This window comes from Dermacentor variabilis, chromosome 11 (genome assembly GCF_050947875.1).
Source record: "Dermacentor variabilis isolate Ectoservices chromosome 11, ASM5094787v1, whole genome shotgun sequence".
Classification (NCBI taxonomy): domain Eukaryota; kingdom Metazoa; phylum Arthropoda; class Arachnida; order Ixodida; family Ixodidae; genus Dermacentor; species Dermacentor variabilis.
Genome location: NC_134578.1, coordinates 34406544 through 34478632, shown reverse-complemented (window position 1 = coordinate 34478632; position 72089 = coordinate 34406544). Strand labels below are relative to the sequence as shown.

The 72089-nt window shown below is 46.5% G+C and overlaps 1 protein-coding gene across 2 annotated transcripts; it reads right to left on the bottom strand.

Moving 5' to 3' along the window:
• Positions 1-21627: 21627 nt before the first annotated feature.
• On the bottom strand, positions 21628-68891 carry LOC142563064 (pancreatic triacylglycerol lipase-like). Of its 2 annotated transcripts, none has more exons than XM_075673575.1 (12): positions 68693-68891; positions 68158-68295; positions 47909-48057; positions 45665-45948; positions 35243-35389; positions 34415-34523; positions 33899-34021; positions 31140-31259; positions 29748-30014; positions 26100-26217; positions 24818-24988; positions 21628-22153 (listed from the first exon to the last, which is right to left on the bottom strand). In XM_075673575.1, exons 3-12 carry the CDS (start codon positions 47979-47981, stop codon positions 22045-22047), a joined length of 1521 nt encoding a protein of 506 aa, XP_075529690.1. In that variant the 5' UTR covers positions 47982-48057; positions 68158-68295; positions 68693-68891; the 3' UTR covers positions 21628-22044. The 2 variants fall into 2 exon arrangements, with proteins under 2 accessions (XP_075529690.1, XP_075529689.1); XM_075673574.1 differs by having other exon boundaries at positions 68756-68891.
• Between the last annotated feature and the right edge of the window lie 3198 nt (positions 68892-72089).

Below are 72089 nucleotides of genomic sequence, written 5' to 3'. Positions count from 1 at the left end.
ACGCATTTAAATCCGCGAGCCCCTATAGCTGCCTTTGTCGGACTCACACAAAGGGGTCAATGACGCTCGCAGGATTTCAATAGTCCTTGGTCTCAATGGCCATTGAAAGCGAGTGTATAAAAGGCTCATGAGAGAATATATGTCAAAGGATGTGATACAAATACTCCGTGGTTGCAGGGAAATAAATGACCGGCTTAAATCTGAAACTATGCCCTCACACGATGGGTTTTGTATACATCGAGCAGCAGTAATTGATGGTCTCTCGCCCAGACATTTGTGCGGCAGCTGAAATTGTTAGGAGAGTGATTGTAATGAGGATCAACTATTGCGTGAACTTAATGCCAAGGGGTCAGTCAGGAATATTCAGAAAAGCATCACTTATATCTGCCATATAAACTGAAATATAAAACTTCAGAAAGGATTAATTTTTTTCCCCGGAGTGGGCAAGGTCTTATTTTTCTGAGCTGCGACTTATCCTGTTCGTAAGTTGCAACTCAGTTCACTTGTTTTGTGTAACATACTCCCTTGACTTACTCTGCTGAACACCCGAAACTGACAACTCGTGCAGTCGGTGAAGGAATTTTCTCCTCTTATGACAAGGTATTGATAATTTTTACTCCGTTTTAGTCCAGCAGTGCTTTGCAGACGTGTTTGGTAAGGAAGTCAGCAAAACAAAGACCAAAACTGGCGTATTCAGGAATTCAATTTTCGCTTACGCAGCAGCCTGCTACAGTAAAGTAGATGACATTTCGTTTTAGCTCTTATTGCTCAGCGTCCCGTATAGGACACTAAGCATGAAAGAACAAGCGAAAAGCAAGACTCAGCCCACAGGAACGGCGTTTCGACGAGACGTCTCGTCTCTCTTACCAAAGCAAAGCTCCCTCCAAAACACTGATACCGTACTCAGGTGTACCGATCCCTCGTTTTCCTCGTAAATCCTTACAAGTCATCACTTTCCCTAACTCCACTTCAGAGCGGCGTAATATAGAAAGTGGTGAACTGTTTTACGCCACTGTTATCTCAGAACGTTTCTCATCCTTGGATTTCATTGAGTTTACTAAAGCGTCTAACACACGGAATTTTCCCTATCTAAATATAACACCTCCGTACGCCCGCACCGAAGAAATTCAAATATAGTTTTTTTCCCCGATCCATTGAATTGTTGAACCAACTCCCCCCTAACATACGAAAATTGAGATTTGATAATTTTGTTAAGGCAATCACTGGTTGATGCCCGTGATTCCTAGTACCATGTATTATTCATTATGTTTATGCGCATGTATGTATGTATTGAGACCATTTTTTTTTCTTTTTCAACATATTTCTTACACTAGCGCTTTGCTTTGTACCTTTGATTTGTGTACCCCCTTTTGCTGTGCGCGTGGCACCCTTGATTTTGTACCCCGCTCCTGCGAAAACCCTCTTAGGGTTGCAGTGTGTATAAATAAATAAAAATAAAATAATAAATCTACACTTTGGACAGCGCTTCGTCTGAAAACTCACGCGTTCGACGCAGCAGCTTGGTGGCGTGCTCCGTGATTCCGGCTCCGACCAGGTTGCACAGGAAAACGACCGCGCCGATGCGCACGGGTAAGGCCACCATTGTTTCGTGGTCGCCCCGACTTTGGCGCTGAGGAGGTGCCCGTTGCTGAACGGTGACGCCGACGACGTTGATACCGCGCTGGGTCTCTGGTTGCGCTGGTTTCGCTTTCTGCGAACGTCGGAGAGCATACAGGGCTGAGCCGAAACCTCGTTACCCTTCTCCCTCACCCTCTATCTCTCTCTCTCCGCCTACTACTGCTGGCAATTCTATTATTTTGCTCGCTTTTGACATAGCAAAGAAAGAGCGAAAGCTCGGTTATACCGAATCACCCGAGCCCGACGGAAACTGTCGTCGGTCGTGTGCGCGTTTTTTTCCCAGGCGGTCGTTTTGAATTGCCGAGTACAATGACTGCTGCCGCATACTTCCGGGGGCAGCTATGCTTCTTTTTTTTTTGCTGACTTACTTATTTCCCTCTAAAGAACAATTTGTACTTCACAGTTTCGCCTGCACACTACACAGCCGGTACATGCACACTGTTACTGCGCGATAAACATTCGGTCGAGCGTGACTGTGAGCGACGAAATTACACTGTAGGAGGGGGTTGGGAGGTCCAAAAGAGTATCTGCATGCGTTTTTGTCAATTTATCGTTAGGGTCGTCCCATAGTGAGAAAACGCACAAATAAAGTCATCACCGATATCACAAATGCGAAATGTAACCCCGGAGCCACTGCTCTAGATAAATAATGCAATAGATATAGGCTATGCTCTTGTGAAATTAATATGGCGCGCACAATAGTAGCTTTCACGTTCAAAACACAATAGATGCCTTCACGTTCAAAGCAAGGGGAAGCATGGCCTGATGCTAAGCAGAGCGCCAAAATCAAAAAGCGACAACAAAACTGCAACGAACGACAACGTACCAGTGTCCTAATTTTCGGTCGCCCCTCTGTTTCGGACCACGTCAGGAGTCAACGAGGCGCCGACGACGGTGCTGTTTACCTCCGAACGCCGCGGAATCGACTGCCGACGCGGCGTTTCTCGTCAATCCAGCGGCAACTGCTCCACGCACTCCCTAGCAGCAGTAGCGCACGCCTCCTGCCTCCGACGCTCATGGCTCCTCGGATGACGAGCGTGGTCTTCCACTGCCGCAACCGCCGACACGCTCCAGCGTCATCCGTACGATACACGATGAGCGCACTCCAGGCATGCAAGGAAGAAGGGAGGAAGAAACAGGTTGTCCCGTGACGGACCGCTTCTCCCTTCGACTGCGGAGCAACGAGAGCGCCCTCCCGTACAGCCAGGCCGGAATAAGAAGAGCAAGAAGCCGGAGTATTAGCAATAGAACTCGGCGACCACGGCGCCCACCGACCCGAAAAAGGGGCGCCGGGCTGATTCCGGCGGTCGACCGGAAAGAGTAACAGCATGACCTGCCCCCCCCCCTCTCGCCCGTTCTTGCCATCCCTCCTCTCGCAAACTCAAAATACTCCCCCCCCCCCACTACACCACCCAACTTTGCAATGGAGGGTGGGGAGGGGTGAATCGGCTCCCAAAATCAAGCGGCCTCATTTCGCCTCTTTGTCTTGTTCTTCAATAATATTTTCCCTCTTAAAGTGGTTCAGCCATTGGGTTATTTTCCGAACCAGCTGCTGGCATGAACGAGGAGCCCTGACAACAGCGTGCATGAATTGTTCGTTAGTGCACTACATGCAACGTGCGTGGGAAGAGAGTTCTCTCTGCGCAAGCAGATGCAAATAGGCCAGCTCTGCGGAGCGCGTGGCGTAATAGATGTCATGAGGTATGGAGGGCGCCATAAAATAAGAAGCTCGTGTTCTTGGGCCGCTCGGCAGGCGTGGCACGTAGCATCCGCTTATACTCTTCATCTATGCGTGATTGTACGTGGAGTCTTTGTGCTTTTGCATACCGACATTGTTTTCCGTTTGTTTTATTTTGTTGATTCGCATCTCAACATTTCTTGTTTGTTTGTTTTGTCTGTCTGTCTGTCTGTCTGTCTGTCTGTCTGTCTGTCTGTCTGTCTGTCTGTCTGTCTGTCTGTCTGTCTGTCTGTCTGTATGTCTGTCTTAAATGTTGCAATTCATAATATGCACTAACACAGAGGGTTGCCTTCCATTTAATTTATGTTAAATCAAATTGAAAAGACAGGCCTCTTCAGAGGCCGGCTATGCCATATGCACTGGTCAGGCAAAAATAAAGTAGACAATGAAAACACGAAGAGGATATCAACCAGCACTACACAAACGAGCGCAAGCAGTGCTGCGATGCTTCCCGTGCGAACGAGTACATTGCTGGATGCGGAAGAAGCTAATAGGCGGTACGAGGCATAGGAAGATATATTTGCAAACAACGTGCTATTACGTAACAGCACGCCCCCTTCCGTGTCACGCCATTTGTGACTCCTGGTGCAGCCCTCAGGAAGTCCTGAGGGCTTCCTGCTGCAGTTCCTGAATTGAGTCAAAAATAGCAACGATGCAGAGTAGGAATGGGCACTTACGCAACAGCGCTTTGTTCTAGACCGATCTATCGGCAGAGCACTGGAGTAGCCATTTGGGAGCTAAGCGTCCACTTTGGTCTTACCGGGATCTGCAGAGGCAGCCTTCTTTTCCTTCATCTATGTACGCTTTTTTTTTCAGCTTTACGCGCTGTTAAACGTCTTGCTGCCCTCTATCGCACGCAGTGGATTGTCTTCATGGCTGAAAACCTCGACCTCCTCTGCAACCACCACCGTGGGTTTTTTTTTTTTGCGCCTAATATAGCAGGAATCTGGTTCTAAATTTCACTCTGGGCAACGATGCATTAAATCGGCTTTTCAAGCCCATCGAAACTTTCCACAGACAGAAACCGAATCAGTTGAAGTTACAGTTTGGGCAGAAAGCCGCGTCATTATTAACGTTGGGAAGGCATGGCCAGGGAATAGCGATGACGCATGCATTTCGCAGGGGCAGCTAGGATTAGCCATAGCACGCGCAAAGCTACGAGGCGTTCGTGACAATAACGGTGAACGGTAAGTCTGTAATGAAACATACTGTTTTAATTGGGGAGAGCTCGTCAGCTATTGGACGCAGGTAGGCCAATTCATATTTGATTGATTGATTGATTGATTGATTGATTGATTGATTGATTGATTGATTGATTGATTGATTGATTGATTGATTGATTGATTGATTCATTCATTCATTCATTCATTCACATGCCAAGGTTATGACGGGCACCACAATAGGAAACTGAGTGCAATTTAATTTTGACCACTGGCATGAAGTTCTTTCAACCACATCAGAATCCATGAAAGTGCCCGTTTTCTGCATTCAGCCCGCATCAAAGAGCAGCCATCGCTTCTATAGGAGCCGGACCTGCAACCTGGAATTAAAGTAGCAGAATCTCATAACAACTAAGACACGGTGGCTGTTGAGCCAGCTTCTAATTCGTTTGGCGCAGGCACAACGCCACGGACGTAAAGGGCCCGTTACACAACAAAGAGCGCTGAGTATTGGATCATGTGCCTTCTATGCGCGTGTCGAAGTCCATGTTCTATACTTGTATTTCGTACAAGAAATTAGAAGACTACCTATCAACACGCCTATATGGCCACTCCATCTGACTGAACCAGTAAAATTTTTGTTCTTGCAAAACCAGTAGAACACGTCAGAAAAGCCTGGCTCGAGCAATCAGCGCATGCGTCAGACGTCAGTATGGAGGCTGAACCTGCGTCGGAATGAGGGGCGCACCACACGGATTTGTCTAGCATTCTACTGGGAACGTCTCTCGTACGTGTTTGCTTGTATGTTTTATGCATATAAATAATTTCTGCAACAGTACTACTTCAGATATTTTCTTTTTCAATTTCTTCCGCTAAAAACATTTCTGGGCTACCAAGTAATAAAATCGGAAACTCATTACGAGGTACGCCGTAGCCGTGGCTCCGGATTTATTGTGGAACACTTGGGCATTCTTCAACGTAGATTTAAATCTAAGTACTCGAGTGATTTTGCATATTGGCCCCATCGAAATGCGGCCGCCGCAAAAAGTATCCAATCCGCGACCTCCAGCTCAGCAGCAAAATTCCATTGCCACTGGCCTCAAGGTATACGCACTTTCGGTGATGAATGTTACGGTCCATTATAATACGGGCGGTAATACACAGACAGGCTGCATAAATGTCTATTTTTCTAAAGCTTTCGATCGTACAGCGCATTGCAATTTAATTACCAAACTGTCGTACCTTGACCTTGATTCTTTAACTACTGTCTACTATGTTAACTTTATCTGTTATTGTAACTTTAACTATTAACTATTACCTTCACGCAAGCAGTTTATTTGGGCTAAAAACACTTCATGTCCATTATCTGACATTACTTCTGGTGTGCCTCAAAGCAACCTCCAGGGTTCTTTATTATTCCTCATATACATTAATGACCTCCCCCCCCCCATCTCACATAATATCTAGCATCCGTTTGTTTGCCGACGATGGCATAATATACCGTAAAATTGTGACTCACGCAGATAATCTGGTACTACAACAGGATCTTGCCAAAATCACATTCCGTTGCCCGCAGTGGCAAAGGATAGTTAACACTGACAAATGCAAACTAATGACGTTCGGCCGAAAGCAGTCAAACACGACTTAAACGTACTCCCTCAACAATAGTTCCATATTGGTAACACCCTATTATAAGCACCTCGACAATAACTTCACCTGTAATCTTTCCTGATCAACAAACATTGAAAAATATTACTACCACGGCATCAGGCATACTAAGGTACCTGACACGTAACCTTCATGCGGCACCTTCCATAACATGGAAACTAGCACAACTGACATTTGTTCATCCACAGCTCGAATAAGCATAATCCATGCGGTCACCTCACCAAGTCTAGCTAGTCAACTTACTGGAATCTGTGCAAAACCGCGCTGCACGTTTAATCGCTCGAGATTATAACCGCCACTCTAGTGTGACTAAGATGAAGACTTCATTATCACTACCATCCTTGGAATCATGCAGGAAGATAACCATTATCTGTTTATTGCATAAAATAGTCTACAGCGCGCACGCAAATACCTTTCCATTATCAAAACCACATCGCACACCTCCCAGGCTTCATAATCAACACAGTTTTACTCGTCTTTTCGGCCACACTCAACCCTTTAACTCTTCTGCGCTTCCATGTGCAATTGGTCAATGAAATTACTTCGCTGATGATGTCTGCATTCATGACCATGTGGCATTCACAAATAATATATTACCTATCTATGACTGTTTTCGCTAACCATATGATCACCTAAAATCATGTTCATAAATTTTATAACGATATCATGTAGGCTCACTCAGATTTATACATACTAAGTATTTTATTATCACAATCTTAAACCCATGTTACAGCATATCTGCTACATTTTACCATTGTGTAATACCTGGCTCTTCAATTTCTTTTGTTTATATTTATGTTCTTGTTAAAGATTATTGTCTAGTACCCCTCGCATAATATTGCTACATGGATACGGTGAGGCAATTATAGAAAAATAAGATAAATGAACGAGTCAATCTAATCTGTCCTCTAGCAGAATGCGTTGTTGGGCAAGTTGGTTCATTGTGTTTGGAAAGATTGGTTGCGCTTTGTAGACGGTCACAAGGAAGAAGACAGGACAGGATTGCGTCCGTCCTGTCTTCTTCCTTGTGATCGTCTACAAAGTGCAACCAATCTTTCCAAATAATCTGTCCTCGCGGCATCGTTACATGGCCATTATTTGACACATTCACTCTCATATTGCTGCCGAAGGGGGAACTTGTTGGCATAGCTCGCAGACATTCACGATTTAAAGCGCAAGCATTGTGTCCATCACTCTGAGCCATCATTCTGACCAGTTTCCCCAACTTCTCTTCACAGTATTGCAAAGAAAAAGCGTCGCTTCGAGCATTATTCATAATTCCTGAAAGAAACAAAAGCAAATTAAAATTTTCTGCATATCGACATTGTGACATTAGTCGGAAATAACATTTGATATTTAAATTTCACCTGTGTTTCATTTTCTGTGCATTATTTATTTCCACGCTATATTATTGTTGTTGTTGTTTTTGGTAGTGGTGGTGGTGGTGGTGGTGGTGGTGGTGGTACGAAGACAGGCAGGTTGTACCTTAATAAAATTGCTTGATTGATTGATAACATTAATGATATTATTTTTACTTTTAAATTATACTGCCAGATGAATACGTGCAATACAAATGATTAAACTAGATTATTAATACGTCAGTCATCACGACTGGCTGGCATAGGGTCTTACAAACAATTCTCGCAAAAGCGTGCGTGCGTGCTCGCGCGCGAATACGGGCCCAGATTATTATTAAACTTTGTATCTGTGGGACGTTCCTCATAAAGCAGGCTCTACCGCACGACGTCGCAAACGTAAGCAGCGTGACGGGCTGTGACGTATGACGTCGGCCCTCTTCTGCAACAAGACAGAAAGGAAGGGAAAGAAAGAAAAAATAACGTAAGAATGAAAAAAGGAGAAGAAAACCACAAAGCGGCGTAAATTGTGGGTCACCGGCGCAGATGACGGCCGGCACGCCTCAGTTTCCAAAATAGAAACGGTGGGGAAAAGGACAATGCGGATTGAATTGTCCATTCACTCAATGTAGATGAGCGGAAAGGGCCGCGTTCGGAAGTGTGAGTATTTTTGTTTCTATTTCCCTCGAGCAGATAGAGAGATACATGCAGTTCCTCATTTTGCGGCGGGCTCGGTGAAGCAAGAAGAAAATAAAACACAAGCCAAGAAACAACGGAAGGAGAAAGAAAGAAAAGAAGAACCGTCATGACTAGAGACCGGAACTTTAGGTCGAATGGCTGTTCTTTTTCCTTACGTCCTTATCGTGCCTGTTCAACATATAAGCACTAAATGTGGGTCTAGAAATGTTTCAGTGGAGCCTTTACGGCACCTATAAATGCCTATTTCGATGTTGGTGCCTAGGCTGGATTATCAGAGCCACTTTGTTTATAATGTTTTAACCGGCTATGCCTTAACCGCATTATGTTTTAACCGGATACTGTTTTAACAGATGACGCGTTTCGCGTGAAACGCGTCACCTACGTAGCGCCCGCATTTGTACCGCATTACTCAACGTTAAGGGATAAGAAAGGAGCAGATTGGGTGAGGCAACAAACGCGGGTAAACGACATCTTAGTTGAAATCAAGAAAAAGAAATGGGCATGGGCAGGACATGTAATGAGGAGGGAAGATAACCGATGGTCATTAAGGGTTACGGACTGGATTCCAAGGGAAGGGAAGCGTAGCAGGGGGCGGCAGAAAGTTAGGTGGGCGGATGAAATTAAGACGTTTGCAGGGACAACATGGCCACAATTAGTACATGATCGGGGTAGTTGGAGAAGTATGGGAGAGGCATTTGCCCTGCAGTGGGCGTAACTAGGCTGATGATGATGATGATGACTCGAGCTTCCCACTGGACGCGTTGCGCCATCTGGTGACGCCACCGCCGTGAGGTTTCCACGTGGAGTCCCTGGGAACTTATTTCAGAAAACATTGTCTGAATACATATACAGGCTCAGTCCTGAACAGCATCGCATAAATTTTAAAGGATTCTTTTTTTCATTGAAGAGGGGCACAAACCCGTCACCCAAGTTGGTCTAACGGTTGGTTGTGAGCTGCATTCCCTCAGCACAGCTACCCGATGCTCCACAGATTATATCATGGACTACCCGTTGACCTGTGTTGTCGGGATAATGGTGAGATAGATAGATAGATAGATAGATAGATAGATAGATAGATAGATAGATAGATAGATAGATAGATAGATAGATAGATAGATAGATAGATAGATAGATAGATAGATAGATAGATAGATAGATAGATAGATAGATAGACGTAACGCCCGCATCTCATACGATGCCAAGGGGAGCTCACAGCAAGAACAACGAAGGAAACAAGAGAGAGCAGCAAGGCGTAGGCTCCAGTATCAGCTTTGCAGATAGCGTTCAGGAGCCCGTGTCGCAGAAAATCCGGTGTCGGTTTCGGACGTCATTTCGGCGAAAATAATTTCGAACCACCCATACCCAGGCTCTCCATGTGACGCAAGGAATTTACTGAACTGATTGAATTTCTCGAGTTAAAATAGGTGAAAGAATCGTAAACAATGGCTTGCACACAACCTACAGACATGATAGCTCTCGGATTGTAATTTGACTATACGAGAAAACATAATTTTGTTGTGCTAAAACTCAAAGAAACCCCTTTTACGGCGTTTCTACCATTCACGAACCAGCCCCGACACCCGCCATTTGCGCGCGCCGGCTCGCGGGTGTCTCGGGGGCCACAGAGTGGCGCGCCTGGTTCCTTCACATCGCGGCCCGCGCAAGAGACCGCGTTTCTACGAGACAGCCCGCCGTCGTGCACAGCGTTCGTGGCCAGCGTTTCCCGGTAAACACTGCGGTTACATATGCTCCGGTTGCCGGGAAGCCTGAGAAGCAGTTAGAGTTCTTTTAATACCATCGTGTTACATTCTTAAATGCGAAGGTTAAGCCTCCTCCAACTTTTTTTTCCTTTCGCTCTCTACAGTGGTGACCTAGGACTAAAACGTGGCCGAACCTGGGAACAATGCCACACATCAAGCCCTCGCCGCGTCAAGCCCATTTACCGAGTCGAGCCCTCGCCTACCAGATATCGCTGAGGTGCCATATCAACTGCCACCCTTTTGGACGCAGAATCCCCAGGTGTGGTTTCAACAGGCCGAGGCGCAATTCCACCTGCACCGAATCGCTTCGCAGACGACGTAGTACTACAAAGTGATCTCTTCACTGTCACCCGAAGTAGTCAACGACCTCACCGACGTCTTCACCGATCCTTTGAGTGAAAACCCCGTGTGAGTGCCTCAACGCGAAGATACTGACGCGTAGCTGGTGAAATTGTAGCTGGTGAGACTTTCAAGCATATTCGCTTGGAAAAAGTCTGGTAACACCGTTTTCGAGATACGCGCCATCAAACTTACGGTAAATGTCACTGTCGTTTCACTTACTTTTCTTATCAAAACGCCGTCTTATACAACTGAACTGCGAATATACTTATTTGCAAAGTTCGGGGAGGAATGCCCCGGAACTGGTGTCATCCTCAGAATTTGCTCCAAGTGAATCCGCCTTGTGAAATCCCCTGCTACAATTTGGGAATTGCAATATGTGACATAAGGTAATTAGTTCAAACTCAATCAGCGAATCTTTAAAATTATTTACCTATTCATTTATATTTTTTCACAAATATCGTACGCCTCTGAGAAATTGAGTTCAATGACTGGAATTGTGATATCTGCCACAAATTAGCTTTAAAAAGTTTAAGCAGTCTAGGCGACCATTTGTCGCCGGGCCCACTTCGAATGGAATTACAATAGAAATCATCATCATCAGAATGCCAGGACACTATACCCGGACACATATCTGCACACTGTACACTATATTTTCGATGGCACCGCCGTCAAACCTACTAAGCTGAAGCCCAGTGACTGTACAATGATTCCTAAATCCCATACTAAATCAAGATAACAAAAATCTGCTGGCCCTGTTAATGTTCCAGATTGCGTTCTCGTACGCTGTTCTCTCTAGACAAGGAAGTCCCTTACAATGATATTTCAAAAGTCGCAGTTCCTACCATATGGAAGGTCGTGAAGTCTTTCCTATATACAATTATAGCAATAATCACAATTTCGCGAATCACCGGCCCATTCTATGACATTTCATTGTAGCAAATTACTCGAACATATTATCTACAAACACAGCGCGAGGTTTTTGGATCTCAACAATATTTTATCTTTCCACATGGGTTTTGTAGTGGCCTAAGTAACTCAATTAATGAAATCTACCCATGAAAAAGTTATTCCCAAGAATTATCTAACCACGTAGATGCGATATTTGTCGACTCATCAAGAGCTTTGGGTACGGTCCCACACTCCAAACCTTTTACAAGCTAAACACAGCTTCAAATAATCCTAACCTAGTCAAATGGCTGTCAAGTTTTCTTACTATGTTTTTTTTGTCTGTGAGCGATCTCAGCTTGTATTTTAGCTCTATGTAGCGCTCTGTAGCATATCCCATACCGTGCCGAAATACGTAAGGTATCATAGCTAACTTTAATCAGAGTTTAAAAATATGCCAATGCACTCTAAGCCGACGCGACGAAATACATGCTGCTGACTACTTTGTTTAGTAATTCACACTATTTTTTGTATTCTGTTTAATTGTGTAATTAGTCGAGATTTATCAACCAACTTCGGAAACAACGAAGTTAGGCAAAAAAATGCAATTAGAAAGTTGTAGAGCGGTTTGCAAAACGTCTGATTAAACAACTTATAACTTTCTATCTACTAAGCATTAGTTTTTTCCGCTTACTGCAGATGCCCGAGAAATTAAAGAAATACCACGTGACATGCCCGCTTGCGCGCCGTTATTGCAGTGCTCCCAAACAATCCGCGCACAAACTAACATAGCACTTAGCAGAGTGTGCTACCGCGACACGACAGCGACGGAGGCGTTGGCTCTGCGACTGACACGAGCAACCGTTATCGCTGGCGCTGCGATAAGGGTTGCCCCGTCGCCTTTTGAGCTTCGGACGGACAGTGGTCGTCTCCGGGTGGACTGGATGCTACGAACGGATTGCTCCGGATGGTGGTCCAGAGCAGACCTTTCTTTGGATATTTGTCTTCCTTTGAAGATAAAGAAAGGGAACTTAGCGGCTCGACTTTGTTAATCATGACCAAACAAAGCCAGCAGACAATGAAGCCAAAGACAGCATCGGTGCAACTAACTGTGGTTTCAATTGGAATGTAGAAAATAAGGTACGAAAGGAAAATGAAAGGGGACGAAAAGATAACTAGTCCCCAGTGGGACTAGTTACAACCACAACCCACAACCTCCGCATTAAGCGTGCGTTGCACTACCAATTGTGCTGCCGTGACAGTTATTAATTGGTCCACTAATTTGGTGTATTTATGTTTACTAGATCTAGAGCTAGGAATGTTCGCCAGCGCCACTCAAAGCCAATGTAGGCGGATGTGGAACATCCTTCTTTTTTTGCCCAATGACGTCATTTAACACGTGATCTAAGAAGAGCAGGCACGTGGCTAATAACCTCTTGCATGCTACCTAATGACAACAAAGCTGCCAGATTCGGGACCCTCGCAACGAATAAACAAGAAGGGAAACTGAGGGGTTCGATTTTGTTAATCATGACCACATAAAACAAACAGGCAATGAAACCAAGGAAAGATCCTTTCGATGTGCCATGTTAAAAGAATTCAAGAATACCTGAAGAGTATTACCAGCGATATTTACGTTAAAATAACCTGTTACGGTAATTAGATCTTAAGATGACATTTCCAGACTAGCCAGGGTAAGCACGGAGGTTATTTAAGATAGGATGTGTTAACGGGGTCCATCTGCTGTTTATATCATTGGCTGTTTACATCGAAGGCTGTTTACATCATTGTTATATATGGATACCACAAGGTTATGTGGAAGCAGTCAATAAAAGAACACTTAAAAACAAAGGGACACGTTCTTTTTTTCTTCTTTTTATCGCTGAGCTAGAACTGACAAAACATCAATATTCCGGATTGAATTTTATCTCTGCTATTTCGTTGTTCAAGATAAGTTTGGATTTTCATTTCAGATCGTCAGTCTGCGCCTCGCAAGAAACCGCGGCGTAGGATCGTCAGTTTCAACTTGTGCGTGGTGATCGTTCACTTTTCAAGGTCTCTGAAAGTATTCAGCGCGACGGTTGCTGGACAGTGCCTTGCTGTAGCGTGAGCATCGAAGCTATAGCTTTGATTCATTCACATTCGCACGTATGGGAACACGTCCTAGTTCCCATTGTCATTAGAATATTTGAATCTGGAATTTTCCCAAACAAACTTAACATAGTCAAATCTTGTGCAGTTGTCCAAGGCAGCGCTGACCATACTGTAAACAAGTTCCGACCAATATCGATATTATCGCTTGTTTCAAAGCTTTTTGAAACTGATATATATACTCAATTAGAAGGTATTGTGAGGAAGTATACTATAATTAATGAGGCACAATATAGTTTTTTTAATCAGTCTTGTGAGCATGCGCTCTTAAATGTCAAACATAAAATATTACAAAACATTGCAAAACGATTATACAGCATAGGCTTATTCTTGGATCAGCGTAAAGCATTAGATAGTGTGAACCATCGCATACTCCCGTGTATACTTCATGACTGTGGCATACTTGGAACGCCATTGGAGCTAATGAAAAGTTACTTGACTGAACGGTATCAATTTGTTTCGTGGCGTTGGTTCACCTCGTCACTTCTCAAAGTAAAGATTGAGTCCCGCAGGCTTCCAAGCTTCGTCCACTATTATTTAACCTCTACATAAAGGAAGTACCAAACCTTCGTTCCCCGCCTAACATAATGAAGTATTATGACGACACAAATCTTTTTTTTTCATGAACGCTTCCCTGCAATACCTCGACAAAGAAATTAAAGAGTATTTAAATTTATTGGCCGATTAACTTACATAATACAATTAACTTACATAATAAACAAGCTGCATTGAAATGTTAATATAACAAACTATATAATATTCATACCAGCAAACAAGAAACTGCTTAGTAATATAACTATCTTATCTCAAAGGAAGTACGTATAAGAAGTAAAAACCCTAAATTTATTGGGGGTCTGGTTCCAAGATAACCTCCCTTGGGACACTCATCTTAATAAGCTAGACAATGAGTTTAGCAAAGTAGTTGGTTGTATGCAAATCATTAACGCTCTTGTTCAGTTATGCCTAAAGAAGACAATGTACTACGTCCTTTTTTACTCTAAAGCTTATTTACTGTGCCATACTGTATTGACAAGAATAACGACTGCAAGAAAAATTAAGAAAATTTTCCTTTTACAAAAAATAATAATACGAACATTTGAAACATATCCCGATAGGCCGCGAGATCTACCAATATCCAACTTCGTTGACAACTGTTCATTGCCCCTAGCCAGCCAGGTATACCAATGTAGATTACCTTTACATATAAAACTCAATAGTCTTCATATCGTTAGCCCACCTACTCACCCATTACGCTACCCATTGTGCAAACAAACGAGAACAAACCTTTCAACCACACAAATTATGGACGTCAATACTATAGACTATCAAATACCTCGACTATTAGATATTGTTTAGCCGGAAATTGATTTCCATGCGCCCCAACTAAACGTTATATAAAAACATTGTTGGATCATGTAACCTCCCACAAATGAAAATGCTGCCTGTAAAGTAATGTTGGTAGAAAACAATAAGTGATTTTTATATATGCATAGCTTTGCGCCACTTTTCAAGTTTACCAGATGTATAATTAATGTGAATTGTTTCTAGCGTACAAGGTACATGAAGAAAGTGTCACAAAATGTGCATACGATCCATGTAAACATACTTGTATGAAATGTGAAATGGACTTGTATTCCGAACGTCAACAGGAGCAATAGCCTCTGTCGGGCTACATGTCATTTAGCTCTTGCTCCTCTTTCTTGTATAAGAAAGAAATGAACTCTGCTGAGTTGAATGTTACCGTGTGCAACTCGTCAACTGCGGGTAAGCAGCAACAAGCACTCTGCAAGTACTGTGACGCATCGCACGGGTTCCTCAACGCGACACGCCTCACATGGCACCTCTTCTTGGGCAAAAAAAAGTGCCCACAAGAGATCAAGTACATGTAGATGTACACGAGCTCATCGGAGTCCTCATCACATAAGTCTCAAAGCACTGGCATCTCAGCGGAACCTTCTTCTACAAAAAAAAATTAACCAAAGATTACGACAATCCCTAATGCGAAATCTCAATGCAGCTCTATATGTGTTTTCATTTCGCGATATAGTGGCTCGCGCGGACGATCTGTCTCGTGCGTCACGTTGCAAACGAAGTGAAGTGTGGCGCGACTGCCTCGCCGATCCGGAGATCGTGAGAGGCAGCGCGTGGGTGACGCGTTGGTGCGATTCACAGCAGCCGCCGCCGCCGCCGTCGCAGACGGATCTCCCCGACGACACAGGCTACGCTGGCGCCATCTCGCAGCCATCTTCGCCCACACTACGCTTTTCTTCTCACACTTTTGCCATACCCTACTCCCCCGCTTTCCACCTCACGGTTCCGCTGCAACCACCTCTTCCGCTTTCCTCCTCGCGTTTTTCATCCTCCGCTGCACTCCGCATTAGCTCTTTCACTCTTTGCTGTGCTCGTTCGCTCGATTACGTCGACGCCGATGTTCGCCGCAGGAACGGGCACGTATATGAGCTGAGCTGTAAAATGCGCAAATGTCACTTTCTTCTTTTTTAGAGAGAATGGCGCCTCAAGTGCAACAGAAAATGAAACTTTCCCCAGGGTAACTATGTATTGAACACGCCTTTCTCTTTACCAAAAAAAGATGAGCCCGTGCTCGCTCTTTCAAGATGCTTTGACCATCGCTTATACACCGGCCAGACATTTTGAGCGGCTGGCAGCTTGACACCGATTGAAGACCGTTTCCACCCCGTGGGCACCGCCATGTTTGATCGCGTGGTAACGCTTCCATTGCTTGCTGCAGCCGCTTGTGTTTGCTTCCGTGTTTACAATGAATGTGCAAGGCAACGGTGCCGCTTAGCAGACCTCCGTTTCGGTGGATATCGTAAACGGTGATTGAGTGGACGACACGAAACTTTGGTCACAACTTCTGCGGACATGCGAGTTCTTTCGGTGCTCTTTGCGCATTGTGCTTGTGCTAAAAGCGGGGCTAGAAATGTGTACCAAGCTGTCCAAACTTTCCGCTTATTAATTAAATCGAGGTCAGTGTGTCTTTCTCTCCGTTTTTCATTTGACAAACACTTCGAACCAGCGGCTTGTCAGGATTCCGACCCAGTATATAAACGTACCTTGGGGCGTTCGCTATCGGACTGTTTTATGCCTAATAACTCGTAGGTGTGCTCAGTTGTGATACATTTGTTCTTGCTGCGCTCAAGGCGTGGAACGTAGACGTTCTGTACTAATAGCTTGTAGCAAACACGTACTATCGCTAATCACTCGCTTGCTCGGTGGACCGTCACGAAACGGTTCAGCTTCGAACATTTGTGTGTAGTCAGTGGAGTCGCCGCCACCCAGGCGTCGGCGAATTGATCCATGTACGCGCCCATTTACTTATCATTGATACGTTGGCGATTAAGTGGGCGTTTGATTGCTTGTGAGTTGAGGTGGATGTGTGTCCGAATAACTTACTATGCCAGAAAGTGGCGCTACTCTCTTTGCGGTTGTGTAACCAGCAATATATACTCCCTCTTGCCGACGTTAATTCCGGGTTTAGAGTCGTTTCTTTGGGTGTTAACGATAGAACGCTGGTGGGAGAGCGGTTTTTTTTTTTATTCTCGAGGAAAGCCGTCAATCGCAAAAGGTCGACAACAGGGGCAGTCTGATTGTGTAGCAGAGATCCGTGGACCCACACAGATTCATTACGTTCCTTAACTTGTGAGTCACTATTCCTGCAGCCAACTACTGCACACTGCTGCACATGTCTTCCTTCTACCATTCCACACCTTGCAGCATGAATGAAGAGCCGTACTTTAGCGAAAACCCAGTTGCATTTGCGACAGATGATCGCACATTAGCCGTTCATGACCGCCTGTGACTGACTTAGTGATTAGCGCTTGTGTGCTTAACAGTACAAACTGTGAACTTCTTTCTTCCTTCTCTTCTTTCAATCCCCTTTCCCCCTTCCCCAGTACAGGGCAGCCTACCGGGCTCAGCGTGGTTAACCTCCCTGCCTTTACCTTATGACTCTCTCTCTCTCTCTCTCACGGCGAGGGTTAGAACCAACACCTTCACGCGAGGTCAAACTCACATGTTGCGTGTGATAAGTGGGCGTGAAGATTCGTGTGTGTGACCGATCCACCTCGGTGGTGACCTGCCAGAATCAAGGTGTGCCGTGGTAAGAATCTTGTGGACGAGCAGATTGTGGTCACGTGCGATTCAATTTCTAAGTAGACGCAACAACTCTACCTTGACATCGAGAAATTTCTAACGTCGCAAATTTCAGAACGTGTAAGGTTATTTGGTCAAGAGATTGACGTTGGGAGTCCCGAAGAACGTGAACCTGGTGCTCCGTTGGCATTGCAGACGATTGCACCTCGATTGTGCTCGAGACCGAACCAAAGAGACAACCTCCTTGGGTGCGACACACGGAAAACCTCCAGCGTTTTTTTTTTTTCAACAGCAGGATCACTAGTGCTAAAGAGCACAACGTGCAAGCCAGCGGCAGAAGTCAGAACGCAGCCCTGGTTCCGCAACAGAGCCGATTAAGAGGAACATGAGTGGGCGTCCACTTGCTTTTGTCGTTTCATTGCGAGTGAAAACATACGGACGCTGAGGCACAGCCAGCGCAGCCGTGACTAGAGGCACGTCCCCTCCGTCAGCGGCGACACCGCCACCGCAGCAGTATACTTGTGCTATCCACGGCGCATGCGCGGGTCGCCCACAAAGAGGCAGAGTAGCTGCAAAAATTCCGAGGAATAACTCTGTCAAGAATGTAAGACAAGGTACAAGCAACTTTAGTGGTAGAACGGTGTGGCAATATAGCCCGCATATACCGTATGTCATATACAGCAAGGCACGGCATATACATGCCTAAATACATACGGCAATTGTCGCTCACGGACTACTGTGCCGACCCCAATGCCAGATTTTCTGCGACACAGGGCCCTTAACGCTATCGCTTTAAAACGGCGAAGTGGAGGCGCCGTCGACGCCCCGCTCAATCAGCTCGGTGGAGCCAGGACCAGCGTTCTGCCTCCCACTATACTGGTACGATTGTTGGACGTATGCTTGCACACTATAACGTTCCTGCTGATCGGCTGCGTTCATGCGCGTGTTTGAGTGGAACTGGAAGTAAACCTAACGGCATCCATTATTTGACGAGGTGCTGACTTACGCCGCACAGCCGTTTAGTGAGGACATCGTCCGATGAGGTCAAGTTAAACGCGAAATTTCGCTGTTGCTGCCACTGCCACTTTTAAATGCAAAGCTTCATTTGGCTGATACCCAGGCACCTTGGGCCATAGTAGGTAACAGCCTCGCCTTGTCTCGGGCGTTCGGTGGCGTGGCCTGTTTAGTACAGCAGCCGGGAGTTCTAACCGCTAGGCCACGATTGTACACATGTTAGGAGAGGCAGTCAGGGAAATTTTCAACTGTGTGGGTTAATTAGGAGCTAAACGATTGCTAACCCCTAGTTTACGGCCTGTTTAGCGGCATCATACAAAATGCTTGCAATGTGCTCCCGCCACCCTGCAAAGACAAGAAACGACAGAAATGTTATATTTCCAGAAAACGGGCGCCATGTTATTGTTGATGTGCGGAGAGAATTTGAAATGCCTTGGGTAATTATATGCCTTGAAAGTAATTTCTGAACACACGTTGTCGAAATTTTTATGTGTTACACGAGGAGTATACTTTGTTCTCCAGGTCTCCTAGGTGAACCATACAAGGCGCATTGCTTATGTTTCGTTGAAGTAGGAAGCATGCTGTGGGTTACGTATGATAAATGTTTATTCTGTGTAAGGTGATCATAGCCTTTGTTGAAAATTACTTATTCAAGTGTTTCAGAGCGCCATATCAAGTTACCCGCAGCGTTTCCCGGAGTCCTAAAAGAACTGTGCACGACACTGAATCCGTGTTCTGTGGACACTGGGGATATGCAAAGTGTAATGTGCGGCTAAGCTTTAACGTTTCCGGCTTAATTAGGAGCACCGCAAATACTTACTGAACCTTGTTTTTTATATTTTCCACGCCCTATACGAGGGCATGGAAAACTTGCTATAGGTTCCCTCGGTGTCGTCGGTAAACTAAACAAGCCACCATATTTATATTTGCCCAAAGTAATGTATAGGCTGCGGTTAATATGTAGGCAAGCATAAGAGTGTACGCTAATTAGGGCCTCTGCAGAAATTTATGCAAGCACTTTGTATCGCGACGTGTTTCGTAAACAGAGCGTAGAAGGTAAACCGCTGCCCAAGGGGATTCTAAATGACACCAAGATAAAATTTAGTGAGAATGCGGGGGACATTCTGGCCGTTGCCCTAGCGAATTAAAATGCGTGTGGATGAGTTACTTCCCTTGTGAAAAAGCCCTTAACAAGTACTCAAAAGCACAATATGCGGGCAAGGTTCCAAACGTAGTTATTCAATGCAGGCAACGTTCCGAAGTAAGTGGTTTAATAGCTGAAATTTTCGACTCAAGTAGAACTTGTCATTGCAACTGCTCCAAAGAAACAGCTTCGCTGGAAATTGTGTTGTCATTCTGTAAGACCGCACAAACAAAAGTCCTCCGTTTTTTTTCAGGGTGTCTACATAAAATCAATAATCAATCGCGACATTTTTGTCGTTCAATTTAGTGGATAACTCCAGGGGGAAGGAAAGACGGGTAACGTGCAGTACAAATAACACAAAGACTCACTTCGATATATTCCGTCTTCTGTTACGTGTCTGCTCGCTCATTTACATAAAATTAGCCCAACACCCAATCTTTTTCGTACTAATAGAAGGAACTCCTCATCTTTCGACGAGGCTGGTATTTTTACTTCTGTCGCAATCTATTAACAAGCAGTTGGTCTGCGACTGAGCGCCACTGTTTCCATGAAGCGCAGGCAGTCTGTCGGAAGACCAAACGGCCGCCGATAAGAACTGGCGAAAAACTGGGTGCTCCCTCGATGTAGCACGAGGTAAAATCCTCGCTTTATTTCTAGAGCTGTAAAATATACCGTAGTATGTTGCAGACTAGAGTTGAGTTTATGTAGCGTAAAGCATTGAGTGGTCACTTCTCTCGAGTGGTCTGTAGCAACGCTTAAGCAGCTCCTAGCTTATCAGAAAAGAAGCTGATAATGTTTTCGCAGCCCTTTTCGTGCCGCAGTGAAGGCTGGCTCACGTTTTCTTTTGTATTTTTTAAGCGGTAATTAGTGGTTTTAATTTATCGCATCGCGTTTTGCCGGCGCCATGTTCGAAGTCAGCTCGGAGTCTGTACTCGCTGTGGCGGTGAAAGCTGGCTGCGTGGTCTAGCAACTCCGCCTCCATGAGAGCCTCGAAGTTGCCGCATGACCAGGGCATTAGTAATAGCATGCCGGTGGCGTAGGTGACGCAGCATTTCGAAGAACAGGCAGCAAACACAGAACAGGCAGAACCCCCAGGGCTAGCAATGGGTGCGGGAACTCACTCATGCAGCTTGTCTTTGAAGTATCATTTGCTCAAAGTGGCATCAATCCGTTTTTTTTTTAGACACTCGATGAATGAAAGCCACTTTTCCGTAACGGGGAATGTGTTTCTAGCCTTAATCTTGGACTGATACCGATGATAAAAATTAAAGGATATCACGTGCCAAAACCACTAGCTGATTATGAGACACGCCGCAGTAGGTGACTCCGGATTAATTTTGACAACCTATAGGGTTCTTTAACGTGCACCTAAATCTAAGTTTCTGCACTTCGCCCCCACAGGAATGCGGCCGCCGTGGCAAGGGATTCCGAAGATAGTGCCGTCTAAAATTTTTACAACGCTGAAGATGCCTCTGATATTTTTTATCATATAGCTGAGCTCATTGTGAAGATGGAGATGGCGATGATGATAATGTCGATGATGGCAAAGTCGTAAAGCGATTCGACCTCCAGTTAACGTCGATCAAACGTTCTCGTTCCAGCCCGGCTCTCATAATAAATTATATGGTTCATGCACCTCATTTTCATTCGCAAAATCACCCAGAAAGACAGTCGTTCGTTGAGCTACAGATTTAATCACCTACCGCTTCTTTTTCTGAAGCACATGCATAAACTTTAAGGTAGGTCACGTCATTTCTGCTGACTATAATCCCTCGGCCAATAGTGCGCGCGAATTAGTCATTCATATTCAAATTTTCAGAGACAAATATGCGCGCCAAACACCAGACCGGAAACGTGCCCAAACTAGCATGAAACCATGTAACATGAGGCCCCTCTTCAAGTGCCCCCCCCCCTCCTGCAAACTGGTCGTATCTATCTAACAATTCGAGAAACGTCCGAATGAATTGTACTGACACCAGGCAACCCTGACTTTTATTCTGGCAACCAACAGAGATGACGAGCAACCCGATCTGGCAGTGACATGGCGTTGAGTGTAATGTTTTACATCAACACGTAGGGCACGTCCACAAATGCCGCTTAAATCATTGTCCTGCGGCCCGCAGAAATGCTCGTCGCCTCAAGCACTTCCTGAAGAAAAAAAAAGGAAAGGCGCACATGTAACGGTGACACTACAGATAGGTGAAACAAAGTGTTCCTGGCACAGATGATCTCGATGAAGATGTCATGGCACGGATGACGTCACTGCTCCGCGACGAGTGTTCGTTGTTTGTCAAGGCAGACGATGAGCTTAATCGAAAATGAGCAGCTGAAGAAGAACTCGTCGGCACCAGTTCATGGAGCTGCGCTCTAAAGCACATCAATACTCGGGACAGGAGTCCGTTTCTTGCAGAAACATTTCCTCGCCTGGTTGCAGAGCGTGGGAGTTGTTAGCGCAGTAGAGAGTTTGAGTCAGACTCTTCTTTCCTCTGTAGGATGATGCAGAAAAAGAAAACAAAACGAGAAAGGTGAGCAATACGACAAAGCGCGGGGAGTCGAAGTAGAAAGGACTACACTTGACGAATGCTTTCTTCCTTGACCCAATACTTCTGCGGAAACCGCAAGGTGGATTGCGGTGGAGAGGTTTCCTTTATAGAAATTAGCTAGGTTTGGGTGTATGTCTCATTTTCCCTTTATTGATAGCTTTCTTTCTTATGCATATTAAGCACCGTGCTTGCTTTAAACGGTAATAACAGTGTTCCGGAGCTTCAGGAGGCACAAAATTACGATAAACAAGCAGCACACTAGTCCATAAGGACACTTGATTGCTCCATATAAACTCCAAATTATTCCGTAAAGGCATACGGCAACACTATGTCATTCAATAAAGGAACACCATGGCTTCATAGAGGGACCACATCATTTTCTAGATGGACCGCGCGACCTCACAGAAGCCCCACATTACCTCAAAGGGACAGCTAAAATTCATAAGGGCATCGCATGACATCACAGACACTCGTAATAGCTCCAAACAGACACTCTGACTTCGAAGAAAAACCTGTAAACACCAAATCACTGCCACCAGAATTTCCAAAAGAAAAAAAAACGTTTCTAGATAGCACCTGATCGTCTGCATCGCGGTTTTGGAGTTTTTCTCATGCTTTCCCTTGCTTGAGCACTTTTTTTTTCTGACGACCGATGTTCACTACGACCGAGTTTGTCACCACATACAAGGGCGAACCAGAAAGTGTTTGCTCCTATTTTTTTAGCCAATATGTAAATGCGAAGTCAACATATTCATTCCCAGCAGTGGGCCTCTCTTTGATCGGCCCGACCTTATCTGCCGGTAGCTCCGCGACACGGTGCTGCTGTCAGTTCTTGAAGACTGTGGTTGTGCTTCGCACGTATATGGCGTACGAGCAAATAAGTGTGATTCGTTTTCTATGAAGCAAGGGACGAACGCCCTTCGAAATCCACAGGGAAATGCAGTCAACGTATGGGGAAAGGTGTTTCACTTCCAGAAGTGTTCCTGGCAAGGACAGCGATTCACGTGCAACGATTAAGCCTAGAGAGCAGTCCGACGTTGGTTCCAAAGCCAGCCGGACAAAGTCTACCGCAAGGAAACCTCAAATTTAGTGCTGCGATGAGACAAATGCCGTAACCGGTGCGGGGACTATGTGGTAAAATATTGTAAGGTACGTAGAATAGTAAGTCTATTTGGGATTACCTGTACCTTATTTTGGCTGATAAAAAAATAGGGGAATATACTTTCTGATTCGTCCTCGTATATGTATACCTATTTAATCTTTGCATTTCGAATAAATGCTCAGTCAGGCAGCGAATACTCCGTGCTTTTCCGATCTTCCATTTCGTTTCTATGAGTCGATTATTATAAACAGCTTTACCGAGGCGAGAAAAAAAAAACGTGTGGAAGAAGCGTGTCCATTATTAAACATTGCAGAGTAAAATTTTATTAATGAGTCCAAGAATCACCACCTCAGGGCAAATCCACGTCATATTTTGAGGCATGTAATCGAAGACTTAGAGCTGTAGTTTTACCCTCAATGAGAAAACGGAAATTTTACGACGTCTTTTTATCTACAATATTTTTACGAAGCACGCAGTCAGTCATACTCGCTATGCTATGCCAATGTATTGACTGGAATTACCGACAGTTTTAAAGCCTAATTTAACCTTAAATTAATATAAAACAGCTGTAGTCTCAGGCAAGATGTGCTAACTCGTGGCGCTTCTTGCATAATTGACATAATTTACCACGTGAAAAGACGAAAAAGCAAGTGGGTGGTGTATATTTTGACTTTTCAATAGTATCATCCTAACAATCAGGACTATGTACGGGTGTATCTTGTGGCCAATCATGCCACTGGAACTTATAGGCAAAGTCTCTAGCCAACATATATCTTTGATAGACACCCACGGCCAGACACGCCGCCCGACAGCTCAGCATCTTCGACAAAACACTTTGTAGCTGGCACTATGTGCTTCGTTTGAGTAAATAATACTATTAAAGCTGGTAAATTGCTGAAGGCTTAGGTCGCAATAAATTACGACATGGTCAGTTTCGACACCAACCATTGCTACTGTTGCAGGCTGTGTTCCACGACATCCGAACGTGGTGTCTCCAGTACGCCGACAATTTCTATATTGTCACGTGGTGGTGACGTTAAGAACACAGTAGCAATACTGTGAAAGGCAAAACTAGATTTTATTGGGCGAACCTGTGCCCACAAAACAGGCTACACTTATAGCACAACGAAAGCGGCGAACACAGTCGGCGATCGTCGGAAATCTGATCTGCGGGTCAAGCGCGTCGGCTTTTATAGAGCAGTCGTCGAATGTTCCAGACTAATCGTTCGGACCCGCGTGCCTTCCACAAAGTTCTACACCATTCGCGTCAGGTGATGAAATCAGATAACATAAGTCTCGGCGACGACAGACAGCGGATAGAAGCATCGATAACTTTCCAGAACCTTCGGATACATGCAGGCGCGTCCCATGCTGTGCGATTACATTTGTTAGGCGGCGAAACGTGGTTGCCCGATAAAGATAAGTACACGTGTCAATATTATCCCGGCTCTAAGAAAACGCGCTCAGAATGCGCATATATCATTGCAGTAGGGAGGGGTTCAGACCGCTTGAAGAAGCTGTCGAAGGGCCGCAGCTTGACCGAGTGGACGAACAGCCGGTTGTCCACTTCGGGATCCAGGTTGTTCCATTGCAGGCCGAGCTCGCCGGCGTCGGTCACTTCTTCCCGCGTGGTGACGTAGTAGGTGTACCGACGCCCTCCACGAATGTCTTGAGGTCTGCGCACGTAGCGTTATGAGTGCAGGGAAAGCAAACATGCGACAGGGACACTCCGCAATTTCCCTGTGCACGCGCTGTAAATGCAGGTGGCTCAGTTGCTTATGACGTCAGATGTGGAAGACGTTGTAAGATGTGCAATGAGCGCTAAGTGCGTGTAGAGCACCAGCGCACTTATTGCACATGCAGCAAGAGAAAGAGAGAGCAAATGATAAATGAAAGGTATAGGGAGGTTAACCAGGACTGAGCCCGGTTGGCTACCCAACACTGGGGAAAAGGAAAAGGGGACGGAAAGATTAAAAGAAGAGAGAGTCCACCGGAGATACCATGCAGTCACTCATTCCGGATAAGGCAAAATCAAGCGGCTGGCATTGACCTGTCGTAGAGAAGCTTGGTAAAGCCCATGCGCTCCCTTGTTCTATATAGCTGTCCTACCTTTACAATCTGAGAAGTTGCTATGTTATGCGACCAAGATCGCAAGGGATGTCACTGAGGTAGTTTCGCTGTGATGAGTAATTTCGTCCTGCTCTGCAAGAAGCACGACTTTTTTTTTTGATAAATTGAGAAGCCTACTGAAGTACGGGGCCTGCATCCACGCCAGAAATGGCTGAACAGGCATGTACAGGTGCATATTCCATGCATGCTTGCATGACCCGCCTGCTAAGAAACATATCTCTATTCTCAGAACGGCACGTGGGTAAAAATCAATGCTAGACAAAATCTCGATCACTATTGCCCTATTTAGATCGGCGCACGCACAGTGACTGACCGACAAAATAACCAGCCGCTAGCCGTAGCAATGCGAGCAGCAGCAGCGTCTTAAAATTCACAGAAGCAAAAAGAACAGCTCGAAGTGCAGAAATGTATGCGTGCACTTACCCTGCGCGTCCAGCGTGCTGCCGTCGCTGCATTTTCATGAGCCAGAACACTTTTTAGAAATAAGCCATACACACACGTGCGAGCGAGAGACACAGAAACCGTCGATTGCCACAAGCCACGGTAGGGACCTTAGGAGCCCGAGCCCTGCGGCGTCCTCTGGTGGCGGCTCGAAGAGCGAAGCCCCCAGGGGGTGATTGCCTCGCATTAAGAATCGCAAATGGGAGAGACACAAACCTTTTTCCAAGCCTGACATGAAACTTCCCCTTCAGATTGAGGTAGAGCTGTCCGAAGGCGTCCCACACGGCTCGCTTGGGAGTCTTGGACATCTGAACGGCCACCTGGTATTGGTGCACTGGGTGCGAAAAAGGAGAAAACAGCAGCGCTACCGCAAGAAACGTCCCTCAGTTAAGTGTTCGACTAGCATAGAGCTGTACATCTGATGGTTTCTCATTGCGTTGATTTCGCTGCGACACAGATAAAAATTAAATTTCCTTGCAATACCAACCCGAAGGGGCATTATAAGCTGCATTTGTTGTACACTGCAAGGTGGAGATGGACGCCCTTAAGTAAGTGTCATTCGCTTGGCTGTACCCGTGTGACCACTTTGCATATGTCTTCTTTGACGAAACGTCGGCTCCAAGTCGAGGCTTCCACTTGTTCGCCCACAGCCGGTCAGTTGAACTCTAAATATTTACGTTGCCACATTGTTTGGTTCACTTTGCATTGATGAAGCTCGACGGACATGTATGGTGGGGCAATTGTAAAAGAACATAACTCCAGCTTGTGCCACAACTGAGACATACACCCACTCCCTTCCTATCGGGTGGTGACGGGGGTCGCCTCGCATTGTGCTGACCGCCCGCGCACCGTCAGGCGGTACCTAACGAAGGGAGATTCAACAGGGTGGGCCGACAGTATTGCCATAGGCACTAGCAACAACAGCACACGCAATACGTGGGCTGTTGCTAGCACGTTCCCTTCAACAATATACCTAACTGCACACTATATGTAAATACGCGCATTTCAGTCATCGTTTAACGAAGAGGTCACCCTTAAAAGCACTTCTTGTTGGGCTAGTTGGTAGCTGTTCATTATAAAATATGAAGACGCCAAATAAACAGACACACACAACGGGAGGCGCCCTGTCCCGTTCTCTTCTCTTGTGTGTGTCTGTTTATTTGGCGTCTTCATATTTTATAATGAAGAGGTCACCCGCATCGTGGCCTCCGAGATGGCGAGGCGCACACTACCCGATTTTACATTTAATTCTTTGATCTCGAAGGCGAGGCCGCGAATTGATGGCAATATTTGAGCCAGTCGCGCCGCATGCAGCGCCCCTTCGAGGGAGCCAATGAAAACAGGTCGTTCGATCGGCGTGACCTTTTCTTGACTGCCGCGTGGCGGCATTCGCCGCGGGAAGCGGGAACCTGAAGTCCCCACGGCGCGACAAGTACCTTTCATGTGGCGGATGTTCCAGGAACTGGCGCCGGCAGGCAGCGGAAGGAGGTCAAGCATTAGCGGTGCTCCAAGGCAGACCTCAAAAGCTGACCAATTATTAACTACTTTGTGTCATACATAGCAGGCAAGGCTACGAAGGCTAGCGCGGTTTCTCTCAATGCTCGCGTTCGGGTAAAAAAAAAAGCCGGCAGATCACACGCCCTGTGGGAATCGATGTTATACGAAGCAGTAAGCAGGGAGCCAACCAAGTTACATAAGCAACCATGAGAGCACCAAGACGTAGGCGGCTGTCTCATGACCTATTATTTATGTTCTTCATACACTGTTGTCATACTACGCCAGTTTTGGTAAATACGAAGACGTAGGCGGCTGTTTCATCACCTACATGGCACGCATGTCATTTATGTACATCGTACACTCATGTCGTACTATACCAATTTTGGTACCTACCAAGTCAACGAAACTGCCATGAGAGCACCAAGACGTGGGCGGCTAGATAGATACTCTCGAAGTGGCAAATGTTCGCCCCCCCCCCCCCCCCATAAGTGCTTCGCGTTTAAAAAAAATTGTTCTCTGTATTTGGCAGAAAAATGTGTGTCACGCAATTCAATGTAACATTCGCCACATGCTTTTATGTTGCCAAATAGGACATACTTATTACACGGAAGGCACCGCAGATGTGAGCGACGCACTTCTGCAACCAGCGGCCACAGCATCCGCTCGCGACCAAAACGTAGCACGTCGCATACTCGAAGCTCGAAGGTGCACTAGTAATACCTGCCTGTACGTAACTTTATGTGCACACAAGTAGAAAGTGTCTTACATAAGAAAACTGCTCCGTCACGCATCGTGGTGGTGGGCGGGGGGGGGGGGGGGTGCACTTACGACCGCGCACTAATTGCGTAGTTTGCGCAGCCTTGTTTACTATTGGCCTCGAGCTCCACCACTGGAAAATCTGGCGCCACCGTCGGCGTGACGTGCTAGGAGGGATCACGTGAACATAGCGGCCGCGTCGGCTGCTTCGGGAGCGCCGAAGCGAGCTGAAAACGAGAGTTTAAATTCCCTCGTACGCTGCGGTCCTCATTTAGTGGCGAGATTTCCCCGCCTCGAGTGTCTCCTTTACAACGCTTGAAAGCACTACAATAGTTAGTGGCTGCCTTTGAAGGCGCGCAACATGGTAGGCTACTGCTCGGTGCCGCAGTGCCGGACGTACGTAACGGAGGCCGATGTCAGCCTTTTTCACATGTAGGCGCAGGACAAGAAGCCGCGTGAAGCGTGGCTCGCGAACCATAAAACCGGCAAACAGTCATCGGCTACAACTCGAGTATCCAGCAAGCACAGACGCGAGGACGATTTCTGCTACGGCGCCGTGTCTGTGATGTTCGGAAAACGCGCACTGAGGTCGACGCTCGCCCGAGTCCGTTGCCCGAGTAATGTCACGACGGTTTGGTCTATGAACTTGTCGATGCTATAGATACTGGCAAGTTCAGTGGAGTGGAAAGGGAGCGGTAAGAAGCACATTAAAAAGAAAGCATGACATATGGTCATGTTTGTGTTATGAATTAGTGCACTGGATTACAAAAAAGGAGCAGTGGGAAATCGCACGCTGAGAATACCGATAAGCATACAGTGTGACGAAACTCTAGAAATAATATTGAAAGGTAAAAGAATTTAGAATAAAAAAAAGATTGAATCGTCGCGACGGCACGTACTTCACAGTCTCCGTAGGCGTCGAAGTCTCTACAATGAAATTATTTTTTGAACAACTCTGATAGCGCCCACGCAACCATGGTTGCTTGTATATTGTCAAACGCTCATATTCTGCGGCCTAAAGCTCATGGCACAGTGCGAAAACGGGCACGCGGCGAAAGCGAAACAGTGCGCGGACAAGCATGCAGACGCGCAGTCGGTCGCTGCGAATCTGTGCGATCGCTGCACTGAGGCTTCATTCTATTACGCTCCATTTAGTTATACAAACACTATAAGAACATATTTCACGTAGTTTGTTCTCAGCGTTTACCTACCTTTCACGCAAGAAGCCGGTTCAGGAGGCTCCATCGCGGCGACCGCGCGCAGTGGCGTTCACTGTACGCATTCCGTAAAGCGATAGCGTCTGTAAACGATTGTGCTCTTTCAGTTTGCCCAAGATTATTATTTAGACAGTAAAAAGCTTCTCTCGTTTCGAAAGTACTTACAGAAATGTCTGGAAGAGCTCGCGCGTGGTGTTTTCAGTGAGCGCTGACAGCAAAACCTATGAGGAGCGCGCCACGTGATCCCTCATACTACGCCAGCGAGCCGCTTCCGATAGATGGCGACTCCGTAACTCCTCGCCGCCAATACACGAGCAAAACGAAGTAAGGCAAACGTTAATAACGGCAACGCAGCGCGCCCCGCCGAAGGCGTCGCGCGAAATGTCGTACGCACGGCAAAACGGGTGGCCGTCGTTGGTCTTCAGGTACAACTTGCGTCCCATGCGCTGGCCGTTGGCGCTGGTCTTCATGCGGTCCGAGTAGAAGCCCATCACGGCGCAGTGCGAGTTCTGACCGCCGCAGCGCGAGCAGCGCCCGGCCTCGAATTCCTCCCACGAGGCGCACGACACCGCCACCGGGAGGCAGCGCATGTCGCGCGTGATGGACTCCATGTAGTAGTCCAGCGATCGGATGTGGTCGCACGAGCTCAGCCGGCGGACGCCTGCGACGCAAAAGAGAAAAAGAAAAATTGTGCAGAAACTAGCGACGATTATCGTCACTGTAAGAGAATAACTCGAAAGAGCAAACGAACGAGCAAGGAGGTGAGCGAACAAGCGAATGTTTTGTTTCTTTTAACGACTCAGACCTCAGAGCAACCACGAAAACGGCTGAAAAAGGCAAAGGAAGTCATTCCCTTTAAGAACAGTTGCGACGTTTTGTTGAACAATCTGAAGCCTTGTCACTGTTTAATACATTCATCTGCTGCTTTTCTGTTCATTTATGCCTTGTCTCCTAAAAACTTTATTATCGTGAATTTTACACGTTTCCATTGTTGTTTGTATTATTAATTCCAGTCGTCATGCACAGGAGGTCCCATTTCAGTTTCTAACTACGGGACCTCCTTCTGCATATACTTACGATGTAATTATCCCCATTTTTGTCTTGAATAGAACTGATTCTTATTCTGACGAACTGAGATAGTTTTCAGTCTGGCAGTGCGTACGTTACAGAACTTTCTGGAGCACAAGAAGCAACACGTCGCGGTCCCGCAGTCGTACAAATAGGAACGACGCCTTTCTGGAGCTGTCGTCCTAACCTTCTAAGCTAACCAGAATGATAGCATGTCTTCCCGAGACTCCTCGCATGCATTATATGTCGCACATTACTTTCAATCCTCTTCAAAATTATATCGGAAGAAAGTGCTTAAAATGACCATCCGTTACATACACGTGCACCTTCATGTAAGTGCTTTAATCACAGATTATTAAGTGTCAACTTTCGAGAAATAATAATATTTGGGGTTTTACGTGCCAAAACCACTTTCTGATTATGAAGCACTGTTTAAACAGTCATTAAAACAGTAATTGTTCGATACAATGTAATTAAGACGCTCTAATTATGTCAATAGAATAAATAATCACCCCAATACAATAAGATACACAGGTGTATAGGCAAAGTAATGCCAAAATCCAGTAACCTATTGCATGGAACATAGACTGCCTCCGCCGAACATGTACTGCAAAGCGATCTGCTGCCGTGCTGATAAATTAACGCCTAATACAAGTGGATTTATTCTCCACGTGAAAGAACGGTTGCACGGCGCGTTGGCGGGAAACAGAAGCCTCACCTTCAATGAGACCGCCTTCGTCTACGAACTTCCTGAAGTTGTACTTCTGGCAGCCTGGCTGGTTGTTGCCGTTGTTTGGGTAGAAGTCTAGATGACCCACCATCTGGTCCACGCCGAACCCTAAAACGCACGCGAAACACATACACTGCGCGAAAGAGGGAAGAGGCTGGAAGAGGAGAGACCACGCTAACGAAACCAGAGCTTATCAGTGCCGTACTAATATGTTTTAATAGTCATTTTTTCGTGAAACGATTAACGATTGGAATGAGCTCCCTAATGAAATGATGGCAGCGTCTAGTACAGAAAATGCTATTGACAGCCGTATTCCTTGAATGTTCTTTTATTCATTTCTTAACATAATGTGTTCACTGTTTTTTTTTCATTTTTGTTGCTCTAGAAATTATTCTACTCTTTGTTAGTTTGTCTTCCCCTATTGCGAATTTCAGTGCTTAACCGATGTTTCATTTACTGGCGTACGCTTTTGAAATTTGCCTGCACAACTTCACTTCACGACCACTATTTCTGGAGAACAACCTATGTCTCTGCATTTGTGAGGCTGTTCAGCGCCTTTCGAAGCAGTGGTTCCCGAGCACGATTGCTGAAATAACGCTGGACAGCTGCTGCAGCTTCTGACGATCGCTACCGTTGTGCAAGTTGCACACGTCCTACTGCACTCAGACAGCAGTCTCTTTCACAATACTATCAACTTGATACGCTTGCCACTATGTCAGAGCAGGCAGAACACTGACCGCCCGGTTATGCCTCCAAGGTTTTTCGCAAAAGGCAAAGACCTTACGAAACAAGCGATCTCGGCTATACCCAACTATCGTTGAACGCCGTAAGCCTCTTAACTGTGAAAGCTGTGCAACTACGTAAAAGTCACAGCCGCATGCGGACGTGTGCACCGTCATTGCCTTGGCTATCCGCACTTTTGCATGGCAAACGCCGCGCAAAAGTGTTTGCCTTGCTTTCGAGTACAAAAAAAGTAAATTCTGGGACGCCAGCATTCGTGAACGGTAGTGGTACTAACAGCAGTGGCAGCAGCAGCAGTAGTAGTAGTAGTTAGTAGCAGCAGTAGTAGTAGTAGTAGTTAGTAGCAGCAGTAGTAGTAGTAGTAGTTAGTACCAGCAGTAGTAGTAGTAGTAGTTAGTAACAGCAGTAGTAGTAGTAGTAGTTAGTAGCAGCAGTAGTAGTAGTAGTAGCAGCAGCAGCAGCAGCAGGAGTATTGGCAGTAGTAGTAGTAGTAGTATTGGCAGTAGTAGTAGTATTGGCAGTAGTAGTAGTATTGGCAGTAGTAGTAGTATTGGCAGTAGTAGTAGTAGTAGTTGTAGTTGTAGTTGTAGTTGTAGTTGTAGTATTTCTAGCAGCAGCAACAGCAGTAGTAGTAGCAGCAGCAGCAGCGGCAGCAACTAACATTTTATATAATTTGATACAAAGGATTAGGAAAGGGGATAAGGAAGGGAAGGAAATCACTACTGACCGCAGTAACTGTATAGCGCAATCTGCTGACACCTGAACGGCGCTACCCAGTGAAACGAGGGGGGAGGGGGAGCAAAAGGACAGCGATAAAGAAGACAATCATTTACATATTTAGAACAGAGTGGTTTGAGACAATATATTCACAGTTCGCATGTGGAGCGACTCCCTCGAGAGAGTCGACAAGCCCCGCACAGACCGGCTTTGTTAGGTCACGCGGAGCAACTCGTAGTCACGCGAATGCTCGAGGAAGCCGCACAGTGTTTTGTGACCGACCTGCCGCGCGCGAAGGAGACCGCGCGGCCAGTAATAGCGCCTCGGCACTGTCGGCCGGCAGCTCGTGTGCACGGTATCACGCAACAAACATACACACATGTGTGTGTATCTTGCTGGGATTTCGTTTTCTTTTTTTTTCTTTCACCTACCGCATCCTTTTGCCCCTCCCCCAGTACAGGGTAGCCAACCGTAGATAATCTCTGATTAGCCTCCCTGTCCTTTCTATTGCCTTTGTTTCTCTCTCTCTCTCTCTCTCTCTCTCTCTCTCTCTGGAGTTCCTCTTGCGGTGCTTCGAAAGCACTGCGCTGCGGGAGCAAGCGTTCCAAAGTCTCCACTTCATAAGAGTTGTTGCAGTCGCTCGGAGCGGCGAGACCAAGGCGCTGCCTGTGGGCCTCGGTCAATTCGCAACCGCGCTCAATTCGCAACCGTAGCATTCCTCACCCGTTGCAGCTGCAACATATTCGGCACGGTGAAAGCGGGCAGGTGGACGGACTGTCTGATCAAAAATACACACGTACGCGTGCCATGTTCGAGCAGTGGCTGTACGACAGCTAAACGGTTCCTCAATGGCGATTGGTTGATTGATTGGTATTGGAAGAGTCAACGGACACATTGCCTGCGTCTCCACGTAACAATAAACTCTTGATAGAATATTAATTAAATTCTCTGGCTTTACGTTCCAAAAGCAAGATCTGATTATCAGGAAAGCTGCAGTGTGGCACTACGGATTAACCTCGACCGCCCGGGGTTCTTTAATCTGCACGCAACGCACGGTACACGGGCGTCTGCATTTCAGCCCCATTGAAATGCGGCCGCCGCGGTCATGATTTGATCCCGCGATCTGTGGCTTAGTTGCGCAACGCTGTAAGACGCTAGGCCACCACGCGGCGGGTGCAGAATAAATTGAAACCACGAGAAGCAAAAAAGCGATTCTCCAGCCGAGCTTATGGTCCATGAAGTTGTATATTCAGAGAACTAAAAAACAGCGGTGGGCGAAGTGCACTTACCTTCTATAAGAAAGTACGGCAGGCTGGCGTCCGAGTGGATGACGTCAACGAAGTTGGCGTCGCTCGGATCCAGCCGGACATCGGGGTGCGTCCTGTAGAACAAAGGACCGGCAGGGTCCAATCCTGGCGGCGGCCCATTGAGTCCCCGCAGTTAGGCCTAGCGCGAACGAGCTTTCGCGTCCTTTATACGTGAGGCCAAGGCACGGAACCGGAAGCTTCCGGCTCTCACCCATCGGTACCAGTGCATTCCGAAGAAAGCCTTCAGCGCAGGCAGCTGTGCATTGCTTTTGTTCTATTGATGATTGTCTTAAATACGATTAGATTTACTCCCCTAAACAATATGTTTGTTCTCACTGAACTCGTACTTACGAGCCCCCAACAACACCTTAACTTCTGGTACTCGCCTAACTTGAACGCGTAACACTCTTTGCTGACGAACTCTTGGATTATTTATCGATTACCTGGTTCAACTTCCGGTTCCGGTCCCGCGAACGGGTCATCGCCAGAAAGGCATACCTGAGATTCGCCCAAGTTTGTGCAGTCTTGAGCCGGCGTAGCCACAGATCTGGGCGCCCAAGCTGTGCCCAACGCAGTGGAAGGAAGACGGGCTTGATCCCAACACCCGCTGCAAAACAAAAGGTGTTAGCATCATTTGGCCGTTTGTGCCTATTACCAAGCTCGTCTACCTCGGTCACCACTGTTCAAGCCAAGCATGACTGATTACCGATCTACAGACATACAGCACAAAGAAATAATTTCAGCTTTTTTCGGTTCATCCCGGTGTTTGGTGTTCATCGGCGTTCCCATGTAGGATATATATGTGGATTGACGTAGATAGCTTGGTCCGCTCGGTGCGTTCTGGTTGCTGCTTTGCCGGGTACACAACTTAGCCAATGTGCATACACCTGCATTAACGAACAACTTCGGCCCTGCGTATTTGCCACTGTGTATGTGCTATTGAGTATGTAGCCATTGTCCTTGGTCAATCCTCCACAATGGGTGTGCCACTGCGACAAAGGGGTATGAAGTTTTGAACTTATTTGGGTATGTGTCGTGCTTCTCTTTGTCATATACCTCTCATCAACCTTCGATCCTTTCTTGGCAAGCGTCACGTGGCCTCCGTCCTCGTGACGCAGACAACTAACAGCTACGAGCGACGAGGTTGTGCCCGGGCGGTGCATTGCTGCTGCTACCGTGCTAACTCACTCATGTTTCGGGTCATTTACATTCCGACATAGCGTTGGATGGGAGTGCCTGTTTTCTTCAAATACTGATTTTGTGCACATTTTAGTGAGTAATGACAGGCCGTGCTAAGAAACGAGGATCCACGAAAAGGCGAAGCACCTCGATGGTCTTGACTAGAAAGGCAATCTCTGCCCCGACGACCCTGCCGTTGGCCGTGGCCTGGCTGTAAGGAAGCACGTTGCCTCCGCGCCAATCGACCACTATCACGTTACAGTCCATAGTGTCCAGGAAGCGGTCCTTCATCTCCTGCAAACAAAGGACGGTGGAAAAAAAGTTACTGGCATCGCAAATACTCTCTTCTGAAAACATCAGGATCGAAAGACAAGAATACCCAGGACAGCGCCCAACAAAAATGAAAAGTGTTGTAGAAGTTACTTTACATGTGCGATGTTAGAAAAGCAGGTCCTGGGCCATGGCCTTAAATAATTTTTCAATGCCAGCCCTGTGAAGCCGAAACAGCTTGTCACTGAGGGAGCACTACTTCCCCAGTAGTTTGTGACAACTTACGGGACATGTCTAAGGTCATGTCAACTATCTTTCATCCCAAGTCATGTGATAGCTGAGAAGGTGGCGCGGAGCGGCAGCTGCGCCCAGCGCAAGCTTGCCCATGCTATAGCAACAAGAGGTATTATTCGTACTAGTGCGCGAAATTTTAACCAGAGGTTTACTGACTAGTTCTAGAAAGAATTTCTGGAAAAAATTCCCAGAAAAAAAATAGGATTGCACCAGTGGCAACTAAAGTATATCGAATTGGACCATAGATAGCTCGAGTATAATCCAAGTAACAGGAAAGGTCAGATGCACATAGAGAGCGCTGTGTATGGGTTTCTTTTGCGTGACGTGCCCAATTGCGCTATATACCCACCAGTACGTTATTCCACGTCGCCCAGTCTTCAACGCACAAAACAACCTGCCGCGTTTGACAGCCGGAGAAAGTCAAATACACACGAGAAAGGCATACGGGCTGTATTACCTACGACAACCACACTGACTTCAACTCCTGTGGAACGAAAAGAACTCTCGTATTCAGCATCCAGCGATGGGAAGTGCCAGGAGCGCAACGGGAACCACAGCACACAACTTAACGGCATGCCAGTTGTCCCAGCTAACGTTAGCCAAGCTGTTATGAGAAAAACAAGTACACGGTGCATTATACAATTAAAAACATGTGGTGTTCGTTCATCACAGGTCCGACGACCGAACACCGTAAGTATTATAGCTGCATCTTACACCATGCTTATTTCTCTATTTTTCTCACAACCACTTGGCTAACGTTAGCAAGGACACCCTCTATATGGTGAAGGGCCGGAGTAGCCCGTATAATGTTGACGAAGCCTATGCATACAACGCTGTCTTTACAGCCGACCTCAAAATTTACGGACCACGAGATCTGAGAAAAAGCTTATCTGTGTAAGCGCACAACGCAGTATGGTATTCGTATTTCCGGCGCCTAATAGTATGCGTGAACAACATTGCTATGAGCGGTTTTGCAGGCTACTGCCAGAGCGCGCTCGGGATTTCTACGTTTTCTGAGATTGCGCGGTCTGTAAGCTTTCGTCGTTGACTGTACGTGCTTGACTTTGTGCCGTTATCATGCGCTGCAAGCCATTCATCGCGATCCGATTTTAACCTGAAAGTCTAATCTCGTAACGTAGTACGTATGTTGTCATTATCAGTGGCAGGGGTTACGAGTGTGTACGGCGATACCTGTTGCGCACGGCTAATATAGACAGCAAAGCGAGCAGCGGCCATCTTGAGCCTCGTTCCAATTCTGAGCCAATGAAAAACTGCTTCGCGAATACAGCATCAAAGTCAAAAACGACGCAGGCTACATTGCAGTTCAAGCAAGATGGTCGCCTGGAAGCTTAGAGGCAAGTTTGCCTGCCCCAAGCTTGCGCACATAAAGAACATAGTCAAGTTTTCATGTACAGTACCCGATCAAAAATTCCGAGGCTACAGCAAGAGAACATATTCACTTCGTGCCCTAGCTTTAGCGCATATCCAGCTTTTCTGCACAAGTGCCAAGTAGCGCCCCAAGCTGCCGCGGCACGAAGCTTGCGCGTTTTCAATGGAACGAGCGGGTTTTTCGCGAATAATTAAATGTGCAAGTCGATTACTGAAACACGCAGGTGACGGACGTATACTAGAAGACAACCTAAAGGAGACAAATGCAGTGCTCATGCTGTGAAAAACTAGAATTTTGTTCGAAGAGTGGTTAAAGATTCATACATGGGGAGCCTATGGAAACGACGAAAATTTGTACTCGATTTTCGTAACGAAAACGGTAGCTGTGTTAAAACTGCGGCTGCTATTGTAATAGCCGCTACAGTGAATGTAGTCCGGACACTCAGCTTTAGATTGATGCCTATCTCGACTCTGTACACATGGCGTAACACTGCTCCCAAAAGCGATTTTTGAGACACGGTTGTGGCAATTCACGTGGTATCTTGAAAAGCCCGAGCGCATCTTTGCGGAAACGTCGGAAGCCGTGGGCGAGTGGTTTAATCGCACGCGCCTGTCGTCCCGCGCCACGCTGGCAGCGGTTCGAAACCGTGCTCCGCGATATTCCTTTATCAACAATGTATCACGTAGTTTCACATTCTCCCACTAGATGGCACTATTACAAAACTCAAGATTTTGTTTCCGGCTTTGTTTTTCGGTGGTGCTCTTCACATATTATATTTGCTATCTTTACTTCCTAAAAGGTAGCAATGTGTTGTTCATTTGTAAGTCACACCTTTATAACCCGATTTTAGTCCTTGGACGAAGAAGCATGCGCCTGTGTTTGTGTTGCATTTAAAGAAAACTATCGTGCCTTGTAGCATGGACATGCTCGGGAATTCTGGAGATTGCACCTTCACCAATCTGTGGAACTTCAAAGCAATACACATGTGTGAATGAATGGGAAAATTTTCGAAAATTTTATTATAGTACATCGGATGAGTATTGACTTGAAGAAGCACGAAATTTAAACCGTAAACGATTTATTATAGCTGCAGTTTAAACGGTAACTGCAGAGCAAGTGTCATTCAGTCTGTTTACGGGCGCATGTTTTTGTGAGGCAGCAGGGAAGGAGAGGGAGTGTAATGGGTGCGCACACCTTGAGCGTGCGTGCGTGCGTACTCGCATTTGCGCATGCGCGTGTGTTTGTGTCTCGGTATTTGAATCTGCGTGCGCGTAAGTGCGTGTGTGCGTGTGCGAGCATACGCGCGCTTGTGTGTGCATGCGCACGTGTGTACATTGTGCGTGTGCATGCGTGGGCTCGTGTGAATGTGTATGAGGGCGAACATGTGTCGTATCTCTGTGGCTGTGCTTGTGTGTGCGCGTATGTTTGTGTGCGATCAAGCGAGCATTTCTCTGCTTACACCTACTGTCGAGACGAATGGGATACAGAGTTTATTTAAACCCATATTGAAATCTACTAGACAAGAACGAATGACACTGCATTTATAGCCCTGTCTTCCTGAAAGCGAAATCAACACAAAAAAGTGCCCGAGTTTCTATATAGCCGCTCCAGATTTTGTCACGATGGCCCCATCACCATTGGCACGGCTCCGTGAGCAGCTACCGAGCGTTTCACCTTTGTTATCTTCATTGCCTCGGCGGCAGCGCATTGTCTTTCTGCCAGCGACGCGCTTAATCTGCACCATCATTGCGTCATTTATCGCTTTGGCGACCAAGCAAACTTCCGGTGGCAAGCGTTCACTGCTGTATTCACATTAAAACTTTGAAGTGCTTGCCTTCAAAAAAAACAACATGAATAAAAATGGAACGCGGACTTTCCGCAAGGAACATGCTCACGCAGCTATACTATTGATGACATCGCAAAAGGCTAAGTGCGGGCACGTTGACCTTACAGACGTGCTTTTTCTGCGTCTGTTGCGCTTTCAGAGAGCGTTTAATTGCGAAGTATTTGTTCAGATAGCTCTTACAGAGGCATCTTCAATTGAAATTTCTTTGCTCGGCAATGTGATTACGAGGAGGGGCTACAAACTACTCATTTATTTTAGCCAACTGTATCAAGTATTGAAAAGGGGTGCATTAGGGCAAGCTCTTGGGCCAGTTGGTGCATGATGAACTTGAAAAAGGGGTACCGGCGAAACACAAAGGACGCGCACACAAGGAAAAGGTGTTAGACACGGACGGACGCTGGACTGTCTTGGGAGGAGTAGAAGTTGCGCATGCGTCGGCTGTTTTTCACATGGTAATGTATCTTCGAGGTCTTATCTGTGCACATGTATTGGGAGGAGTTCAAGATACGCATGCGTTGGAGGTTATGTGCGGCAATGTAAATTTCAATAAAGTACAGTTGAAAGTCCAGCGTCCGTCCGTGTCTAACACCTTTTTCCTTGTGTGCGCGTCCTTTGTGTTTCGCTGGTACCCCATTTTTCAAGTTTATTGAAAAGGTAATTACCGTGGCTTCGTTGATTACGCACACAACTTCTCAACTTACTCCGTATCAAGAGGTTACCACAGTGTACAATCGAATTATAAAATGGTGTCGCCAATATTTGTATTGGTTTAATAGCTTTATTTGGTGCAGTTAAAAGCAGCCGGCATATTGACTGTGCAGTAGTCGTATTATAAAGCAAGTGTCAAAGCTCGGACAGGTTTTCTTTGCGCAAATCAAGTTCATGAACGTAAACGCATGTGCCCAACCATGCACTTCTGCTTTTGCAATTGATTCTCCTAAATTATACAAGCAGCGCCGAAGTCCTACGGTATGTCACACAAGGTGCGCGAGAACATTGTGCTTTCTGCCGATTATATTTCTGAGCGTTGCTGGCATCACGGTCGTTCTCCTGACGTCATCAGAAAAAAAGAACAGTACCTGGGGGAACGCATTGTGTACATTCTCAGTACATTGTAATATATAGAATAGCGCTGACTTGTATGTTAGAACGAAACGTACTGAAGTATTAGGATGAGGGTATTGCTGCATATATTTTGGCCGTCTATAGTTAAGACCATGTGGCTAAGACCTAAAGAACAAAATACTGTGATTTTGTGACAATGAATGCCGAGATAGGTACGGTCATGTGAAATATGAGCTTAGACAACGCCCGTGCTGCAACTGGCCCCTGTACTACATGGTATATTGACACGAGGAATACTGATTTGATAACTGTGAGTAATAGGAAGGTGTTTAGCTCTTCAATTTCTGGTATACGTCGGCGCCGCTGTGCTGTCTTGGAAGCCCTTTCTGCCACGAGTACTATGTACTCGTGGTAAAACAACTGTCCATTATTCTTTTTTTTATTTTTTGGGTGAGCTTTCTTTAGCGTCTAACCCCTGTTCCAAAGTAATCGGTTGCCTCAAGACGCGCCTGCACGTATTTCTAATATCCAGTACGTCGTCACGGGTTCAATGGCGAAACAGCGTTGTTTAATAAGATTGCGCGCGTGAAGCCAATACTGGCGTACATTCTCGATCCTATTTGAACTCCCGAGCTTGCGCTGCAACGCACGAGCGTTCCGATCTGATCAACTGATGCCTTGATCCATCGATCAGATTCAGAGGAAGCGCTACTTTGCGCGCAGCCACAGTTGTGATTTGAGCGTTTCTTTTATTTTTCAGTGCTAACTCGTCCTATAATGAGTTAGATTCGTGATTCTCCCATTTGGAATTGCCTTGTCCTTCGCGTCACTACAACGTGATGGTACGGACGCGCTACATTTTCATTGAGTCAATACTGGGAAATGGACTAGGACTTTTCTTGCGCGTACGCGTTTGCACATCTAACACAATAATTTATTATACATAACTTACTTATTAATTCAGGAAGTTGTAAAAGACGGTAACCTTGTATTAACAGGAAGTCTTAATAATAAAGATAATTTAAATGCTTATCAGTCGGATTTCACCTCATTGCAGGGAAGGAAATTTCAATAGAAATATCCTTGATCATTAAAAGCCTATTCTCTTCAACACGTTTCATCTGAGCTCCAACTTTGCAAGCTTATACCGACTTGAAGCTGGTTCCTATCATGGGCCCTTGGCATATGTCCAACCGTGTAGGACTGTACGGTGACACTGCCTAAGACTAAGAATTAACGCCTTTGCGAACTACGTGACAGTGCCCACAGAAATAGTTCGTGTGTACATGCGTGTGTGTGCTTAGGTTTATTTTTCCTTTTTTTATCCTTCTTCCTTTCTCACCTATTGCATCCCCTTGCCCCTCCCTCAGTACAGGTTAGCCAACCGGAGATAATCTCTGGGTAACCTCCCTGTCTTTCCTTTGCCTCTCTCTCTCTCTCTCTCTCTCTCTCTCTCTCTCTCTCTCTCTCTCTAGAACAAAGGGTTATTCCGAATGTTTCATTTCGGGGTGGCGTGTTACCCTCGTGCCCTTCACTCAGGTTAACAAACACGCATAAGACGAAAGTGCTGCGTAAGGAGCGTCGTTCGCACGAGGTCGCGGGATCGAAACCCGGCCACGGCGGCCATGTTTAGATGGGGGCGAAACGCGGAAACACCCGTGGGTACTTAGATTTAGGTGCACGTTAAAGAACCTCGGGTGGTCCTGAGTCCGCCACTAAGGCGTGCCTCATAATCTTATTGTGCTTTTGGCACGTATAGCCCCATAATTCTGCCGCCACATCTGCCGTGATGCGATGTGCCATGAGAGGCAAATACAATGTTCAACCTTTTCATAGGTTATAAGCGATGGAGCACAACAACACCTCAAACGAACACGTATCCCTGTATATTCTGTGTACAACGCAGACAAACACCAGTGGTACACGCAAGGTAACATTTACCATCAACTCACTACTCTCGTATTGCATCAAACGCTGATGAAATGAAACATTCGCAGTCATTATCACCGCTAAATATCGCCAATCAAAGCAAACAACACGGAGAGCTTCGCCTACATCGATTCCCGCAGTGTGTGGGATCCGCATAATTTTCTGTACCAAGTTATACGCGTAACGATTGCGCTCATTAACAGATAGCTATAATCGCAGTGGGAAAAAGAGGTTGTCGTGTCCACGGTAAGTTTGATTTAAACAGCTTCAATCCAATGGCCGTTGCGTGATTGCCGACTTCCGTGGGAATCTCCTCGTCAAAATGGGCTACAGTTGGTAGTGAATCCAAGAAGTTGAGGAATGGCAAGACAGAAGCTTACATACGGCCACAGGAAAATAAAATGACTTTTTGAGCAGCAACCTCTACCGAAAATCCCCCATAATATGAACACAGGTCGATAAAAATGCGGGCATCTTGGGAAAGGTGAAACCGATGGAAATACGAGGACCGCACTAGCTTAAATATAAAGATAACTTAAAGATAAAAAACCGCAGCGTAGGTTGGCAGGGAGGCCAAATTTTGGGACAAATAAATTTGCCGTTGAAAGGATTCAGCTGAAACCCGATGTCACGAAATAAGTCGACAATGTCGGCATCTGTTGAGAGGTCCAGATAGGTCCTATGGCCGACGCCAGCGCCCCGCAGCTATCGGATGACTACAAGTATAAGCAAGATGCTTAGTCGCTGTCTTACAGGATGTGTACTTACAGGGTGAGGCATGTGTCTGAAATGTGAGACGTAGACTATCACATTAACTACAATACACTCTACGGTGTCGTTCTTCAGAGGCTGATACCGATTTTCGCGCAATGAGGATGCGAACAAATTGTCTCATGTGCTGACTGTCACCTTCTTCAAACCGCGAACATTCCTTAATGATGTCATCGACAGTCGCACAGCTCTTGAACGCAAGTAATTGCGAGGAGTTGTGCGCGAGGCCTTTGAGTACGCGGGCAACCTTTTTGGGCACTCAATACCTGCTATTCTGCATTGCGGCTATATTATAAAGGCAGAACGGCAACATGGTAGCCAATATGGAGAACAGACAAACCCTGCATGTATTACTGCACATTAATCTTAAATAGAGGTCATCTTTCACGAACGTGAATAACCGTGACAGGGCAGTGCTTTGACAACTAAATGCAAGTAAGCCATGCCCAAAAGTGTGCCTGGCCCGGCGACCAGTAAATATGACGTTATATTGTGAACAGCTTCGACCCTAGCATGCTAATGGACGAAATAAACAGTTCGCATAATTATTGGGCCATACCTTTTGCCCCAAGGTACAAAACCAACTTGTTCATGCGTCTATCTTAATACCTAAGCACATATTCTCGCGAGTCGCAGCTGCTGCGGTAGGCCATCAGTACGGAAAGCAATATTGCTAGGGAAATACTACCTTAACAAAACCGATAGGTGAAACATAGAAGCCATTCACAACGGCCACTCGCGTAGACACTGAGAAATCTTTAGCTCAGGCCTCTTATATAAATCTATGGAAATTGAGAAATAGTTTTTTTGAGCAGCCACAGCACCAAATTTGCTAGGTTTATTCTACTTGACGGAAAAAAATTTGAATATGGTTACTATTGGTTGCGAATGTTCGATTTAGGCAGTCATTTCTTATAAAAATTGGCAGAAATCGCATATTTTTAGAAAGCGAAACAGTCTGTTACTCATCAATCCAAAAGTATATCACAATTTCGTCGATTGTACCTGGGATACATCCCGTACGATTGTACATCTGAAGCGGATAAAATTGATAAATTATACATGACTATAAAAATGCCAGTAATTTGTAAGCATAACTTTTCCGAAAAACTTGTAAACAATCTAACAAATTCACGTAATATATAAATCGACTAATCAAATTTGTTTGCTTTGAATGTTCTCATGAATGCAGTTTACAGAATTGCGATATCTATTCTAGGAGCAGAGCTGCAAATTTGTAAGCTTCGTAGTTCTTTTTCAGCCTTGTCCCATTTTTCAAAATTCCTTTTACAACATCCAGAAATAATTCGAAATTCTGCATCCCACATTCACTAGAATCTAACATGCTCTTTCAATTACAACAAATTTTATTAAAATCGGCCCAGAGGTTATCACAGGAAAGCGTTTCTGCGTATTACATGTGTTTGAATAGGCGACAACAGAGTTAGGCCCGAGCTAAAGCTGCCGCAAAGTGCTTCCGACGATTATCCTAGCCCGTTGACTTCGCAGCATTAAAAATGAGTAAAAAGAAGAAATACCGTGGCTGCCTTTCGGGAAGCCTCTGAAAAGCCCGCAATCAATCACCGCTGGGTTTCCTTCGTCACGACTAAACGTCCTTAGGATGACAAGTAATTTTCAGTCGACGATTGTCCACTCTTTGTCAAGAACATTGACAACGCCGGCGGGACAATCTTTGCGGTGAAGTTCATTGCGCAGGGATAGCTTTCAATTCTTTTATTTTTGTTTCGTTGACGTCATCACTACGTTTCTGCGAAAAGTTTGAAAAGTTCAAAGTTGCTACGCCACGTGCAGGCACTTCCGCGAACTAAACCCTGATGTCCAGAAAAGCTGGATACCGGGCACGATCCCAAGAACTCCAAGGTTCTGAGGAGGGAAAAGGGCATTGTTTCTCACCACCAGCCACGGCTTCCAATTCTAAATTACGTCAGCAGCACCCACCACCTGTGAAAGTCAACGTGTTCGCCGATGCGGTGCCTTGGCAACTTTTGATCAAGACTGTGCTATTAAATAAGTTTAGGCACTTTCAACAACCAAAGAATTTAAAATATAGCGATATTCTTGTGATGCCATTTCACCGACGGGAAGTTATTTCAAGTCGCAGAGACACGTTCCAGCACTTCGACTCCAATTAGTATTCCTAGTCGTCAAAGTAGACTGGCTTCGATGCTAGCAATAATCAGAACAGACTACATATGTGCTAAACCTAAACCGGTTTGGTTCTTATACGACGACACCAGCGTTATTACGAAATCACTTGCTTGAAATTCTCTTACAGAGCGAGAGAAGCAAGTCAGTCTGCGCAATTTTTCCCATTATCCCGACCGGTTGACCCAACCCGCCAGGCGGACGACACCATCCTCACTGCATACCATGGGGGACATGAAGCTGGCGAGGAATTTGTTTCTCAACTAACGAGGTCACCTAACCATGAGCTGAACTAACGGATCATGAACGTGCTCGTGCAACGACGACAACCACGCCCGAACTCATTCATGCTGAACCAAAAATAACTCCGTCTTGTGCTGTTTTTCCGCTTACCCTCAAGTTATTCTCGCTGATTAAAAAAACTGGCACACTGGAAGAGGCCCTGCGTTAAGCTGCAGCAACTACGGTGGATCAAAAAGACCCAAGAAACTCCAAGAAGGTTTTCGTATCTGCCCGTTCCTTCGTATAATTTCTTATGTTTTATTTTTTCCTCGTGGATAGGCTGGGACAGACACAGCTTTGAGAACCAGACCACAGCCGCTTAAAGGAATTAAACAGAACAAACGATTTTGGAATTCCTTCGTGCTCGAACTCCCCAACACGTGTCATCTTGACACTTCAGATCTCCCCTGACGATTCAAGGCTCATGCATGCTTTGTGCGGCTATGTAGACCAACCCGCATTCCTCACTTCCCCCAGTTCCGCTTCGCTCCGACACAAGCTGCGGCCAGTGGCCGAATGACGGAAATGTGCGGACGCGTGTGGCTAACGCACTCACGAAAAGCCAGTTTCCGACGAGGATGTTGTCCATGAAGCCGTGTACGATGATCTTGGTAGGCCTCTGCGGCCGGAACACGGTGCTGTGTTGCAGATGATCGACGTCGGACTGCAGGTACTCCTGGACCACGGGGTTGCTCCGCGTGAAGAGCAGGAACGTTGTGTTGACTAGATGCCGGTCGTCGGGCAGCAACGACACCGGCCGATACAGCAGGTGGAACCAGTGGCCACCGCTGCGGAAGCAGCCCAGGTCCGGCATGCATTTCTCGAAGAGGGCCAGGCTGTCTGCGTGTCGGAGACGAGAGAGACTCAAAGTGTGGATAGTGGGGAGTACGGACGCCAAAGGCTGAACAGACGCTAGAGAGCTCAGATCGGCACGATGAGTGGGTACTAACTCACCAATACTATTACGGCTGTACACTCGATCATACTCGCGCCCTCCGCTCGTGCCCGAGTACAGTCGCCAACCCTCACTCGCTTTCGTTCATACTCAGCACCCACTAATTCTGATACTCGCGTCCTCACATATGCAGCAAACTCGTAAGTTAGTACTCACGTGCACTGGAACTCACCGGCATTCATTCCCGTTGATAACCACGTCCAATCACACCTCTTGTCAATCAAAAAAAAGGAAATTACATTCTGGAGTATCACGTAACAAAACCACGATCTGATTATGAGACACATCGTAGTGGGGGGACTCCCGTCTTATTTTGACCATCTGGACATATTTCAAATGCACCTATAAATCTAAGTGCTTGGGAGTTTCCTGCATTTCACCTCCATTGAGATGCGGCCGCCGCGGTCGGAAACGAACCCGCGAAATCGAGCTATGCATCGTAACGCCATAACTACTGGGCTACTGGGGACATGACATGACAAGAACTTTATTTTAGTCCTGAGGGACTGAGATCTTGGGAAGCTAAAACCGAAGGCTCCCGAAAATCAAGTCGGTGGCGCCACCCACGATGGGACCGGGAGATGAAGTTCGCAGGGTTTTTTTTCTTTTTGTCACACACTCACACTCTTTTTCACATCTGTACTATCATTCTGAAGCATGTATGAGTCAGTTTGCTCACGAGTGTAAAAAATGAATGCATAACACATTAAAAGACATCAGATTTGTTGGCTTGATGTATTACAAACAGGGATCCTTCACCAAAGAATGAAAGAAAGCTATCGAGACGAATATTCTACTTGCACAATATATCGGCCGAATCGATTCCTATCCCTACTCCTGACTAACGAACCACCCTGTCGACACCAACCAGCACCTGTCACCTTTAGCAACGACATACACACACCACACTTCGAGTCACGTTACTTATCCCCATATACTTCTCAAGAATCAATGCGTTGAAATACCTTTTTCCCAAGAATTATAACGGAACGGAACAGTTTAAAGATTTGCGATATCTTCGCACTCTGTAACTCCTCCTTAATATCTTCCATGTATTTTTCTTTGAATACCTGACTTGCACCCGCCATAAAGTATGTACTATATGTAATAAATAAAGTATACATCAGTCGAAGTAAACTTACGGGAGGCAACGGAAGCTTTACACTTTCCGTAAACATATTACAGTTGCCGGATGCCGGAACACCGCAGATACCTATGGCAGTAGCATCGTTGATAGAGTTACATTGTGCCGCTCACTCGAACCCCATTGCCTTAGAACCGTCATTGCGTTCTTCATTGTTATCGCAGAAGGAGAAAAAATAAATCTGCTGTACGGCTATTGACTGTTGCTGCAGGCGCGTTTTCAACAGCAGATGGGGCGAACATAGCTGTTGTCATTATAGATAGCTTTCCCGTGACGTCATAGACGCAGTTTTTCACTGCGCTAGCACCCGAACATGGCGGTTGCAAAAACGTCAATGCCATCATATTATCACGCCTACATTATATTGCCTTCGACGACGACCGTGTTTCGCTAGGTTATCGCTGTTGTCGATTTGTCGCTCGGCGTTCCTTGTTTGCGCAGCTTCTCGGCGTTCGCGTACCTAAAGATGGCGGCCGCGACGACTTCAACGCAAACCATCTATACTTATGTATGCTCTGGTTCGGCGTCACTAGATGGTGCAACCAGCGCTGCTGCGCATGTCTGTCTCCGGAGTATTTGTGTTGCGTAAATAAGTAATGCGTTCACGGACAGGTTAAAACTCTACTCAATCGGCAGTCAGGCAGGCACGCACGCAGCAGGAAGCGCTATACAGCGACACTTGCGTGTCTAAGGATTCCCACCGACTGTCCAGGAGCATGGTCCAGTGAACAGCAGGGCCAACCAGAGGGCCCGCCAGGGTATCCAACCCCTCATGAACTTCGGGTGTTCGTCGTGGAACCTTAGGGGGCGCCCCCTGGAGGGCGCACCACAACTCTTCGCTTCACAGGCTCTGCGAGAAGAAAGTGGCAGCGTGCAGTTAGAGTCACTAGGGGGGGGGGGGGAGGCTCAATCTCAACACCGGGCCTGCAGAATACAAAACATTTCAATCCTTAGCACGTTGCTAAGGTTACATTATTCAAAAAGCAAGCGTAAAGGGGCACCACAGTATCAACAAAACACGTGTCGCGTGAAAAGGCGATCTCAGATTTTTCTTTCCCGGCCGCTGAGAAAGTGTCTCGGGCCGGTGGAGGAGGCCAATGAGAAGCGGCCGATTTATGAACATGGGCTAGCACCTATTTACTAACAAGCTGCCTTAACCAGCGCTCATTTTATAGCCTTCCTACGCCCAGCCCCAAAGATTCTCTCGGAAAGGAGTTATCAACTGGCTGCCCGGGAGGCATATCAGCAATAAAGCATCGAACCACGGCGATGGGTACGTCGAGAAGTGTCAGTCATCCAGTTTGCTGCACCGGCGGCGCCAGGAAATACAAAAAAGTGGCCCGATTGCCCGCTTCTCCGCAGTGCACGATTGCTTGGGACCCACGTGATAGCCTTCTGCCTATGGAGACACGAGCGGCGTTGATAAAACTCTGCTACCTTTGGTAGCATATGTAGCGATTCTATAGCGGACGATCGACCCCAATAGTAATGGCGACGCAACCCTTCCCACCATACACGGCGAGGAAGCCAGCCGCACAGAAGACACGGTTTGAATGAAAAAAAAAATTACGCAGATCCCACGCACTGTGGGAATCGATGTAAGCGAAGCTTTCCCTGCTGGATGCTTTGATTGACGAGAATTAGCGGTGATGTAAAGCTTGATTTCTTCAACGTTTAGGCTAACACGGGAGTGGTGAGCTGATGTTAAACGTTACCTTGTGTGCACCGCTGCTGTTTGTCTGCGTAGTACACAGAACACACAGGGTGTTTGCTTGAGGCATTCTTGTGCGCCATATTTTATAACTTCTGAGAGGGTTCAGCGTTGCCATTTCCTCACATGGCACATCGCATTGTGGCAGAAGTCTTCAACTTGATTTTGATTATGGGGCTGCACGTGCCAAAACCACACGGATTACGAGGCAAGCCGTAGTGGCGGACTCCGGATTAATTTTGGCGCCGTGATGTTCTTTAACGTGTCCCAAAATCAAAGTGCACGTGCGTTTTCTATTTCACCCCCGCCTCAACTCAACTTCAACTTTATTTCGCATTTTCCTCTTTTGCAGCAAAAGAAAATGCGAGGGCAGGAACAAAAGGCTGCACAATCGCTGCTTGGCGAGGTTCCTGTCCCGTATCTTTGACGAGCAGTTGCAGCATATTCACAAAGAGAATCTGTTACATGTGCACAAAACAATGTCAAATTATACAGACATCGATATTCACATCAGAACATTTATAACATATATATACATATATTCCACATGCGTATCTACACCAACCCTGCATCTCTACATATTTGCATCTGTACATGTAGGCATACATCTGTATCCAGAAAAAGGGGAGGAAAGAAGATCATGCACAAATTATAAGCAACACCTGAAAATATACACTTTAAAAATACCAACAATTCTACTCAGAATGCAACGGCAATGTTCAGAGGAACAAAAAAAAAGAAATGCGGAACGATGGAAAAGCGAGATTTGGAACATGCTAAAGAACTAACATGAATAAAAAATGAAAAGAAAAAAAATTTAAGAAGAATGCAAATGTTATGATTTATAAAATTTGACCATTACTAATTTAATTTCAGTGCCTTTCTCGTAATAGCATTTAGTTCGGTATGGGAAGCATGTATCGCGCTTAATATTCTCGGCACCTGGCACTGCAATCGCTTGAAACCATAATTAGTTCTTGTGAAAGGTAACACCCACTTTCTCTGTTTTCTAAATTGATATAACCCATCCTTGTTTGACTAAGTTGCACAGGTTTATGCAAACGCTTTTGTTACCGCGAAAATATTTTTTTTAATTTTTAAGACTAAGTTATAATCATAAAAATATTCAATAAAAAGCCCATTAAGAGCACGCAATATCTCGAGTTATGTGCATCAAACGGTGCGTTGACAACATGTCAGACAGTTTTCTTTTGTAATGTTTTTAAGCTTCGTATGTTTGCTTGTGATGTCGTACCCCACACTAGATTACAATAGCTAACATGTGAAACGAAGAGACTTATATGACATCAACTTTACCTTAGAGGGCAGTATGTGTCGTAATCGACAGATTTATTCCACATGCTCTCGCCAAAGTGGACATAATACGCTCAATGTGTGTATCCCAAATTAAATGTTTGCTAAAAATTACGCCTAACGTTTTGATATTATCGACTAATTCTATCCTTTCTGTGCCGAGGTAAAGAACAGTATTGCAGTTGACTTGTTTTTGTGGTGGCGTAAACAACACAGCCTTAGTTTTATATCCATTAATTGCTGATGAGTTTAGATTACTCCACTTTTGCAATAAGATTAAAGTTTTATTTGCCATATTTGTAAGTTGTACAATATCAAGTGATCTGAAAAAAAGAGTAGTATCATCCGCATAGACTATGAATTATGCATGTCCACTAATATTCGTTATGTCATTAATATAAATGTTAAATAATATTGGTCCGAGTACACTTCCTTGTGGAACGCCTTGTGTTAGTTCTCTTGCTGACGAAAGTTTTGATCCAATTGCGACGCGCTACCTTCTGTGCTCAAGATATTATTTCAAAAGTTCAAGGGGAATACCGCGAAAGCCATAATGGTTTAATTTTGAAGATAGGGTTTTATAGTTAACCGAATCGAAAGCCTTAGAAAAGTCAACGAATACACCTTGAGTTAACATTTTGTTCTCAAAGTTATTTAAAATTATTTCTTTTTCGTCAGCAAGGCAAGCTCTGTAGACATTCCCTGCCGGAAACCAAACTGCATATCTGTTAGGTTGCTATGTTTATCACAAAATGACTTAATTCTAGCGCAAATGATCTTTTCGAGACCCTTCGAAATTACAGGAAGTATAGATATTGGCCTATAATTTGTTACATCGTTTTTCTTTCCAGACTTAAATATAACAATCACTTTCACTTGTTGCATTTTCTCAGGGAAGACGCCGTTTAAAAAGGAAATGTTAAAAATGTGAGTAAGCACATGTAACAAAAGATCAAGCACAAACTTAATGGGTTTAATCTGCAATCCATCTATATCACGCGATGTGCTGTTTTTTAAGGACATAAAGGTCGAGTATACTTCTGGTGTAGCAGGTTAAAAAAAAAGCTGTGTAAGCATTGGGAGTACTCAGAAAGGAAGTCGCATTTATATTATACGTGCTTGGGGTTAAAGACGTAAAGTGGTTGTTAAATTTGTCACCTAATTCTTCCCCACTAATTGCTTTGTTATCAAGTGTCAGCTCTAATTCCTGCTTATTATGAGATTCCGGCAGTAGAAGTTTATTTACTTCACGCCAAACGACATCGCTCCTAGTTCCCGCTCTATTAAAAACGTTTTCAATATGTCTGTTCTTGACGCTCCTCAATAATTTATTTAAATAGTTTCTGTATTATTTAAAGGAAGTGAAGTCCGCAGGATCCCGAGTCTTAAGAAACTTTGCGTACGAAGAATGTTTTTCACGGATCATTCTGAGGCATTCATCAGTAAGCCATGGTTTCCTAATGCTTCTCGATTTTTTAATTTTTTGTACGGGAAACAAACTTCGTAAACTTTTAGAAGTGTGTTGATAAATATATTATACGCTTCATTTGCGTCTGCGCAGTCAAGTACAGAGCTGAAGTTAATTGTTCTTATTTCTGTGCGAAAATTTTCTACAGTTTTCTGATTAATTGCTTGAATCTGAAGTAATAATAATAATAATATTTGGGGTTTTACGTGCCAAAACCACTTTCTGATTATGAGGCACGCCGTAGTGGAGGACTCCGGAAATTTTGACCACCTGGGGTTCTTTAACGTGCACCTAAATCTAAGCACACGGGTGTTTTCGCATTTCGCCCCCATCGAAATGCGGCCGCCGTGGCCGGGATTCGATCCCGCGACCTCGTGCTCAGCAGCCCAACACCATAGCCACTGAGCAACCACGGCGGGTTGAATCTGAAGTAGGTCCGAACGATGACACTTCCAAAATGAGCGATTAACCTTATATATCATGTACACGGACGAGTGATCTATGTTTCCTTCAATTACACCAGACTGCACATAGCCGTCCGAGCTATTTGTGATAAACAAATCAAGCAAGCATTCGGAATTGCTACAAATTCGTGTGGGTGCCGTAATTACGTTTCTGCAGCTGAAAGAATCAAGAATAATCTGCAATCTTCGCGACTTCGGCGTATTTACCAGAATATTAATATTGAAATCCCCGCCAATGACAAGTTGCAAGTGATTTGTGCTGATAAAGCACAACAATCTTTCAAGAAAAACATAAAATATGTCGATATGCGGCTGCCGCGATAGGAATCAAATCCACGACCTCTAGCAATGTCATAGCCGCAAAGCTTGCGCGGAGGCCACAGAAGTGTTGATTTGATGGTCGACCGCTTCCGTAGTGTCTCCTGGACTTCTCCTGTCTGGATGTCTCCTGGAGTCGTGCGGTGCGCTTTAATTAATGCGGCTCTGCTTCTGCACGCCCTGCGCGCGTTGCCCGCTTGATATATTCGCATGGCGTCTATTTTTCAGAAATAGCAGCAACGTACTGTATCGTATCTTGAACTTAAGCTTATCCTGTTTCCCCACAACGACTGTCGTATGGTAGTGGGGTTTCCTTGCCTTCTCATGTCACCTCCCCCCTCTCTTTTATTAGAACTGCCTCTTCTCCCTCTCCGTCTCCTCTGCACAGTTCTATCTGCGTCCCCTCTGGCCTCGCACGTTGGTAGAAAGGGAAGCGTTGCAGTTTCCGCAATGCTTCTGAGAGGCGTCACGGATGATTACAGCTGTCAAGCGGCTAATGTGGCGACGGCCAGGGAGCTGCAGTAGGCATTGTGCACATTCGACGTGGTGGGGGAAAAACGAGGTTCTCCCGCCGCCTTTTCTCTCTTACTCTCTGAGCCACTCCCCGACGCGGTGCGCGCGGCAGCAGCCCACAGCAGCAGCAGTGGGAAAGCCGAAGGAAGAGGCAAAGGCTCAGCATTAAAAGAAAGAACATAAAATACAGAGATATGGAATAGGCTCGACTGTAGTATGTGTATTAAAGCCTGATTAGCTCAAGCAGGCTTTTCAGGTCACTGTCGTCGTCCCGTTTCATAGTGGAAGCCATCGGAAATTAACAAATTCTCATTGCTGCGGGATTATCATTGCTGCGCGTGTGTGTTCAAGGCATATGGTATGAGGTTCCCGATTCAAAGAATGCATTCAGGAGAGTGGAGGCCTATGTGGGGTTTTGTTAGCTGCCCACGAGCTTCCTTACAGCAACGTTGCGATCGGAAATTCGAAGAAATGAACTCTGAGGGTATTCGCTTGTGTCATTCATTTATGCCACGTGTGAGTGCGAAAACAGGACATCTCGAGCTCGAGGGTACAAAAACAATTCTTTCTCCCTCTTTCATTTACCAGGTATAGTACACATTAGTTAGTACTCCTGCTTTTTTTTCATCTTTGTTTCTCTGCGTCACCTACAAGCTCGACACATTCAAAGCCAGCCTAAGCACAAATCCCACAGATTTTTACAAGTAATTACTCGAGAAAAAAATGTCTATGCCTATCCACGATCCATGACTCATGCTGCCGAGTGATGCGTGCGTCTTTTTGCAACCTGTTTTCCAGGAATTCGCAGCTCAGAACTGGCAGCAAGGGCAGTTCTTCCACGAGTTTTTCCTCCTCACCGTTTCCTACAATCACGTTCTAGTTTCTTGGAAGAGGGACACGGGCTCTACAACAATCGTGAGGGTCCTACAGTGACTCATCTTTTCAATACAGCATCCGCGTGGCCCATAGTGCGAACTACTCACGTGGTACACTCTATTCACTGTGTTTACCCTCTCGCCACGCAGTAGATAAGCCGCGTGCGCCCGACTCACACAGCAGCTCGCCTCCCCTTCCACCGTCTTTGTTCGCGCGCCTCGCTTTCGCCCAAAAGCTCCCTTCTCCGTGACTTCCTCGTCAACTCAATCGTAGGGTACAAAGGTGGTCTTCCTACTCTGGCAAATGTACCTAGTCGAAAGTGCCCCTTCTCACGGTAGCAGTCTTCGCTAACAAAACGTTAAGGCTCGCCGGCGTAATCGCAAAGTCAGCGCGATCAACGCCAGCTCAAGCGGGCCCTTCGTTTCTTTCAAACACGATACAGTGGTAGCAACATACACCCTTCCAGCCAGCTTCGGCTAATGTCCAGTTATATTTTTGCGAGGGTTTCTTGCAAATTTTACAAGTGGAGTCTTAAAGGACCAACCGTACGTACGCGCCGGCTAGCGGCTGATTGTGGAGTAAGCGATTATAATGTCTGTATCCAACCCTTCGTGCAGTAAAGTGTTTTTTTTTTCTCACTCTATCCTCTCCTGGAATCGGTTATGCATGGTGTTCTACGTGCTTCGCAGGAAGACCACCGCAAATGGCGTCCAGCTCTAAACCTGCCAGATATCGGCGTGCGCGGTTAGGCAGGGCGCAAGTCGTGTGTCCTCCTTCAAAAACGTCTCCACACTGGTCCGTCGAGTTCGCGGAATCTCCCTCTAACCACAACAGCCCGCGGACACAATGGAGTATGCTGGCATGTAATCGTGATGTACCTTGCACGTGAGGTGAAATGTGACGAGTAAATTTCGCTAGATAGTGTCCAAATTCACGTCTCATAGGGTGGCACCCTCTGGATTTAAAATGCGGCTCTTAAACGCTATGCTTGAAGGCTATGAACACTCTTAAACGCTATAGCCGTAAACACGTCAAAGACGTCGCGTTTTTAGACCACCTATATTCACTATTATAAATACCGTGAATATATAAACAAGTCCCTTCTTTTGTGACGTCATTGAGGTCTCCATATTGTAGTACAGCTAGCCCGCTGAAAATCTGCTCGTTGTCCAGATCAGCTTTTCACCAGCAGCACAGCAGAAGCTGCGAGCAGGACTGCAAAACGAAGATGGTATTCTTTTATCGCTGGGAAATTGTCGCGATTGAAGTCCAGCTGCTTTTGAACAGTAATTTTTCACGTATTTTCGCTCATTGTATGATTAACGCAATCAATTGTACTCGCTGGTTAAAAACATTGGATGCCTAGCTGTGATTTCATCTGCAATGATTCCAGCATGGGCATGGCTGGTGCCGTAGTCAACTTATCACGGAAAGCTCTGGTGCGACTCGTTTGCTACATCGGGTTCACTGCCCTGTGATAAATACAGAGCGTCAAAATTTATATTATTTGAGAGATGGACTGCAGCCTAATGCGCAGGCGCAATGATCGCACCACCGCATAGCAGCTCAAAAATTCAAATAAGCAAGCGACTTGCACAGCGCGGACACGCACAAACACAACGTCACATATGTCGCCAGAGCATGAGCATGACCGAAGCATGACCGAAGGTCAAGTGTCTGGAGTTGCACGGAGCACGTGTTTGCTTTGTGGATGTTATCAACAACATACACAACCGAAGCGCTACATTCAAAGATTATTGGTTAAGATGAGGCATGTAAAAAAATGACGAACGCCAAAGTAATCAAGGCCAGCGCACCTAAGCCACACACCAGGAACAGACGCCAACTATCATTGATCCGAAGTCGCTTCCATGTACAACAATTATCCATGTCTTACCTTCGCCGCTGCTACAGTCTCGCCCTCAGTAGCATCCAATACGTACACGAGGTTCGGTCAGTTGGCAGGGGGTCTCCGCGCAACGCATCACAACACTGTTTTTTTTTTTTTTTGTTCCAACAAGTCAAAGCGAAAGCAGTCACGTGCAATATGCCAAACCAGAATACCGGAGCAGAACGCGAGAGCAATACACGTGTTGATTTCACGCACGGCGAAAAAAGGCCTTTCAGTGCCTGTGGCGACCGCTGGGTGGCGTCACTCGCAGTCTCGATGACGTCAACGAAAATCGTGCGAGGCGCACGTGGTCGAATTAGTCAGAAGGGCCTCGAGCAGCCTGGCCCCCGCCGGGATTTTCAACTTGGAAAAAAAACGTGGGCGTGACTACCGACGGCAGTAAGACATGGCAGTAAGACAGGGCAGTAAGACAGGGCAGTAAGACATGTAAACTATGTGGGGAGCAAAATGCCGGGTGATTTTTCTTGATAATCGGCACCCGGAGAGTAGCACGGGAGGCGAAGGTCAAGTGTCTGGAGCCAGCAAAAAGGGGGAACAGGGTCAGCACAAAAGGAACAGACCATGGACAAAGGCTGGCTAAAGAAAAGACCGAAGCGAAGGAGGAAAATATCAGGCTCGATGGGAGAGGGAGTTGCCCACCCGAAAGCAGCCACGAAGCTGCAAGAAAAAGAAAAAAAACCATATGGGCCGCTAACGAAGACGGGGAAAGCAAAGACACATTGACCACGGCACGTGCAACTGGTTTATTCCGGGTGCAGAACCATGAATGGATAGATAGAGGCATGCGCTGACTAATCGCAACTTTTGAGACAACTGGCGTTTGAACGATGCAGCCACCGATTGACAACGCAGTAGCGACGGATCACTAGCCCAACTAGGAGTTTTCCTTTCTTTCATAGTATGCTTCAATGAGCTCACGTTCTTGCTTCTGCCGAGAATCTTTATCCCACCGAAACCTGGTTCACCCATGCAGGCCTTTTAGTGACAACAGGTCAATGTGCCTTCCTTTCTACGTGTATCTATTTAGTGGCAAACATATGGCTCTCAGCAAACGCAAACCAAGGCAAGAATCGGTTCTTATAAGGCTGCAAAGAAAAAGACAATCATACAGATTTCTAGGAACGAAAGCTTCCGAGTTGGAAAAGAAGAAAATTCGTCCTGATCCGCAATCGTAATGATTGAAATCTAGCGTCTTTGGGGAGGGGGAGAAGGTGTCGTTCTATAATCTGAGGAGGCCGAAAGACTAGATAATGGCAACCGAATTAATCGACAGCCCGAATCGTAGGAACATTAAATAGGCATAGCCTCCAAAATCGGTCGGCGCGAACTCATTTCAACCCATCTCAGAGGCCATGAGATAAATGAAGTTATGCACAAATCGACGTGCTAGAAAAACTTTCAGGGAAAATTGTCATTCGCCCGAGACATAGGAAAGAGCCGATATATAAACCCACATGAGGGTTTATCAAAACCAGTTGTATAATACAGTAGAAAGGGGGAGGGGCGCGCTTCTATAGTGAATCCTCACGGCGACAATTAAGGGACATGGACTGCGTTAATGCGCTCCTTGAAAAGGTGGCTTTATCAAAGAGGTGAGAGGCTTTATTTGCTTGTCTACAAATTTTGGCAACAATAGTTCCCGAGGGATATCGTGGGAGATCGCGTGAACAGCTGCACTTCAATGCGCCATTGAAATGATGAATTTTCAACACCTTATAGCAACTCAGCAGTCAATACGTGCTGCTCCGACAACTGATTGTAAACGACCGAAATTTGCGCCAGTGCAAACCGATCTTTTCAACGAGAGTTGCCTGGCCGCTGCCACAATCCGCCAGAACTGTCGCGAACACCCACTAGAATATATTATTCATCGATTGATTGATCGCTTACAGACAATAAAACAAGGTTATAGTAAACGGGTGATCAGAAAGTTGCTCTTAACGTGAAAGAGCTTATTTTCTCCCAGGAAATTGTATAGGTCAGAGAAGGCCATCAGCAGAGTGTGAAATGCTGTTTCGTGAAAGGAAGCTGTAAGCAAAAGGTACAAAGCCAAATGAAATATGTGGATTCCACGCGCTGTGGGAATCGATGTAAGCGAAGCTCTCTGTGCTGTTTGCTCTGATTGACGATAATTACCGGTGATGTTCACGGCGGACGTTTACTTTTGTCAACGCTTCGTCCAACGCGAGAGATGCGAGTTGGTCTTAAACAGTACCTTGCGTGCCCCACTGTTGTTTGTCTGCGTAGTACACAGAACACACAGTGGGCGGTGTTTGCTTGAGGCATTGTTGTGCTCCATACTTCATGACCTCTGAGAGGGTTGAGCATATTCATTGCTTCACATGGCACATCTCGTCGTGACAGAAGTATTAAACTTTAATCGAATTCTGGTGTTGTACGGGCCAAAACTGCAATCGAATTGTGAGACACGCCGTAGTGGCGGACTCGGCATTAACTTTGACGCCATAGCGTTGTTTAACGTGTCCATAAATGTAAGTACACCAGCAATTTGTTTTTCGCCCTCGTCGATATGTTGCCGCGTTCGGGATCAAACCCACGACCTCGAGCAATGCCATAGCCGCAAAACTACCGCGGCGGGCACAGAAGTGTTGATTTGACGCGTGACCGCTTGCGTAGTGTCGTCAAGACCTTGCAGTGTGCTTTAACGTGGCTCTGCTTCTGCACGCCCTGCGTAAGTTGTCCTCTTGACGAATTTGCATGGTGCTTATTTTTTTTTAGATATAGTACTACCGTACCGTGCCTTGAATTTAAATTTATCCCGTTTGCCCGCAACCGCTGTCGTGTCTATAATAGCAGCGTTTTCTTGCCTTCTCAAGTCAACTTTTTCATGTCCGCCCTCCCCCACCTTATATGTGGACTGCGAGCAAAGAGTGACAAGGCTGTCTTTCATTCGTCTCGCGACAGCGCCTGTTCTATCCATTCTCTGCCTCCTCTCCTCCATTCTATCTACCATTCCTTGTAGCTTCCCTCTGGACTGGCAGGTTAGTGGAAATGTAGTCACTACAATTTCTGCTATGCTTTCGCGAGCGTGTCACGGATAATTACAGCTGTCAAGAGGCTAATGTGGCGACGACCTGGGAGCTCCAGAGGGTATTGTGCATATTTGACGGGGTGAATAGGTCCAAACGACTATCTTGCCTTTCCTCTTTGCCGCGTCCCTGTAATCTATGAAGTAGCTCTGAACCACCCTCCGACGTGGTGTGCCAGACAGCAGCAGCAGCAGTGGGGAAGTCGAAGGAAGAGGCAAGGCAGGCTTCGCTTTAATAGCGCGTTGAACGGTTGCTGGAGCTACCGTGAAAACATTTTCTGTCTCGGAAGCCTGAACTACTCCGCGGGAGAATGAAAGCATCGGGTCAGCGTTACTATCTAGTTCACTATAGCGTTACCACGTGGTCTGCATCCGTAGTGTCCTGACCAAGCGCAATGCCGATTAGTTTCGGTGGAAATTACAGGCAGCAGTGCCATGTACGTACACAGTATGTATACGCGCGTAGAGCTCATTTCGACGTTCAATCCTACTGCGTGTGAGGTGTAGTGGTAATGTGTACGTACTGTCAAGCGCAAAAGTTTAGTGAACACGGGTTCCACGAGAAATTCGAGTTTCTGCTATCTTAGAGAACGACGCTTTTAATTAGATAGATAACTGCGTGGGTTGCGACATCTACTACAGATCCAAAATTTGAATTTGATGCTACGTGCCCAAGCTCAGCGAGGATGGACCAATTGAAAAACTCATCTGCGTCTGCGCGAAAAAGTTAGCTGACAATTAAAATACTCTCGAGCGCAAGACTAGTACAGTAAAGTGTTGTTCCCACCGAACAAGCTTCGCCTTTACCACAGCGATACCCCTCAACTCTGGTAGTGGTAGTACACGCAATTGAATGGCAACTGTATTCAAATACATTCATTGACAAACGTATCCAGCAGTACATTCTAAACGATACATCATCAACAAATCCTTCGCGGTGACCGGGTTTTGTCCTGAACTATTAGGGTGCCGAAATGCGGACCTCCTGCCCAGCTCTGAAGCGGCAGGCGAGGAGGAGATCGAGGCACCCTGCTAAACGATGAGGACACGAAATTTTCGGAATAATTGTTGGAAAGCCGTTGTGTTCGCTTTCTCTCTCACCGTGGGGCGTGCACTTAGAGACGCACCGTAGTGGGGGAAGCCGTGAATTAATTTTGACCCCCTAGGGTTCTTAAAACGGACACTTAAATTTAAGTACACGAGCATCGTTGTCTTACTCCTTAACCGAAATACGGCCACCGCTGTCGGCACGGAACTCCCGAGAAATTACCGCGTCATAGGAACAAGGCTGATCGTCAAGAGAGTCTAGCAGAGCACGTGCTGTGAAGTCCGGCACAAAAGTGTAGCTGAATATCGCTGCTAGTTCATATGGATAACTTTTGTTGCGCACTGCACAGAAAATAGAGGGACAGCACTGAGAAGAAAAGTACTACACGAGGGAGTCACAGCGCAGCGTTGCCGTGTCAGCTAAGAGGAGTCTCTTCTTGTTTTCTTTAGCTTCCCTGGAAATATGCGCGTTTCACGTTTGTCTGTAGCTCAGATCTCTTCTCGACCTCCGCGCACTGTTTTGGTTTCTGAGAACACGTTGCTGTCACGTTTTTTTTTATTTTTCTGTGTCGGTTCTTTGTCCTTTGCCAGAGAAGAAAGAAAATGAGACGCTCGTCACGTATTTGACCTTTCCGGCTTCCCACTGTTGACAGCAAGCTCTGTTTCACTGGGCAACTAAAAGGTCTATCTTCTCCCACTCCCTACATGCAGAGAGGTAAATGACGCAGTCATTGTTTTGACTGCTACGAGACAACGTCGCCGTGTGTGCATTAATTGTGCTGTGCTTGCTGCTACAAAATGACATTCCGTTTCTTTTCGTTCATTATGTATATATATATATATATATATATATATATATATATACACACACACACATTACTTTTTCACCACCACCGCCAGACTTGGTGTACTTGCGGAAAACAAGGAGAGATGTGGCGGATGGCTTTTTTTTTTTTTTTGCCCGTGGCAAAGTGCATGCAGCAAAATTCGCAATGACTGCCCCGCCTAACGGGAGTGGTCTGCTCCCCCTGCCTCCTCAAAACGTTGTGAACAGTGAAAAAGAAAGCTTTTTTTTTTCTTTTTCTAAGTACACTTCTGTGTACTTAGAACACTGTCTGTACGTAGAACACTGTCTGTCGATGTACACTTCGGTGTACATCGACACCGGTGTACACGCCGGAAAGGGGTTAGCAGTCTAGGCAAGGGTCAGAGAGAAGAAATGGTGAGCAGATCACCTCCCCGCTTTCAAGATGGTAAGTGTGTGCGGACAGATTGAGCGACTCCAAGGTTACAAAAAAAAATTGTTTCTTTAGTCTTAGAAAAGCGTGGCCTCGAACAACCGACTTCTCCGTGTGTTTCACACTCCGAATCTTATTTCAAACGACGCCACCGACAAACGATAGGTAAATAGAAACACCCCTCCCTACCTCATCCATTATTTTCTTTTCTGAGAACGAACTCCGACACAATCCCGTCGGAGAGGCCCGAAGTTGCTCGGAAATCGTTCGCGTTTCAGTTCTAACTGCATCGGGGTTCTAATTTTATTCAGCGACCCTTACGGCTAAACTTCGCCTCAACGATTCCATACAGTGCAGTGAGAGCTATACGGATCCCGTCAGCCAGCATGAAGAACCGCCGTTTCCCACCGTCGGCCTGTGATTCACGTGACGTAGACTGAAGGGACGACTTGTTTTCCGAGGGAACGGTTGGAGGGAGAGAGGGAGGGAGGGAGAGGGGTGGGAGACGGCAATATACAATGGGGGGGGGGGGGTGTTAGAGAGAAAACAGTAAAGCTCCACGAAATCATCAGCAGTACCGCACGACGGTTGACAGCAACCCCCTTTCTCCGAAAAACGCCGCAGCTTCTTCACGTTACTGGTTCACTGACACGAGTCTCTGGCCTACGCTGCACGGCAGGCTATTAAAGCCCCACTTCCCCGGGTACAAAGAACTGTGTGGAGGTCAGCCACCCTTTTGTCGGAGGTCAAGAACCTTTCTTTTTTTTTTTCGTCAGTTGTTCATGGACTAGCCGGTAGTCCACGACTCGCGGAAGCGTCATACTACCGCGCACGTTCGCTTAAGGTCGCGAAAAACTGCGCTTTTTTCTTTTTTTCTTCCTCATGCTTCTTCGGCGCCTTGACTCGCTCTTGCAGAAAGAAAAAAAATACAAAATGGGCCGCAACGTTGACATTTCGCTGATGGAGACGGCGAGCAGCAGCAGCAGCGGGCTGCTTGACAGAACCAACAAGAAGTAACACGGGCAAGGCACACTCGAAGATCGTGCCCCGTGTGACCTGGAATTCCTCGGGCAAGATGGCGGTCGCGACTTCCTTGATTGCTTGGCGCCACCGCGGAAGATTGCATTGACTTGAGGCCTGCCGTTTTGCTGGCACAGACATTATTTCTTCTTTTCTTTTCTTCGTGTGGCTCAGTGCTTTATTGCCAGAAAAGGCGAACTGTGATTAGTACGCGACTCAAGTCGGTTATAAACCGTGCGTCCTGGAATGCGTGTCGCATGAGCGACGAAAAGCAGAGCAGACCACCGTGTAAACACAGCGAAATTAATTCGCATCGTCGAGTGCAGAGAAGCACGAACGAGAGGTGAAGCTCAAAAAGTGGAGATTTCAGTTTGAGCGCGCACCTAGCACACGCTCGAACAGAAATGTCTCAAGAAAGCTACTTAAGAAATTTCGCTTAGAACAGACTGCCAGAGAGCATGGGTAGTGTTTGCTGGAGCAAATTGTTTTATTATCCTCTCAGAGAGCGGAGTGAACGTTAGGGTGCCTCAAAGCCGACAAAACTCATGACTATGAGACCTCTGCGTGTGCGATGTGAAAGATTCAAAACTGCAGAATTTTTGTCACACAGAGCGCTCACTTTGAATGTAGGCTATAGTTTAGTTGTATTACCTATTTGAAGATAATGTTTTGCACTTATATATTACGACTACATCGAATGACTGTGTGGTGTTTAGTGGTGCAAGGGCCAGGTATGGCCAAAGAACGTCATACGAGTATACGTAGTATTCCCTGTGTTAAGTGACGTCATTTATGATTAACCAGTTGCTTATTCTGTGATATTGTAATCGTTTCTCACTTTCGTTTCATTGGTATCCACTCGCGCATGGGTCCGAAGAGGGCGTACGCTTCGTATAGATATAATACAGTTTATACTGGAGACACAAAATCTCAAACTGGAGGTGCGTCAGAAAAAAAAAATTTAAGCAACAAGAGCAACGCATTTACCTGCCCGTCGACGGTAGGCGGAGTACATTCTTGTATTCCGTCAGCGACACAAATTAAGGGGTGTCACATGACGGAATTTACTGTCTTAACTAATGTTAAGACAGTAAATTGTCATTGCATACGCATAAAGCTTAAACGTCCTACCAAATGCTGCATACGTTCATGAAGTGTACAGGATACATATTTACGAATATGTTTACCTCTTTTAAGCTCTGTGGATAACATTGAAGGCAATGATTGAGCTCCAACAGAACTCAATACACTTTAACTTATATTAGTCGCTTCGCGTGTTCATCGAAATGCATTAGCCCGGAGCCTAATTGCGGAAGAGTGAAATAACTTGAAGCTATACATTTGTGCGTAATAAGAACTGTTAGGAGAAATCTGCATTAATTATTGTAATTGGCGTACAGAAAATATAAACTTGCGTACGGGTGATTGACGAAGACTGTTAATGCTTAAATAGGCACCACAAGGGGACGAGGAATTGGTACGCCACTATTCCACCATACAAAATAACTGGCTAACTAGGCAGTAGTTCCCGATTGGTTATTCCCGATCAGTAAAACGTGCAAAGTTGCTGCCGACGGCAGCAACTTTGCGCCTCTTATTTCGGGTCGCCTGTTACCGCTTCATCAAATTAGCTTTTCTCTTTGTTTTTTGCTTCCCGCTGACACGAAGTTCCGCCTTGCGTTTGCAAGAGCACCCGCATGTGACGTAACGGGCACAAGAAGCTATCAATCCCAGCCGCTGACAATCACTTCGGCAGGCGTTCCAAAACGAACCGTACGTCGCGAATGTGTGCGGTATGCATAGTGCGCAAAAGACACTACAACGCCTGTACTTCCGTCAACCCGTGACAGGTACAGCGTCGGCGACACGGAACGGCAACAGACATCCGCGCGCAGGAATGTCAGCAAGCATTCTTTTAATGAGACCAGAACACCTCTAGAATGCTGCCATCGAAGAAGACATGCGGAATGGGGTCTGCCTTCTCTGCGAACGCATCATTCGCGTACCGCCACCACGCAAAACGCATCGCGCGGCACAGATCCGAAAGCACGCTTCGAGAAAGCGAGACACTCGGATGCTTGCGGGAATCGGCCGGCGTGTTACGTAACCCCCCCCCCCTCCCCGAGATCGCTCAGCGCTAGTTGCATTTCCGCCACTAAGTATTGAGGAGGTGGGAGAAGTATGCAGTCCCACTTTTCCAGCTGCTGTTTATTTTGTTAGTTTCGTTGTGCCCGAGGAAACAAAATAACAACTGCAGTTATCAGTGCGTTACACAAAAAGACCAACTGGAAGCTTCGTTCGCCCCGCCCCCCACCTTCTTTCCCCCAAGCATTCGCTATTGCTCTTTCCGCCGCGAGCCAACGGAAGACAAGCCATAAAGTTTATCCATCATCGAACTTTCCGCGGTGCTTCCGGAACAACTCTCACGTGTGATGCGCGGCGGCGCGAAATATCGTCTGCGCGCGCAGCAGAAGGCCATGCTGCTATAGCCTCGTTCTTCACATTTGTGCTACTGTCGTCTGCCTCGCCTTATATTTTCCACTGCGCAGCTTAACACTGTGCAGTATGTGCGGTTTGTGGAGAAACGGTGTCGACGGCGCCGAACGTGAAAAAAGTGAAAGGCGAACGTGAAAAAAGTGAAAGGCATCGAACCACTGCCAGCACCTTCGTTGCTGGTGGTTTCCACTGCACGCAACAACAAAGCGCACGGTGTGCGGTTGCCGAAGAATCGGTGCCGGCGTCGCGAACACCGAAGTGAATTAGGCGCTACCAAGCCGCAGCGTCGTATCTTGGTTGCAAATCATGCGTGCGCACAGAGTCGGCCTGGACGCAGTTACGTAACAACCCCATTTCCTCTCCGCTGCCGGGCATCAAAAACACTTCCTTCCGGTCCGAGAACTTGAAAACGGGTCCTCCTCTCTTCGCGTTGATGGGCGGTTTGTTCCGCTCCAGACGTGATGCTGTGGCGCGCGTCTCTACAAGGGCTTCGTCAAGGAAGTGTTTTTATCCCCGAGCTTTCGGCTTCCGCGTCCGATAGGCACCTGGAAAGGTCCGTCGACATGGTCAGGAGACTTAAAGTATACACCTGTATACGAGTGACGCTTTCTCGCCATTCCAGACCCTTTCACACGCCCAATTTCTGCTCACTGGAGCGACCGAGAACAACAACAACAAGGCCGACAACACTTCCCGGTGTACCCTGGGGATCGCAGAGTGCACGGGCAACAAAATCACCACAAGCGATTCGTGCAACGCCTTTAAAAGCGGCAGTGCTATCAAGCTCTAACCCTCGAGGCTGGCGACTGGCTTTCTTTTTTCCCCTTTCTTTCTTCCCTGCGTTACCCAGCGCGGGGCGTCATTATTGGCAGCAGCATCACGGCTCCCAATTACCATTTGCGGCGGGCGCTAATTAAACGTGTGCAGAAGGGTATACAGTACCTAAGTTGGCCCCAGGCCCCACATAAGAAGCGCGCGTTATATATATATATATATATATATATATATATATATATATATATATATATATATATACACACGCATCATTGCTACACGGAAGCGTTCAGGAAGAAAGGGCGCCACACGCTTCGTCGGCACTGGAAAGAATAGAAAATGAACGGCAGGCTGGCTCAACCGGGGAATATACACGCACATTACGTGGCTAGGCGATGATGATGCAGTACAAATGCGATCGCATCGTGTGAAGGCGCGGAACGAATATAGGTGACCACGATTGTGGGCCACGCGACACATCCTACTCGTTTAGAACGCAGTGCAGCTCTACGATGCGGACGGACGACTTAATCATCGCGTTCAACGGGTTGCACCTGTAAAGTCTATACGTCGACGACGTTCGACAAGTCACACGTAATGTCCATGTGCTGACTGCACATTTAACCGACCGTGTGTGATGCCCGCGTGGCATAAAATTTGTCCCTCGAAAAAATATTCTTTGATGTCTCATATGATGCAGTCAGTAAGGGGGGCGTCATAGTAAGAAAACCTACAAAGTAACCTTGACGTATATTATCGGAACGTTAGAGTATTTTACTACGTACGACACAATTACTTGGCAACAAAAGTCGAATACATGCAATCCCTTATGCAAACCCAACAGCGATAGGCAAAAGTAACCGCTTCATTATATAAACAGCGGCAGTAATCAAAAAACGAGAATGAATTAGTACAAGGTGAGTACGTGATTACAATTACAATAAGATTAGAAATAACCAATGCACAAAATTAAACAAGGTGCATCACACACTTCGTGGTTGCACAGGAACAGCAGTGGCTTGGTGGAATTTCTCAGTTTCGGCAACGACATAATCAGGAAGGCCGTTCCATGACCTGACGGCATGAGGAAGCGCAGACCAAGTGAAAAGAGTTTGTATGTTACTGTTACCATATACACCAACGTCAGCTGCATGTAGGTCGTGCTAATGATCGAATCGCTTCTGGAACGCCACAGTAAGATCTCTGTTATTGACGGAAGATTATTTTCACGGTCGTGTGTTGCAGCGTCGTTGATCCCATAGTGGTCGCGTGAGTTTTCAGTCGCATGCCGAACGGCCGCCTGCCGGGCAACCCATCTCCATTTCCATCTCGCTAGACATTAATTGTTTACCTGCTTAGGTGTTGAAAGTCGTCATTGTGAAATACTTAGTGACGAGCCAGCTAGGGCTTCTCGATTAATTAAAGAAAACGATATTTTTATATGCGGTAGCATCGTTCGTCTCTTGGCCTGCCATTGAATTCGCTTGTGTGCAAAGCCCCTCGCGACGTCTTTCTGTTGTAGAACTTCGCTAGCACGATTACACTGGCCACATTCCAATCCTCCCAGTTCAAGTGTTTAGCGGCGAGCGCGCATTTAGTCGCTAATGCGAAATACCGTATAATACGCGATGCAGTGTTTCTTGATGAGCAAAGCGAATAAAATTTCTTAAATATACTCAAGCAATGTGCGTACCTATTTCTGTCATTGAATCCACTGCTTTAATGAGTAGAATGCGAAAACCGTCTATCATGAAATTTCACTAACAGAAATAAGCTGACCATATTCCGATCCAAGTTTAAGTGTTTACTGTTTACCTGCTAAGATGTTCACCTGTTAGGACTGCAAGCCCATGCTTCTCGATCGACAAAGTTAACATTTCTTGAATATCCTCAATTTTCGCCTCTTTTACTTCTTCAAGAGGTACAGCTCGCGACAGCATCCGTCATGGAAACATGGTTAACACGGTTACGCTAGCCTCGGCTGATCGTGACGCTGAAGCTGTGTCAGAGACAAGGATGCGGGAAGGTGACCCGATGCCTCGCATGTGCAACCATTATCTGTGCACAGGCACGTTATTACGGTCGTGCCATTGACATCCGTTGAGCACTAACCAGGTTCGATTCAGCAACGAAAACATGTTATCTCATTATTTTCACAAACTGAACTGTACTTTATTCGCAGTGCACAGATTTAGTTTTCTTTATTTTCGAACACTGGTCGCTTCGTCGAGGAAACGAGGGGCGGAACAGTGCTCCCAGCACTCTATTGTTATTCTGCTTTCAAAGAGCGTCGGAACGTTTCAAAAAGCTGGAAAGCAGGTACGTAAAAACACAATTTCATGGTTCGTGAGGCACGCTTACGGAACAGTTGAGCCCGACCGTTCGAACTAACCATCGTAGAGCCCCGAGTCACACTTGTCTGCAATCGTCAATCGGCCAGTTTGACAGTCTTTTGCGAAAGAAAGCACAGCCAGGCCGAACGCCGCACTGAGACCACGCGTGGTCGGGTCGACGGCAAGGTCCATGCGACATGTGGCAAGCGTAAGTAGAACGCAGCAGTTACCGCGAGGCAGTAGCTGCGGACACTCGCGCAGCCCACAGCCAACCACTCGACCAAGACAAGTGGGATTCGGACTGTAGGCTACGACTAAAGACTAACGCACTGACGAATGAGAGCTGAAACAAGCGGAAATCTTAGGCAAACGGCAGCAGAGGCACTAGATAAAAATGGAAGGCAAGCATATACTGACCATGTGGTCTAGGTTCCAACGCTGGCAGTGTCACCAAACTTGTGGATCCACCTCGTGCTTCGCTCCATTGGCGGTCATGTTCACACGGTGTTTCGAGCTCGGACACGGTCACACACCAAACCAGTCGTCACAGACCACCTGCACCGCACAACACTTAGAGGGTCAGCTTCCAGCGAACGGGATCAGTAGGACCAGCAGCCACGCCGACACGCGCTTACAAGAAGTCCGGGTCCAAGCTTTTGGCGCGTGACGATGCCAAGCGATCGCGAGTTGCCCAACGAAGTGGAGGGCGTTTCTTGGGCGAGAGCCACACCGTTTTCTTGACCAATGTGAAACTGATTGCTGTGCAACAGATCGGCCTCGCGTACGAGTTTATCAAGAAATGCTGAAGCTTTAGTAAATACGCCGATAAGCTGCGTATCTTGGTTCTGTTAACGCGCTCAGGAAGGCTAGAAAAAGAATGATCAACTTATTCTTTCTTTTCAAGAACGGCCAGCGGCAATTCGCCCTTAATAAATGCAACGGAAACCTTCACCTTCGCCTTGAAAGAAATATCGCTCCAAGAATAAAAGAGGACCCCAATCTTCTTTTTCTATACCTATGCTCCTCATCCGTAAAGCATTGAGTGTCGGCCCACGGCACTGCAGATCGTCCCAACTGGCTAGTGGCAAGTGGCGGCCGTGCTTGGTTGGCTCATGGTTGGCTTGTGTTGGTCGACTTCGGCGGCGGTGGAGAGACGCTTGCCTCACCCTCTCATTTCTCCTTCGCTGCCTGGCCGCACTATTTCAAACGTGGGAAGAGCGGGGGAGAGGGGGGTGGGGAGCGAAGACACGTACTCGTAGCATCCCCGTCGTGCCGACTATATCCCCCTCCCCTTTCCGAGGAAATCGCTCACTCATGCCGGGTTCGCGAGACACGCGACCTGCGCCGCGTTTCTGTCGCGTCATGCGCCTCTGAGCGCTATACCGGACGCGTAGGCGCGAACGCCTTGTTTGAGGGAACATCCGGAAGCGAGACGGGATGGCGGCCGACCACGTCGTCGCGCAGCCACTTTTGTACGCCCTACTTGTGTGATGGCGGTCTAGCAGCACCGTATAGCACTTGCGTGTAGATTGTGGTCAACTCTTCGGGTCTGTCCGATTCGCCTGCACCACTGTGAACGAGTTCACGGCGGTTCGCGAGTAGTTCACAAATCGTGCAGCTCTATTCATGAGGTGCAGGCCCAGCGAAACACTCGAAACGAATGCAATGGTTCAGACACGGTGCAGACGTTGTCAGACTAATGTGCACGGAATGTGTACGTTTTAGAGGCCGTGAACTGCAGGTATGATCGGCTTCTGGGGCGCAAATACACACCACACTTGCGTAGACACATCAGACGTGCGCAAGCGGGGTTTTAACGGAGCTCGCGCCGCTGCTTCACACCTGTACGCCTGCACCGAGTCGGCACCGACAGTCGAGTGGGTGTAGCAAAATCATGAAGCAGCCCTGCACCTTATATACCTGCACCTTGTGAAACGAATGTCGTGGTTCAGCGGGCGCCATTGCCGCACCGATGAAACGAATGGCAGGGTGCAGCACCTCGTGAACTGGTTCAGGTGGTGTAGGCGAATCAGCCTCGTGAACTGGTTCAGGTGGTGTAGGCGACTCGAAAGTGCCCTTAAAGTACACAGGAAGGGCTATAAGGTTGGGGCTAATTGGCTGTGTATCAGCGTAAGTTACAGCGCAAACGATTCCTAAACTACTGCGACAGACGTTCTGTTTCCAGGTTCACCTGGAGCACTGTGCTCCGAACGTCGGCAAATTCCGCCATAGTGGCAGTTTCTGTAACGACGGCATCTTCAGCCAATCGCAGCAGCACTCCGTGTCAATCAGAGCCGACGAGGTGGCGAACTCGACAATGTGGCGGAAATCGTCGATGTCCAGAACAGAACCCCCTGCAACTGTAACAGCAGCTTGATTCAGACTCAAGAACGTTCACATAAAAGTTGTGCATGCTTAAAAACCGGTGCATGCTTAAAAACCGTTATGCGGTCGGCAACCGCATAAGGCCATTATATATTAGGGAACTTTAGAATAGGGGCCCAGAGCTGAGACTGCCCCAACAAGCGACCGCTTTGCGTTCACAGTGCTTTAGAATATGTGGTCCCCGGCTTGAGTTAGCGTCACGTGATTGCAGCTCCCTTCCTGCACGCGGGAGGAAAATGAAGGCAGGATGCCAGAGAAAAAAGAAAGAGAAAATAATGCGATCCGTAATATGTCACAGGATAAAAGTATACCAGAATGTTTATTATTTTCAATGAGGAGGCACTGACGCGTTTTTCCGATGTTAGCGACGACGTTGAGACAACGAAAAGCAGCTTTGGGGCGTTTGGGGCACCGACGCCGTTTTATTTTTAATTTAGGTTAGAAGGGCGCAAATATCCAAACCCAAAGGGACCGTTTGGCTTAAGCGCATCCGCTGTGGCAAGACGCTAATCATTGGGAGGCCTTTGGGTGCCCCTATTTTAAAACAGCTTAAGTAACGATTGCATAGTGGAAATTGTGTGTAGTTTTATTTTAAATGTTGAAACTGTAAATAAGCTAAAGAGAAATGAAAGAGGACGAGAAAGAAACAACTTGCCACCCGTAGAAGCCGCACCCTCACCTTGCAACATCTGCGAAACGCGTTCTAGGCTTTACCATTGAGCTACAGCGACGGCTGTTTGCCCCATCCACATTCTCGGGCATTCATGGGTGTGGACAAGATCCTGGGGGTGTTACGCAGCGCCACTCGTGGCCATAGCGGCGGATAGGGCGCATCCTTTTGACTAGAATAGCAGCTTGGGCTTGTTAGTTTTCCATCCTGGTGGTAACAGCGCAAGACGTAGACGGGACACGAGTGGAGAAGACGACACCACAAGCGCTTGTGGTGTCGTCTTCTCGACTTGTGTCCCATGTACGTTTTGCGCTGTTAACACCAGGATCCTTTTGACCGCGGGCATCACGTAGTCTGTCAACGTTTAGTAGCAGGAAGCTGGCCAATAAGCCCTCGTATTTGCTACCCGAATGCATCAAACCTGCCGGAGTCTAGACACTCGCTATGCAACGAGCCACTAGGAGGGGGTGAGCCGAGGGTCCAGATTTTTTGTTAGTCCCTATCATACGAAGCCAACTGATAATAAAGCCCAGAAAAACATATTATTTAGTTTTTCATTAGTTAGATCCTGGGGTTCCTAAAATCGCACGGCGAAGTGGGGGACTCGGGATTAATTTTGACCAACTGGGGTTTCTTTGACACGCACCTAAACCTAGTAGCCTGCAGCCTTTTTTGCATGTCGCCACCATCGGAATGCGGCCGCCGCAGCCGGGATTCGCACCCGCGTCCTCAAATTCAGCGGCGCAACGTCACATATACACTAAACTACCGCGGCGGATAAGCCAGAAAAAATCTAGGGAAAGTCCTCTTCTTCTCGGTACACTTTACTTGTACCGACGTCCAGCACGAATGTGTCTCAAACAAAGGTATAATCAAGCCTGCCACTTGTCCAGAAGTGTCATGTACTTACCCTACCGTTTTCTTCCCGAGGCGACGACGTTACCTCGCACCTTGTGCACGACATTTCTGACTCGAAGCGAAACCCGGCGTCTCGGACGAAGAAATGTATCTTTTTTTTCTTTTCGAACTACATAAGGAAGGGAGAAGATGGGGATCAACCGAAGAGAACGTTTACTCTTCTCTTTTTTTTTCTTCTTTATCTTCGTGTTGAACTAAGACTGCGAAACTCGTTTCTTCGGGGCTGCTGTTACTCTCCTTGCGTTCGCCGTTCTCGGTTTGTCTCCCGTTCGAAAGTAGGCAGAAGGACGGGGGCGAGGGTTTGTGTCCCTCCGCGCGCTACCACCGCGTTTCGCGGCGCCGGAGAATCGGCTTAATAAAAGAACGGGGCGTTTCC

Bases quoted from the DNA above. Each gene is read 5' to 3' on its own strand.
- LOC142563064 (XM_075673575.1), bottom strand. From the start codon at position 47,981: ATGAGGGGTTGGATACCCTGGCGGGCCCTCTGGTTGGCCCTGCTGTTC. The intron at 30,015-31,139 runs GTGAGGCTTCTG...TTTGCGTCGCAG, and splicing joins CGAAGGCGGTCTCATTGAAG to GCGTCCGCCGGCTGAGCTCG. The intron at 22,154-24,817 runs GTCTGAACCCCT...ATCATCCTACAG, and splicing joins TTCGACAGCTTCTTCAAGCG to AGGAAAGAAGAGTCTGACTC.